Source organism: Candoia aspera, chromosome 3, assembly GCF_035149785.1.
Source record: "Candoia aspera isolate rCanAsp1 chromosome 3, rCanAsp1.hap2, whole genome shotgun sequence".
NCBI lineage: Eukaryota > Metazoa > Chordata > Lepidosauria > Squamata > Boidae > Candoia > Candoia aspera.
In genome coordinates this window covers 113490963-113553184 of record NC_086155.1, presented here as the reverse complement: position 1 = coordinate 113553184, position 62222 = coordinate 113490963, and the positions used below count along the sequence as shown (strand labels likewise).

Genomic DNA, 62222 nt, shown 5'->3' with positions numbered 1-62222 from the left:
TCAATTCAGTACAAATCTTAGAGTTAAATAAATGATAGGTTTAAAACATGCCTGAAACAATGACAACATTTTTACTACCCTTATTGGAATTCAGAGCACTGTTCCAATCTCAAGAAGCAGGGCAAACAAGTTCATGCTAGATGAACTGAAAAATAAAATATTTGTGCAGCCAGCAGAAATACATTCAAAGAGTCTGGAGGCATTTTGATATTTTTTTCTTTTCAGTTCATTGCTTTAAATATCTCTAGCTGGTGGAAAAAATAGCAGGAAATAAAAAGATTGGTTAGGTTCTAGGCAAGGTCAGAATACACATTTTCTGATCATGAGAACTCTGCCATTTTAATGTTTACAATAGAAAATACTGGACCGTGACATATTGGAGCATCTCTCTCTCTCTCTCTCTCTTTCTCTCTCATTCTCTCTTCCTGTGTTCATCTGTCTCTGAGTGTGTATGAATGAATTGGAAGGGGCCATATTTAGACTACTGAATCCAGCTCCTGCTCAGTGCAGAAATCCAAATTTGAAGCATCTCCCACAGACACTGACTGGTTTCTAGCCTCTCCTTTAACAACTGTCCTAGAATATGCCCAGTTTCAGTATCAGACTTGATGGAGTTTTTAAAGGTTAATAAAAGAACTCCAAGCAGCAAACAGCAATCTTGCAGAGTAGAAGCGTGAACCAAAAAAGAGAACTTGCACATTAAGCTTAATTACGTTCAGAAATAAATTCACTGTTCACATAGTAGTTAGATGAAGAAAAATAGAGATAGCCTACTTTTTATTCAGTAGATCTGATACAGGTAGGTTCACAGTAGAAAGCACTTAATCATCACTGGTTCTTGGTAGCAGATGATGGTTGGGGGAGGGCTGCATTCCTGCAGCACCTCCTGCTTGCATGTCTGCCCACGAGGGTAATGGAGATTGTTAATCCCCAAGCCCAAGAAGAAGGAGGAAGAGGAAATCAGGTGACCCACGTGACATCCCACAAGCACAATAGAGATACATCTTGTTAGAGAGACCCCCTTATGCTTATAAGACAATGCTAAGTTGACACCTGATAATTGCAACAAGACTGACAATTTCCCCCAGCTTTTTCCTTTCCCCCTTTTGAAATATAGGAAGAAAATTTGCTGTCTCTAGTTGTGTGACTGTTCATGCATAGACTTCAGAACTTTTTCCAAAGTAATGGATAGAATTTTACTCAGACCATTGGCATGTTTTTTTGTACCCTAGAATAAAGGTCATCTGGAGATTTAAAGTCAGATAAGTATATAGGTACTGTATTCCCTGACCATATTTTGATGAACTTCAAGCTCTAATCCTGCCCTTTCATCCTATTCCTCCTAGTTGCTTGGTGGAACAAACACATTCTTGTGCAAAAGCCTGAGCCAAAATAGGAGTTGTAGCTAACCCTTTTTTTGGGAAGCAGGTTGGCAACATTTTGAGGGTATTGAAAAAAGAGGGTTTGGGGACTGGACCCAGATGGCTTTACTGATGGTGAGTCCATGGCTTTGTCTGTAGTGAGTTCAATCTCAGATGGACTAGCTATTTCTGCCTTCCTCTCTAGACTGAATTACATTAAATGAAAATGACTGGATGTTCCACTGATACTGGGCAATCACACCAGAGGACTGTACTCTTTTTGATCCCTTCCACCGATCTGAGTTTTTATAATACTTTTATAATACTGAGTTTTTATAATAGTTTTTGGTACACAGGAGAAGGAATCACAACTTTCAAAGTGTTTAATTTTTCATCAAGAAAAATGATTTCCTCACACTCTGAAATGGGGTGTCACTAAGTACCCTATTGCTTCAATGGAGAAGATGGTGGAACTTGTGCCAATTAGATTACCATTTGTAATTGTGGCAGAGTGCTAGAAAGCGTTTGGCCTGAGAGATCAGAAAAATCATACACCAGGCATTTCTATAAAAATAAATTTATTTACAGAAAGCACAAAAACATATTTTCAAGCTGTGCATTCACACGCACTCAGAGAGGACTGGGAGGAAGGCTGTGTAGAAAGGAAAACGAAACTAAAACAAGCTCAGGCAAGCTGCCCTCCAGGCAAATCAGGAGCTTTTATGGTCATGCCTTTTCACCCCCAAAACTAAGGATACTTAAGTTTGACCTTCTGACTGCCAGAGTGATTTGTTACCACAGTAACCTTAATGGCTTGGTCCTTGCAAAAACAAAGAAATACCAACAGTAATGTCACTGATGGCAGCTGTGGCCAGGAGGGCCCTTGCAGAACTCCATCTATTTAGCCTGTTTCTGGTTTGGGAGAACTGTTCAGTCACTCATGCCTTGGTCACCTCCTGGTTAGATTTCTGCAACGCACTCTACATAGAGCTGCCCTTGAAAACCATCTGGAAGGTGCAACTGGTCAAGAATGCAGCAGTGTATGTAGTAATAGGTGCATCTCAGTACACTCTTGCAACACTGCCATTCTGTGAGCTGCACTGACTCCTAGTAGGTTTCTGGATGCAATTCAGGGTGCCAATTATCACCTATAAAGCCCTACATGACACAGGACTGCCTGTTTCTGATTATTTCTGCCCATCCCACTAGATTGCACAGGGTGGGCATGCTCCAGGTTCTCTCTCTGAGGCACTGTCATCTAATGAGACCTAGGGGATGTGCCTGCTTGCCCTTTGAAATGAGCTCCCTCCTCCTGCCCCCCCCCCCCAGTTTGGATGGCCTGGCTCAATTAGCCTTTCATAAAACTGTGAAGACCTGGCTTCTCTCCTGTGCATCGGGCCAGGATGGTAACTGAACCTGTTCTGCTGGGAGAGTGTGTGCTTTCTATGGCCAGCCTTGGCTATGTGTATGTGTATGATTGTGGTTGGTTATTTTGGTTTGATATTATTTTGACTGTTGTTGATATTTATTGATGTATGCCACCCAGAGTCATAAATGGTGAGTTGGGTGGCCTTACAAATTTCATAAATATACAAAGCAAGTAAGTAAATAGTAAGTTGGTTGCCAGGGTTGATGTCACTGGTGGGGCAATGAAGATGGTACAATTGTCTACTGGGAAAGACAACAGTGAAATAAATTTTTTAAAATGCTCCCAAAGTGATAAGCTGAGCAAAGAGAAGGAAGGAGGTATTCTACTTTTTGAATCTCTTAAAGATTACGCCTGGAAAAATGTCCCAAAAGTTGGAAGTCAATGTCAAAGGCGCACACTGCTACTGAAGACAGCTTTAAAAACAAAAGACCACAATAGGTAGGTAGGTAGGTAGGTAGGTAGGTAGGTAGGTAGGTAAGTAGATAGATGATAGAGATAGATAGATAGATAGATAGATAGATAGATAGATAGATAGATAGATAGATAGATAGGGATAGAGATAGACAGAGACAGAGAGAGAGAGACAGAGAGACAGAGAGACAGAGAGACACAGAGAGATGATAGATAGTTAATGGTTATAGATAAGCAGAAAACCAGTATAGAATAAAATTTATAATATCTAAAAATGGCTTTGGAAAGTGAGGAATTAGTTGTGCCACATGTTAAGCTTCACTCATGTTGTTCATCCTATGTACACACAAGTCCATTTTACACTGTGTCTGTCAAGGTGAATACTGGTGTTTTTCTGGGCCAGCAATGCTGAGAAAATGCTATGTCTTTGAAAAAGATGCATTATCTGGAGAAGACGAGACGCCATACATCTGCTTCACTGTGTGAGAAAACAGTTTAGGGGGATTGATTTTAAGCTGAAAAAAATGAAAAAAGGAAAGAGTCCAGCTGCCTTTCTCCATCTCTTCTCTGACATGGCCTGTCCTGAACTGTTCTGGCTAGAAAGAAAAATGCAGTTGGAAGTATCACAGATTTCCATATAAATCTATATCTGAAAATTGGCTAGCATTCCTGTAGAAGCTTCTTTATCCTGGCAAAACATTTTGGTTCAGCAACAAATCTCATGACATTCCTGTTAGCTTAAGTGTGTTAGCTTGCCTATGCATCAACCTGATAAGATCCATACACAAACCCTCATGCTCCTTAAAGATGTAAACTATTAAGAAGATGCTGAAGCTTCCCCAAAGCCAGTTCCCCTTGTGCAATTATTTGCCCAGATACAGTTACTTAAATAACATGTGTTTATGTGAGACATTCAGTAGGTCAAATAAAATCCTTACAATAGCTTACCGTACTTACACTGCTATATGCAACAAATCTGAACTTTACTCAGTGTTAATATTGAATACAATGCTGATGAAAGCAAAGGTTTCTCCAACATTGCACTGTAGTCTCAAATCTCACTGTATAGCCTCAAAACAGTTGTGACATGGAGACAATGACCTTTACTCACATTAAACAGCCTCTTCCTCCCTAAGGCCTCACAAATGGTACTTAGCTGAGGCTTTGTTCATCACCTCTCTGACCTCAACATTGGAGTTCTCCACAGAAGGACTAATTATCAAGAAAGACAACAATACTAGTGATGAACTATTTTAATTTCTCTTTGTTCCTATCCATGGAGAGCATCATGGTCTGGAAAAGCATGCTGAAATTGTTCTCAGCATCATCATTTTGCAACCGAGTTATATAAGCCTAGATGATATAATTGGAAAACAAACCGATGGATCATTGAACAAATCGACCCAGAGTTCTCACTCGAGGCACAAATGACCAGGCTCAAATTATCCTACTTCGGATACATTATGCAAAGACCCAGCTCTCTGGAAAAGGTTCTAATGCTGGGAAAGGTGGAAGGAAAGAGAAGAAGAGGATGATCAGCAGCAATGTGGATGGACTCTAACTGAGTGGCGATGAGTGCACCATTGGGAGACTTGAAAGAACAGGTTAGGGATAGATCGTCAGGGAGAAAATCATCTATGGAAAATGATTTGATGACACATAATCAATCAATCAATCAATCAATCAATCAATCTAACTGATGTGAAAATAAATTCCAAATATTTAAGGACAGTTTTTTAATATGGCAGGCAGGGGAGGTGGCCCCAACTATTGTTACAAAATGAATTCCGTTTTGGCTGCAGCAGAACACTTCTCTGTTTGTGGACATTATTCCATGCCCAGTCATCCCAAAACATGAATTGCTGAGAAATGAAAAGATTTCATAGAAATCTTTCATATCCTGCAATTCATCTCCTTTCCCTTAAAGAATGCTACCATTTATTTTTATCCCGAACGATTGGCTTGATTTTTAAAAGAATAAAAAACCTGTATATGCAATACAAGCATCACCAGCAATTATCTTCCCTGCTTCTTTTCAAGAACAAGCTACCTTGAACACCAGTGTGGAAATTATTTTATCATTCACTCTGCACCATTTTTAAGAAAAAAAAAGCAGGCTATTGTAATTCTGATGAAACAGAATTGCTCTAGAACTGTTTCAGACACTGGTTTTGCTCCACCTCTGGAGACAAGTGCTGTTCTGAGGTATCTTTGCATCAGGTGTAGTTTGACTATTTGGGGTAAGCTAAATGTGACTGAGGTGAATTTAATTCCAAGGCTCATTTGGAAGTCTTCCTATGTTTATTCCGTAACTTTATTTTAGAGGAATATAGGGTATGGGCTACATTCCTTTGACAGGGGCATCTTGCAAATTATGATTACCTATTGGGAAAGATCTATTTAATTTTCCACATTTTCATGCTTATCATTGGACATTTATTTTAGCTTTGGTTCGTTAGAATTCAGCTCTTCTATGGGCTCAGCTGCAGGGTTAGTATTTGACCCCTCTGCAATGCTGGCAATTATAAGGATTCCTGTCTGTGTGGGAATCACACTGAGAGGCACTTTGGTGTACAGGAAGTCCTTGAGTTACGACCATTTGTTCAGCGACTGTTCAGCGCCCCTGTGGTCATGTGAACAAAATTCGAGCATTTGGCAACCAGCTCACACTTATGAGTGGTTGCAGTGTCCCGCAGTCACATGATCACCATTTGTGACCTTCTCTGCTGTCTTCCCACAAGCAAAGTCAATGGGGAAGCTGGCAGGGAAAGTCTCAAATCGCTTGGGTAAGTTTCCCCCATCCCTGGCCTTTCTTCACTCACATGCACCATGCCTTCCCCCCCACTTTTGCTTGCACGCACCCCACACCCTTTTACCCTGGCCTCCCTGCACTTGCATGCACGCACTCACCCTGCACCCTCTCTCCCCAGCCTCCCTGTGCTCGCATGCACCCTGGGCTTCCTTTCCCTGGGCTTCCTGAGCTCATGCCACACTGCAGCACTCCCCACCCCCAACTCATGCATGGCCTGTGTTGGCCTCTCAGGGCCTCCACCACCACTCTGCGGCATCCCCTCACTCTTTACCTGGGACTCCCTCTGCTTTCCACTTAACGACCCATGCGCCTGGGTTTATGACAACAATCAGGACTGCCTGGATTGCTGTTGCTAAGTGCTGTGGTCACGTGACATTGCGCTTTATGACTACATCACTTAGTGATGACATTTCCAGTCTTAATTGCTGTTGTAACTCGAGGACTAACTGTAGTGGTGGAGGTGCTGCCCTAGAAATCAGGAGGCTATGAGTTCTAGGCCTCCCTTCAGCATGAAAACCAGCTGGGTGACTTTGAGGCACTCACTCTTTCCCTCAGCCCAACCCACCTAACAGGGTTGTTGTTGTGGGGAAAATAGGAGGCAGGAGTATTAGGTAGGTTTGCCGCCTTCAGTTAACCAAATATGTATATGTTTTTTTAAAAGGCGGGATAAAAATGTAATAATAGCTGATCTTGATGTCATAAGATACATGTGGAAAATACTGGATCATAGATATTATTTTGACTCTTTTGCTCATGAAAATCTTACATCACAAAATAACCTCAGTTTAGACTGGATTCAACTGGCCTCCCATAGTATTATCACTTTGGATCAATCTAGTTCTGAGGAAACTGTTTTAAAACTTTAAAGAAACCCAAGTTTGATTTACCTCTGAATGCTTTTTAGCAGTTTATTCAACTCAGGCTCTTAAGCATTTGGCCTGTTGGGCCTGAAGTTCCCCCTTGGTTGGATATTTTGGAGGATTCAGCAATGTCCCATAAGCTAGCAATCTATTTTTGCAGGAAGGTGAAGTATGGTGTAACCTTAGAGAGAGAGGGTAAAATATAAATGCATTTATAACCACTGTCAAAAAGATCTGAAGCTGCTTCTTTATAATCTTTCCTTTCCTTTCCTTTCCTTTTGTACCTATTCACTATTCTTTATTATTTTTGTTTATTTTCTAATATTTGTATTGCTTTTATTGTGCTAAAAATTTCTTCAATAAAAATTATATTTAAAAAAAGGAAGCTGAAGGAAGTTGATAAAATTGACATTAGTTATTCATATGAATCCTAGAAAACAAATTTATATATTCTATTCTGGTAAATCAGCAAAGTGTTGCATTAAATAACATGAAAATAATTACCCCTGATCTTAACTTCATTTAAAGAAATTGTTAAGTGTTTACTGGCCATCTCAGAGAATGTTTAATAAGGGATAGTTGCAATCACTTTGCTTTTGGAGATGTAGTTCAGGAGTAGGAACTACCCGTAACTCATACGGGCTGGATCTTGCCTTATTATTACCAAAGTTTGGGCTGATAATAACAGGCAATTAATTTCTCCCCTCCATACTTTGATTGTGGTTGAGAGGTCTTATCTGGATTGTGTACTGTATAATTCATTTTTTAAAAAAATCTTTTTATTATTTTTTATTTTACTCCAACATTACAAGTTCAGTGTACTGCATAATTAAATGAGGCAGTTATTATTTGGCGTTGATTTTACAGTTAATAACAGAGGGGTAGAATGCATACTGGGAGAATAATTACCCTCTAGAAAATATCCGTTTAGGGTATACATGTGGGTGAGATAGTTAGGAGAGTTAGAATGAACAATGTCTGAGGAGTTCAGATATGGATATGTGTGTTCTCAATGCAAGTCTCATCACCTTGAGAAATCACATTCTAAAGCTATTCTGGAGTCAATAAAATTATTAAAAATAGTTCAGGGTATGAAAATGATATTAGTGCTCTGCAGTGCTTTGGATTTGATTTTAAAAAGGTGCTTCAGAGTGCATGAATATAGCACCTATCCTGACTCAGCTACGTCTTTTCTTGGGATTATACCCCCATGAACTCTTGACACTCCTGTCTGGAATCTAATCTAAGGCACTGCACAGCCCTAATATAAACGTCTATCACTTTAAAAAAAGGCAAATTAAAAATTAAATTTAAGCTTTGTTTGACTGGGAGCGCCCTGAGGCCAAGAGTAAGTTAATTGAGAGCTTAGTTTCCAGATTATTTAAACATAGAAACAACATCAGGCATTGATTAACCCAAAAAGAAAAAGAAAAGGAAGACCCAGTATAACATCTGGCAGAGGCACACCTTCAGACAACACAACCAAACTGAAAGATTCTACCACTTTCTGGCATGTTGTAAATGTCTGTTTTATAAACAGACACCTAGGCTAGACAGTATTATTGCTATTGATTTGGGAAGAACACTATCAGACAATCTTTGAAGGCAAGCCATTTCAGCTGTTAGCTCCAGATGCCAACAGAGGGTGTTTTTTTTACACTGGCTTTCTGTCATTCCCATTGAAATGGGACCTGAAGAATGGGAAGGTAATTAATGATAATTTGACTAAAATAGATGTGGCTGGTGGGCTAGATATTGGCAGCCTTTTTCATCCATGTGAACCAGACACAGATCCCAGAAGACTGGGAGCTTATTTTCATAATCCTAATCTACAAGAAAGGTGAGAAAATGGATTCTTTCCTGTTAATTATCACCCCATTATTTTGCTGAACACCTCTTAAAAATGGAGAAATCCATATCCATAATATGTAAAATATTAGGAATATATCAGGAAACATTCTCTTTGCAAATACTGAAATTATTATTTAATTTCTATCTTCTTTTTAGTTAGGGTTGAACCATTAGGCAGTATTAGGTAACTACTGCCAGTTTTTAAAAACATCAAACTCCTTGCCTGGTACATACACAGAGACAAATATGCATACAGACACACAAAGACTTTGTACAGTTTTGGGGGAGAGGTGTTAGCTCCCTTGTTAACTTGCTTTCTCAGTTTTTTAGCTCTCTCACTAAGTGATTACTGTAGTAGTAACTTCAGCTAGTTTGCAACATTTGTCCAAGAGAAAGGTTCTCATAAGTGGACCATCGTTATGTCTCCAAAGATTATGCACATGCTTCTAAACACAGGTGAACATGCATTTCACTTTTATGAGTTTTGAGCTTCTTTATCACTGCATAGAAAAATATATACAAACATAGAATTAGTAAAATCACTAAAATTAAGAGCTTTAATAGAAGTATTAATAGTAAGCAATCATCTCAGTATGGATACAAATATGATATGGAATTGGCAGCATACAAATTAATTAATTAATTGCTAGGGTTATACAGTGACAATGTAAATTGGGCTCCATTGCATGGCTATGTTAACACCATGGCTTTTAGATCGCTCGGCTGTATTTATATTTATATTTATTTTTAATTTTTGTTATTGTTTTTATTGTTTTATATCATGACTTTTTATTGTTGTTAGCTGCCCAGAGTCACTAGTTTGAGATGGGCGGCAATATAAATTGAATAAATAAATAAATAAAATTACAGTGCAAATACAATTTCCTGGATTCAAGCTTTGCTGAAGCCATGGGTTTGCTTTGGATAAGTTCTTAACAGGCAGGCCATGCTCAACACACATAAGAATATTTAGCCAAGAATGAACAAGTACTGATGTGGGCATGGGCATACTTATCACTGTCCAGTTCACAGCCATCTGCATAGTATTCCTCTTGGTTATTGAATATCCCACTCCCGAGTATCATTTCATACTTTTTGTTTCACTGGCTTTCAGGATCATCTCACTTGTTCTCCACTCAACTGTCCTGCCTCTCCTTGAAGAAAATATTAAAACAGGTGAACACCCCTAAGTAGGTCAATTTCTGGCATCACAATTTAGTGAAATGCAAAATGCATCAATTTCTATCATTAACTCCCCCAATTCAGGAAAAAAAGGACAAATGTTTGCTGACATCACCAAGTATGTACACCATATCATAGGGCATCTCCCTTACAGCCCTCAGAAGCAAGTATGGATTTGAAATTTTAAACTGCATTAGACCAAACATCAATTAAAAAACAAACATCCTGATTTGCCATATAAAAATGTGAGATAGACTGCCAGAAATATATTCGTACTATTGAAAGAAATTGTATGGAGGAATAAGAGATATAAATATAATAAGCAAATGAAGAAGACAGAGTCCTCAAAGATATAATTAATCTATTATTATTATTATTATTATTATTATTCAAATTTATCACCGCCCATCTCCCAAAAGGCACTCTGGGCGGTTTACAATAAAACATAAATAAAAATATAAAACTGTAAAACACTATAATACACAATAAAATAAATATAATAAAAACCTTGATGGCTGTAAGTTCTTTATGATTTGCAAGCAGAGCAGGGTCCTTCTAAGAAACTAACCATCCCCAGGAATGGCTACTCTCTCTCCCGCCCCAGGCATAACCAGGGCATGAGTGACCGTTTGAAGGGACTTTCGCTCCAGGAAGGGGCATAACTGGCGCACAACATGAAGTTGCACAAAGGCCCTCCTAGCCACAGCTGCCACCTGCTCTTTGAGCAGGAGCCATGAGTCCAGGAGGACCCACAAGTTACGCACTGGGTCTGTCTGGGGCAGTGCAACCCCATCCAGAACTAAAGATGCCAATTTCCCAGAAATCGAGGAGCCATTAATCCACAGCCACTCCATCTTCCCCGGGTTAAGCCGCAACCTGTTGTCCCCCATCCAGGCCCCCACAGCCCCCAGGCACTCAGAAAGGGTGGCCACAGTGTATCACATAACCAGTATACTCCTCTATTATTATTGAAATGCTTAATGGAAAGAGATTTCCTTTGAATAAGCACAAAAATGTTATCATATTTTGTATCACTTACCAATCATAATAATCAACATGTGGAATTATATGTGGTGAACCTATTAGATACATTGCTCAACTAAAATGTTATGATTTTCCATTGACATTGAATCTTAAAACCTTACACTCATCTAGTCGCATGATGTCGCTCTCGGCTTAGATATCTTGCTAAGGCGAACAAAAAGCTCTTCCTCTGCTTTGTCAACAGAGATCATTTAGTTTCTGTAACTGGGTGCGTACAAAGGGATATAACAAGGCCGAATTAATTATTTTTAGGTCACAAAGCAAGCCCACAAAATATTTTTGAGATGGCTATTTCATGGAGAGGCACCTCCATGAGGACTATGCTGCACCTCTTTCTGGTCTGCACCACCTGGAAAATGGGGATCAGCCAGCTCCATTATTCTGTAGCTGAAGAATCCCAGCATGGCACCTTTGTGGGCCACATTGCCAAGGATCTAGGGCTGGAGACGGATCAGCTGATTCATCGGATGTTCCAGATGGAATCCAAAGATTCTGGGGACTATTTTGAGGTAAATTTCCACAATGGGATTTTGTTTGTTAATTCCCGAATAGACAGGGAGGTGCTATGTGCTAGGAACCCTTTCTGCATCATTCATTTGGAGGTAATTGTGGATAAACCTTTGAAAATCTTCCACATAGAGGTGGAAATCAAGGACATAAATGACAATGCTCCACTTTTCTCAACTAATGAACAATCCCTTAATATTGCAGAATTAATGTTGCCAGGTACACGTTTCCCTCTGAAGGGAGCTTCTGATGCAGACATTGGTTCTAATGCTCATCTTAAGTACAAGCTTAGTTCCACAGAATATTTTACTATTGAACAAAAAATAACTGATCAATACAGTGTATCATTGGTGCTTGTTTTAAATAAACCTCTGGACAGAGAGAAAACATCTGTGCACCATTTATTGCTTACAGCTACTGATGAGGGCCAACCAGAACTCACAGGCACACTTCAACTTGAGATAATTGTGATGGATACAAATGACAATGCCCCTTTCTTTAATCAATCTGTTTATAAGGTGAAAATATTAGAAAATGTGCCCAATGGGACACTGGTTATCATTCTCAAAGCAACAGACTTAGATGAGGGAATGAATAAAGAAATTTCTTATTCCTTCAGTAATAATGTTCCTTCTGATATGTTTAGCATTCATTCCGATACAGGTGAGATCAAAGTGAGAGGGGAAGTGGATTTTGAAGAAACTAGTACATATAATATTGAAATTGAGGCAAAAGATAAAGGTTACCCCCCTTTATTTGGACACTGCATTGTCCTTATTGAAATTTTAGATATAAATGATAATGCCCCTGAGATGACATTGAAATACGTGTTGGTGCCAGTGCCTGAGGATTCCTCACCAGGAGCAGTGATAGTTCTAATCAGCTTTACAGACAGGGACTCTGGATCCAATGGGCAAGTGAGTTGCTCCCTATGGCCCATTGGACTTCCGTTCAAGCTGTTGACAACCTTCAAGAATTATTACTCCCTGGTATTAACTGAGCCTGTGGATAGAGAGCATGTGGCAGAGTTCGAATTGTTGATTGTGGCCCAGGACCAAGGGTCTCCCTCACTATCAGTAAGCAGCAGCCTAGTGGTGCCCATCAGTGATGTGAATGATAATGCACCTGCTTTTGATCAGTCTGCCTACACAATCTTTGTAAAGGAGAATAATCTACCTGGTGCTCATATATTCACAGTGTCTGCTGCTGACCCAGACATGGCTGAGAATGGCCTGGTCAGCTATTGGCTGGATGAGAAACCAGAGCCACTCTCAAAGTACATTTCAGTACACTCAGAAAGTGGGAAGATGTATGTGTTGCAGCCCTTGGACTATGAGGAGCTTAAGCTGTTGGAGTTCTATGTGAATGCTAAAGATGCAGGACGACCTTCCTTAAGCAGCAATATCACAGTACAGATATTTGTGGTGGATGAGAATGACAATGCCCCAGTAGTTTCTGGATTAGAGAAAATCCCTGTCTTACTCAAGGTCCCTGTCATGGCTGGACATTTAGTGGGCAAGATCTGTGCCCTGGATGCAGATGCAGGCTACAATGCCTGGCTGCGCTATGAACTGCATGAGCTAACTGGTGGGCCCTGGCAAGTGGGGCTTTACAGTGGTGAGATCAGTATCAAACATTCCCTGGACGAGACAGAGAACAGCAACAGTCAGACCCTGCTGGTGCTGATAAAGGATCATGGAGAGCCACCACAGTCAGTTACAACAACGGTGAGCGTATCACTGGTGAAAAATACTCAGAAGATTCAGGATGATGCCCTTCTTTCCAGGAGGAGAGGTGATATGGAACCCCTAATGGTCAATGTTAATACCTACTTAATCATTGCCATTTGCTCAGTGTCAAGCTTGTTCCTGCTTGTAATCATCTTGTATGTGATTCAGCAATGCCACAGCCAGGTAAAAGAGACAGCAGTGTATGGTCCTGGCACAGCCACCCTGGTGTGCACCAGTGAAGTGGGCAGCTGGTCTTACTCAAATCGCCATAGCCATATTTTGGGAGGAATCAGTGGTGAGACTGGTGCCAAAACTGACCTCATGGTTTTCAGTCCCAACCTACCTGTATTCGCAGAGAATGAGGAAATGGGCAGTATGAAAGATCTGGTCCTGGTTTCTTCTGGACAGGTGAGTCAGTAACACTGTACATTATAGAAATGAGAAAACTGTACATATTTGGAATATTTACAGGGAGATAAAAACGCCAATAATTAACATTATTTTAATTTGATATTTGCTTTGATTAGGCAAATAAGTTAGAGAGTTTCAGCAGAAAACAGAACTCAGTAAAAACCTTAGCTGTGTAAATACAGTGGTTTTTCTAGGAAACAGCTTTAATTAAAGAGATTCATAGATATTGGACATGTTGGCTCAGGTAACCTGAAATAATTATATTAATTATTTATCAACATGATACAAATTTATTTATTAAAATTAGTGTATGCTGCTAATGTGGTATGATGTTTAAGATTTTTAATTTAAAAAGTCTCAAGTAATACATTGAACTTTTCAGAAAATCAGATAGACAGAAAATACTTAGCATTTCTCTTTCCCCCATTTTTTTCCCTTTCGACTATAATTCTTCATCTCTTTGTAAAAGGGATAGGGACGCGGTGGTGCTGCGGGTTAAACCGTTGAGCTGCTGAGCTTGCTGATCGGAAGGTCGACGGTTCAAATCCGCGTGACGGGGTGAGCTCCCATTGCTAGTCCCAGCTCCTGCCAACCTAGCAGTTCGAAAACATGCAAATGTCAGTAGATTAATAGGTACTGCTTCGGCAGGCAGGTAACGGCGTTCCGTGTAGTCATGCCGGCCACATGACCATGGAAGTGTCTACAGACAAACGCTGGCTCTTCGGCTTTGAAACAGAGATGAGCACCGCCCCCTAGAGTCGGACACGACTGGACTTAATGTCAAGGGAAAACTTTACCTTTACCTTGTAAAAGGGAGCTTCTTTAACAAAAAAAATAATTCTAATATTTAAAGCTGGATACAAATGGCCTTTCCAAATTGTCTTCCAAATTTGTTGGCAGAGAAATTATGTGAACAATTTCCTGAAATTAAGATAACCTACTGTATATGATTATGCCTTAGAACAGGTGGTTTTGGAAGTGTGTGTGTGCGCCTTTGAGTCAGTGTTGACCCCTGGCAACTGTCTGAGTAGGTCCCTGCAGTTTTCTTGGCAAGATTTCAGAAGTAGCTTGCCATTGTCTTCTTCCTAGGGCTGAGAGAAAGTGATTGGCCCAAGGTCACCCAGGTGGCTTTGTGCCTAAGGCGGGGCTAGAACTCACAGTCTCCCAGTTGGCCAGTGGAAAATAGTTAGCAGGGTCCACTTTAGTCACCTTTGAGTACCAACTCAAAGCGAAACTTCCCTCAGTGAGGGGATTGATAAAAAATTGATTATCAAAGAAAATCTCTTCACTGTGCATTGATGTTACTAAAACCCCAAATAACTGAAACTTGGCTAGAATGTACCCACATTATAAGAAACAGTCAGCTGGATCCAGAAAGAGGACAGCATAAATAGTGTCCAGGAAGCTATAAAAGTGAAGAAGCTTTCCTTCAACAAATAGAAGGCCTCTCCTAAGAAGGAGGACAAACAGGAGTACAAATATTTGGCAAGAAAAATAAAAATAAATGTTTGAGTAGCATATGCCAAAAAACCCAGTAAGGGTACCAATAAGAACTTTAAGTATATTTGAAGTAGAAAATCGGTTGGGGAAATGGTCCTAGTGTTATATGGCAAAGAATGGTCTAAGAGGATATGGAGATTGCAGAGAAACTAAAACAGCACCTATTGCAATTATCAAGATAATAAAATATTGTCTGATGTAAGTAACTGGGAATATAATATATATGCCAAAAATAATATATAAGGAAAATAAATTAGGCCTTTGATTAGCTGGATTAAACTGACTAAACTGAATTGTTTGCTCATACAAACCCCAAAGCTTATGAAGTGTGTTGTCTCATCAAAACATAGATTAGAGATGGGTCAAAACAACTTCCAAGACTTATTTATTGCTAGCACTTCTGTGCTGTCTGTTCCAACTGACTCTTGTAACTCTACTGATAAATTGTCCCTTCTGTCTTGTTCCAACAAAGGGGTTCCTATGATTAGTAAATTAGGAATTTGCTTCTAGCCAGACAACAACTAGCCAGGGAATGAAGCCAGGGTTTACCAACAGTTGAAGAAACAGCAATGGTAGCAAAAGAATTCCACACACTAGCTTGTTCAACAGAAGAATAGGATTACGGTACAAATTAACTCTGGGTCCAGGTAACTACAAGTCCTTTGAAAAAAGACAAGGGTTCTGACAGTTGGTCACAGGTTAAATGCATGATTTCCAGTCCCACCCAAGTAGTTTTACATCCCAGGTTTCAAGTCTGTGCAGTCCATAAATTAGATGGACTGCATTAGCAACAGTGATTTCTTTCTTTTTTTAAAAAAGAGTTTTATTTGTTTCAAACTTAATATCTTTGTTTCAAAGATAAAAACTACAAAAAATAAAAAACTGCAAAAAATAAAAACTAAAAAAGTGTGAAACACAAGAAAAAAGCATTTTGAAGATTATGTAAAGAAGTGACTTCTGACTTTCAACAGCAAGAATATACAGCAATTTCCATAATCAATCCCTTACTCTATATCAAACCAAGATCACATTATTTCTATAAATCCTTCCATTAGCACAAATACAAATCACTAATGCAATTGCTCCTTCCCCTTATATATAAAAAGGAAATATATATATATATATATATATATATGAAATATATGAAATATATATATATATATATATTTCTAAATCAACTTCCCTCCCCCATAAAACAACATTTATTTAATTATTTCCGTCCTACCACTATTCTATATATTTCTGTCCACTATAATAAAAATCAAATTATAAAAACATATAAATTGTCTACTTTTATAATTAATAATACTACAACAATCTTAATCCTATTAAACCTAAAAACCAAGCAATTATTATTAAACTTTATAGATAACTTATAAATCTTACAAATCAAACAAACCTTTAAAAAGTCCAATAGTTCTTAATCCAAATCACTAAAGAGAAATGAAATCATAATAGCCTCATTGTCACTCCAATTACACATTCTTAAATTTTTACCCCACTTCAAAATATACTAAGACATTTACATGTCTCCCTATCACACCCAAGGCATTTTTTCTACCAAATCAAACAGCCCAACTGCCGCCCTTAAAAACTCAAACTTCTCAGCAAAAAAACTCCCACAAAGCAGATTCTCTTCTCTCCCATAACATTCCCTCAGAAAAACAACTCTTCTTGTAATCTGAAGCTCAGACTGTCGCTTTAACCCCTTCAGCACCAAAATGTAGTCTTTGTTTGGAATTACTTCAGTCTCGCTGTCAGTGGAAAGATCTCCATCCTTGTCGAAATCTTCATCTTCTTCCATAACATCTTCAGCCAGATGACACACTTCAGAAATAATATCTTCCCCAATGTCCCGAATATTCTGCAGAATAGCCTGACAGCAATCTGAAAGGATCTCTTTGCAGGTCTGCTTAAGCTCAAAACAGAGCTCTGAAAGAGCCTCCTTGATATCATCCATGTTTCAAGCAGTAGATATGGTGCCCCCTAGATACTTGACTCAGGGAGATAGGAGTTAATGAGTTAATGAAAAACTTCCAAGTGAAATTGAAGCATGAGAAAGTATCCTAGCAAGCAGCTTAGAGAAAGTGAACAAAAGGCTGGAGATTCAAAACAGCAAATTCAGTGTGTAGGAAAATATTAAATCCTTCAAATTCAGTACAAAAATAATAACAGGGAGGCAATTATTTATTCTCAGTTGTCCTTAGTCTTTGAATGGGAAAACAAGCCAAAACTTTAAACGATTTTAAAATTTAATCCAGAAATAATGATAAGCACTAAGAGAGTCTGCTTGTTCTTACTATAGAAAGCCTCTCTTAGGGCACAAAAACTTAAAAAAAAAAGTAAATTGGGTGCTTTAGAAATGGGGTGGCTGGACTTAATGTCCCTTTAAGGGCTGCAGTGTGGCTCAGAAATGGTGAAATCCCAGCCTCGCAGCGAAGTCTTACCCGTTGATCGAGCAAGCTGTCCACGATTTCCTAGCTGCAACTCACTGTCCAGAGGACGAATGGGTCGATTCCAAGTGTTTTCCTTAGTCTGGAAAAACACTCTGGGCTACAGGAGAAACTACCTGCACCCAAAAAAACTGCCATGATGCCAGTTCTGCCCGCAGAGCTCACGGGCACAGCTGCTCATATCTGCCATATGCCCACCGGAAGTCTGGGAGCAGCAGTGATTTCTGAATAAACCATTGTTTCCAATTAACCTTTTCCTGTAGTCTCATACTGTTTTACTTTTAGGATACTATAGTTGTCATTGACTCAGGATGCTTAGGGGAGTCCCAAATGTGATTTGAAATGTGATTTGGGAATATAAAACCTCTGATACCAGGGCCTACCTCTTGCCCACTTATCATGTTGAGCTTAGATTCTGACTTCCATCAGTCTCCAAGGCTTTCCCAGCTCCTTTTCATCCTCTGAGGATAAGTCTTCCATGCAGTCTTTCCTTCTAAACCATGTATGGACATACGATATAGCCAAGAGCAGGAACTCATGTATCAGATGGAGTTGAAAATCAAGAAAGAAGCTCAAGAATCTTGGCGGGCTTAGATAGTATTCCTATCCATCCTTCCAATAAGAGAAGGGGACCAAAAGTGAGAAAATACTGCATGTGAACAGATTGGTTGATTGGAGAAATTTGGTTTTTTAGTCCATGGTCTGAGTTATCTGGATGTTGACTGGCACAAGATGGGTTACATCTCACAAAAGCTGGTAAAAACCTGTGGCTGAAATATAACAAACTTCATCAGAATGGCTTTAACTATCTCCTGTGGGAGATGGAGGTGAGTATCCTAAAGCTGGAACTCTCAGATAGAGTTCTTCAATGTAAAAATTGGGAATATTGTTAAAATTGGGTCTTTTAAATCAGTGAATGATAAATCAGAAGGAAGTTTGTGGTCTTTATTCTTTAGATGCTAATGCTCAGAGTTTGGGGAATCTATACAATGAGATAGAACTCTTAGAATAGCAAGGCAAATACTGTATGATGTAAGAAGCATAATGGATACCTGGTGAGATGATTCTGTAGAGTAATGGGCTGACAGATTTCCATGATTAGAAATTATATTCCAATTGAATATAATTTATCAGAAGAAACAGAAGGAATAGTTGCTCTGTATAACAGAAGTATTCACACTTGTGTAGAAGTTTAAGTGAATTAGCTCTGTGACAAGGTAGTGTGTATTCTGGCTAATATAAGTGGAGGAACAAGAAAAAGCAATGCTGTTGTTGGTATGAGAAGAGATACCATTCCTGTCTTAACATTAGAGGGGACAATTTCCTCAAGAGCAGGCAGTGTTGGGTTATTGCTGCTCTGTGCCATGCCTGCTGGCTTGTAAGGTGTTGCAAAATACTCCATTTTGTTCAGCTAGAAATATTACCCAGGGATGGGATTAAGCATTTTGTGAATGATATCAACTGTTCTCTTTCTTTTCTCTCTCTTCTATCTGATTCTAATCTAGATTGTGGTGAAGGAGTATTGTTGGGAAATATTTTTAATTCTGAGCTAGTTGCATTTTGAACTGGTTTTTAGTCCCTCTGAAGTTCAAGTTAGCAGTTACAGTTTTGTCTATTATTCACATAAGAAATATCAGCAAGAACAATATTTTCCAACTGCTACACAGTTATTCCACAACCTTACATGTACCTCTTGGGAGTTTACTAGCTGTCTCCATGTTTGTTGTTTATTCGTTTAGTCGCTTCTGACTCTTCGTGACTTCATGGACCAGCCCACGCCAGAGCTTCCTGTCGGTCAGCAACACCCCCAGCTCCCCCAGGGATGAGTCCGTCACCTCTAGAATATCATCCATCCACCTTGCCCTTGGTCGGCCCCTCTTCCTTTTGCCCTCCACTCTCCCTAGCATCAGCAACTTCTCCAGGGTGTCCTGTCTTCTCATTATGTGGCCAAAGTATTTCAGTATTGCCTTTAATATCATTCCCTCAAGTGAGCAGTCTGGCTTTATTTCCTGGAAGATGGACTGGTTTGATCTTCTTGCAGTCCAAGGCACTCTCAGAATTTTCCTCCAACACCACAGTTCAAAAGCATCTATCTTCCTTCGCTCAGCCTTCCTTATGGTCCAGCTCTCGCAGCCATATGTTACTACAGGGAACACCATTGCTTTAACTATGCGGGCCTTTGTTGTCAGTGTGATGTCTCTGCTCTTAACTATTTTATCGAGATTTGTCATTGCTCTTCTCCCAAGGATTAAGCGTCTTCTGATTTCCTGACTGCAGTCAGCATCTGCAGTAATCTTTGCACCTAGAAATACAAAGTCTTTCACTGCTTCTACATTTTCTCCCTCTATTTGCCAGTTATCAATCAAGCTGGTTGCCATAATCTTGGTTTTCTTGAGGTTTAGCTGCAAGCCAGCTTTTGCACTTTCTTCTTTCACCTTCATCATAAGGCTCCTCAGTTCCTCTTCGCTTTCAGCCATCAAAGTGGTATCATCTGCATATCTGAGATTGTTAATGTTTCTTCCAGCGATTTTAACTCCAGCCTTGGATTCCTCAAGCCCAGCATGTCGCATGATGTGTTCTGCATACAAGTTGAATAGGTAGGGTGAGAGTATACAGCCCTGCCGTATTCCTTTCCCAATCTTAAACCAGTCCATTGTTCCGTGGTCTGTTCTTACTGTTGCTACTTGGTCGTTATACAGATTCTTCAGGAGGCAGACAAGATGACTTGGTGTCCCCATACCACTAAGAACTTGCCACAATTTGTTATGGTCCACACAGTCAAAGGCTTTAAAGGTAAAGGTAAAGGTTTCCCTTGACGTAAAGTCCAGTCGTGTCCGACTCTAGGGGGCGGTGCTCATCTCCGTTTCAAAGCCTTGGAGCCGGCGTTGTCCATAGGACACTTCCGGGTCATGTGGCCAGTATGACTCACGGAACGCCGTTACCTTCCCGCCGAAGCGGTACCAATTAATCTACTCACATTTGCATGTTTTCGAACTGCTTGGTGTGCAGAAGCTGGGACGAGCAACGGGAGCTCACCCCGCCGACCTTCCGATCGACAGCTCAGCGGTTTAACCCGCAGCGCCACCGCGTCCCAGCGTCCCGCGTCCCACCACTTTAGAATAGTCAATAAAACAGAAATAGATGTTTTTCTGAAACTCCCTGGCTTTTTCCATTATCCAGCGGATATTGGCAATTTGGTCCCTAGTTCCTCTGCCTTTTCTAAACCCAGCTGGCAATTCTCGCTCCATGAATTGCTGAAGTCTACCTTGCAGGATCTTGAACATTACCTTACTGGCATGTGAAATGAGTGCCACTGTTCGATAGTTTGAACATTCTTTAGTGTTTCCCTTTTTTGGTATGGGGATATAAGTTGATTTTTTCCAATCTGATGGCCATTCTTGTGTTTTCCAAATTTGCTGGCATATAGCATGCATTACCTTGACAGCATCATCTTGCAAGATTTTGAACAGTTCAGCTGGGATGCTGTCATCTCCTGCTGCCTTGTTATTAGCAATGCTTCTTAAGGCCCACTCAACCTCACTCTTCAGGATGTCTGGCTCTAGCTCACTGACCACACCGTCAAAGCTATCCCCGATATTGTTATCCTTCCTATACAGGTCTTCTGTATATTCTTGCCACCTTTTCTTGATCTCTTCTTCTTCTGTTAGGTCCTTGCCATCTTTGTTTTTGATCATACCCATTTTGGCCTGGAATTTACCTCCAATGTTTCTAATTTTCTGGAAGAGGTCTCTTGTCCTTCCTATTCTATTGTCTTCTTCCACTTCTGTGCATTGCTTGTTTAAAAATAATTCCTTATCTCTTCTGGCTAACCTCTGGAATTTTGCATTTAATTGGGCATATCTCCCCCTATCACTGTTGCCTTTTGCTTTCCTTCTTTCTTGGGCTACTTCTAGTGTCTCAGCAGACAGCCATTTTGCCTTCTTGGTTTTCTCTTTCTTTGGGATGTATTTTGTTGCCGCCTCCTGAACAATGTTGCGAACTTCTGTCCAGAGTTCTTCCGGGACCCTATCTACTAAGTCCAGTCCCATAAATCTATTCTTCACCTCCACTGCATATTCCTTAGGAATATTAGTGAGCTCATATCTAGCTGATCTGTGGGTTTTCCCTAATCTCTTTAGTCTGATCCTAAATTGTGCAAGAAGAAGTTCGTGATCTGAACTACAGTCAGCTCCAGGTCTTGTTTTTACTGACTGTATAGATGTCCACCACCTTTGGCTGCAAAGGATGTAGTCAATCTGATTTTGGTGTTGTCCATCTGGGGAAGTCCATGTATAAAGCCGTCTCTTAGGTTGTTGGAAGAGAGTGTTTGTGATGCAGAGTGAGTTGTCTTGGCAAAATTCTACCAGCCTATGTCCTGCTTTGTTTTGTTCTCCCAGGCCATGCTTACCTGTAATTCCAGGTGTCATTTGACTGCCCACCTTAGCATTCCAGTCTCCTGTGATGAAAATAACGTCTCTTTTAGGCGTATTGTCCAGTAGGTGCTGCAGATCCTCATAGAACTGCTCTACTTCAGCTTCTTCAGCATCTGTGGTTGGGGCATATATTTGGATCACTGTGATGTTAGATGGTTTGCCCTGAATTCGAATTGAGATCATTCTGTCATTTTTTGGATTGTATCCAAGCACTGCTTTAGCCACTTTACTATTAATTATGAAGGCTACTCCATTTCTTCTGTGGTCCTCTTGTCCACAGTAGTAGATCTGGTGGTCATTTGATGTGAAGTGGCCCATTCTAGTCCATTTCAGTTCACTGACGCCCAAAATGTCTATCTTTAATCTTGACATCTCACCAATAACCACATCCAATTTGCCCTGGCTCATAGATCTTACATTCCAGGTTCCAATGGTGTGTTGATCCTTAGAACATCGGATTCGCCGTTCACCACCAGCACCGTCGGCCGCTAGCCGTCCTTTTGGCTTTGAGCTAGCTGCGTCATCACGTCTGGGGCTAGTTGAGCTCATCCTCTGTTCCTCCCCAGTAGCATTTTGACCATCTTCCGACCTGGGGGTCTCATCTTCCGATGGTATACCGACATATCTCTGGTTGTACTGATCCATTGAGTTTTCACGGCAAGAATACTGGGGTGGGTTGCCATTACCTTCCCCAGGGATCGCATTTAGTCTGACCTCTCTGTCATGACCTTCCCGTCTTGGGTGGCCCTTCACGGTTTAGCTCATGGCATCACTGAGGTGCTCAAGCTCCAGCACCACAACAAGGTAACGATCCTTTGCTGAAGAGCTGTCTCCATACTTTTGAGAATTTCTCATTGTAAGATTTGGCTCCCAAATTAGCATATCCCCTCCTGAAACAACTCAGCATGGTATATGTAGGAAATCTAGTGTTCTGTTCTAGAATGAAGCACTGTAGGATCCTTTATCTTTTCAAAGCAAGTTACCACTTTGTAGTTAAGAATGAGGGATGAGTAGAGTCATGAGCAAGATAACAGACATTCCCATTTCACTGCACATATGAATATCATTCATGGTCAAGAAGAAGATGCAAATCACTTTGTAGGATGAGTTTTACTGAACAAGATCAATGATATGCATGTATATATCAATGTATATGATACTTTGCAAAAGGTAGACTAGGATCTTATCTTAAAAGATGAAAAATGTGCATCATCTTTTCCATGCTTAAAATGGTGTCGCTGTTTAATAAAAGATGGTATTAGGAGACTGGGATAACTGAGCTCCTCCTCCCTTTGTGCAGGAAACTGCAGCAAGTAAATGAACCATCATGACTGCCTGATACAAGAACAGAACTGAATATTTAAGGTACTGTAAAGACAGGTTTTATCTGTTTGAGGCCCAGAAGGTAACAAAATTCTTCCTGTCCTTCATGAGAGTTATTTAAAATGGATGTCTGGCAACAAGTTTCCTTGAAGAAGAGGCACGTTCTGCAACTGATCTTGCTCTACACTGCCTGGGAAATGGGAACTTCCCAGCTGTATTATTCTGTATTAGAGGAATCCCAGCAGGGCACATTTGTGGGCCATGTTGCTCAAGATCTGGATCTGGATGTGGCAGAGCTGCTGCCTCAAATTTTCTGAATGGAGTCTGAAGTCCCTGGGGACTATTTTGAGGTAAATGTCCAGAATGGGATTTTGTTTGTTAATTCCCGAATAGACAGGGAGGTGCTATGTAGCAAGAGCCCAGTCTGTATTATTCATTTGGAGGTGATTTTAGATAAACCATTGAGGATCTTCCATATTGAGGTAGAAATCAAAGATATAAATGACAACCCCCCGTTGTTGTTTATTCGTTTAGTCGCTTCCGACTCTTCGTGACTTCATGGACCAGCCCACGCCAGAGCTTCCTGTCGGTCGTCAACACCCCCAGCTCCCCCAGGGACGAGTCCGTCACCTCCAGAATGTCATCCATCCACCTTGCCCTTGGTCGGCCCCTCTTCCTTTTGCCTTCCACTCTCCCTAGCATCAGCATCTTCTCCAGGGTGTCCTGTCTTCTCATTGTGTGGCCAAAGTATTTCAGTTTTGCCTTTAATATCATTCCCTCAAGTGAGCAGTCTGGCTTTATTTCCTGGAGGATGGACTGGTTGGATCTTCTTGCAGTCCAAGGCACTCTCAGAATTTTCCTCCAACACCACAGTTCAAAAGCATCGATCTTCTTTCTCTCAGCCTTCCTTATGGTCCAGCTCTCGCAGCCATATGTTACTACGGGGAACACCATTGCTTTAACTATGCGGACCTTTGTTGTCAGTGTGATGTCTCTGCTCTTAACTATTTTATCGAGATTTGTCATTGCTCTTCTCCCAAGGATTAAGCGTCTTTTGATTTCCTGACTGCAGTCAGCATCTGCAGTAATCTTCGCACCTAGGAATACAAAGTCTTTGACTGCTTCTACATTTTCTCCCTCTATTTGCCAGTTATCAATCAAGCTGGTTGCCATAATCTTGGTTTTCTTGAGGTTTAGCTGCAAGCCAGCTTTTGCACTTTTTTCTTTCACCTTCATCATAGTTCAGCCATGCATTGTAGCCAGAATCAGCATCCAGTGCACATATCTTGCCCACCACATATCCAGCAACCACAGGAACCACCTGTTTCCTTTATGATATTCACTAATATTTTTCAAAGCTCAGTTTAAAACTCTTTAAAATACTACTACTACTTCCAATTAAAGGGATTTTGAATTTGGTAAGAAATATTATTTTGATTATTTGTCTTCCAAAGTTTCCTAATGAGAGAAAAATATGAGTGGATGATGTAATATATTTAGTAGCAAAATAGTCTTTTATATGCTTTGCAGTTAGTAAAATCACTGTGAACATTTTTGAAACTAAAGATGCCCTTTTCAGCTGCTAGTTTGTTTCCTTTTTTCCTTTTTCAGGAGATAAGAACAACCAAAAGTCTTTCTATACAGAAACTGACAGTAAATTGAAGACCTACATTGTGCAGAAGGTTGGAACCCAATAGCCTAAGAGGCCTTTCCAACTCAATTCTATATTTGGCCAGAGTTTACTTTTACAGTGTAGATGGCTGTGAGGATCATGGGTTCAGATATCTCAATAGCAAAAAATGTCTCTGTAAGCCATTCAGGTCCCAGTAAAGAATCTCTTTATTTTAAGATACAGTCCCCTGTCCATGCAAAGACTCAAGTGAATAAGTTTCCCCAATTCTCTCCTTTTACTTGCCCCGTTCTCCTGCCTTTCTTTTGAAATTGAATATTTACAACTGCTTTTGGTTTTACAACGTAATTCCTAGCTGCATTCCTCAATGTCCGTTTTCTGATAAGGTGCTAGCCATAACAGCTTGGCTCCATCTCGCTGGGTCATTCAGTGATGTCTCTGTTTCCCAAGCAGTAATTAGTCTACCCCGCTCCCTTCTTTACAACCCATGACAGAGGAGAAGACCCAGAAATGATTTTATGGCTTCTGGGGCAAACCTCTGACAATCGCCTATCTTTGCCATTAGTTAATTTTATTTTTTTATTTATAAATTTATTCACCACCCATCTCTCCCCAGCAGGGCGACTCTGGGCGGCTTACAATAAAACAAGATTAAAATATAAAACCATTACAATTAAAAATACAATAAAAAATATAAATATAATAAAATCTGCATGGCGAAGAGATCTTAATCAGACCTTCAATGTGGTAGGTCCCTCCGGATCATTTCATGGCTCTAGCCATCCCCAGGTGTAATTATTTACCCTCCCATTCCAAGCCTGCCTACAAAACCAGGTCTTTAATCTTTTGTGGAAGTCCAGGAGTGAGGGGGCTTGTCTCACCTCTGGGGGAAGGATGTTCCAAAGGGCAGGAGCTACAGCAGAGAAGGCACGCTTCCGAGATCCTGCTAGATGGAATTCTTTTATAGATGGGGCCCGTAACATGCCCTCCCTGCATGTCTGGATGGGGTGGGTCGATGTAATAGGGGTGAGACGGTCCCTCAGATATCCTGGTCCCATGCCATGTAGGGCTTTAAAGGTGATAACCAACACCTTGAATTGGACCCAGAAGCAAACTGGAACCCAGTGCAGCTCACACAACAAAGGTGTTATGCATGCAAATCTGGGAGCACCCAAGATTGTCCGCACGGCCGCATTCTGGACCAGCTGTAGCTTCCGAATATTTTTCAAGGGTAGCGCCACGTAGAGCGCTGTAATGTAATACCATTTTTGCTTTCTGGGACTTTATTCTGCACAAATGATCTTGAAAAGAGATGCTTAAGAGCTCTATAGGTCTGAAATCTTCCACAGATTTCCCCTCTTTACCAGGTTTCACAAGAATTTCCCAGCAAGAAAAAGCAGCATGAACACCGAACTGCTATGCCATATGATTAAACCCCCCCCAAAACCAGGTTTTAAGATGGCAACAATTTTTGTTCTTTTAAAGATTGTTGGCAATCTCCCTGTTTGTTGGATACCATTGTAAAACTGTGTGAGCCAGAGTATAGTGTGTGTCCTGCTTTGCTTCAGGAACTCAGGATATACAGTATACCATCTAGGCCAGCTGCTTTCCCTGATTTTAACGCTTTCAGTGCTTCAGCTATTTCTGATGTAAAAAATTCTTCTGAGATGTTACTTTCAGATGTTAGTTCATTGACTCTGGCTTTTTTTCTCCCTTTTAATTTCACTAATTTTCTCTATTTGTTCCTGGTATTTTCCTTGTGAGATTTAAAATTCTGATTGCTACGTCATTAGGGCCAACATTGCCAGTATTTCAAGTTTGTTTCATGGAGCTGTTTCCCAGTTTTGTAAGCAAGGACCAAGCCTTTTTGCTGGCATGTTGAAACCTCATTTGCTCCATGAGAACATGCCACTTTTCTCTCCTGGTGGAGTCTAAACACTGAAGGAGATCATCAGCAACTTCAGGCTCATGATTTTCCGCATATTGAACTCTGTGCAGTCCTGGCTCCAACCTGGGATGTATGTTTTTCTGTAGCCCCTTGCGATGTGCTTCTTAGCTACAGGGAGTAGCAATCCCACAAATCGGTTATAGTTTTTTACCTTAGGGGAATCCACTGGATGTTATGATCGAGTTCAGCAGCAAATGCTTCCCATTTAGCTTTCTGAAAATTCCATCGAGGCTTAGGGGTTGATCTTACAATTGGGATCTATACTCCGACATTTAACAGCACAGGTCTGTGCTGACTCCAGGGAAAATCTGGGAGTACTCTTTTGTTACAATGTAATGGTCTATTGTAAGCATCCCTGGAGACAAAGCATAAATCAGGGTTATAATCCCTGTGCCATCTGGCTGAGTGGAACGTACCCTTGTCCTTCGCATCATGGACCAAAAAGACATTTACAGTGTCGGCCCACTGCGCTATCATTTTGCCACCTGGTAAAGAGGGGAAATCTGTGGAGGATTTCAGACCTATAGCACTCTTAAGCATCTCTTACAAACTGCTGGAGAGATTCATTTTAAGCAGAATTAAACCGCTGGTTGAGGAACACATACCTATAGAACAGGCTGGATTTAGATCAAAAAGAAGTTGCTGCGATCAGGTACTATCACTAACCTCTCACATAGAAAATGGATTTCAGCAGAGAAAAAAACCTGTTGCCACGTTTATCGATCTATCATCAGCCTATGATACAGTGTGGAGAGAAGGGATGTTCTTAAAATTCTTATGTATTGTGCCCTGTAAGAAAACAGCTACCCTACTTAATAACATGTTTACAAACAGATACACTGAAGTATATTTAGATGGCCAAACCAGCCGGAAGTATAGGTTAAATGACGGCTTGCTACAAGGTTCTGTGCTGGCCCCACTACTCTTTAATGTTTATACATCAGATTTTCCAGGCACTGTCGCAAAAAAGTTTATATACACTGATGATATTGTGTTGATTAAACAATCTGAAGATCTTTGATCTTCAGGCCTCTGAAAAAGCCGTTGAAAATGACTTAAAGGAATTGGATAAGTTTTTTGAAATTTGGAGGCTAAAACCCAACATCAATAAAACTGATGTCGCTTGTTTTCATTTGAACAACAGACAAGCCAACTATATATCAAAAGTTGAATTTAGGAATCAGCTGCTGAAGTTCAATCTCAATGCAAAGTATTTAGGAATGACCCTCGATCGGTCTTTAACTTATAGGGAACACCTAAGAAAAACCACGGATAAAATAAAAACTAGGAACAAAATTCTACACAAACTTTCTGGCACCAGCTGGGGAGCAAGTGCCACAGTTCTTAGGACATCAGCTCTTGCTTTGGTATATTCAGTGGCTGAGTATTGTAGTCCTGCATGGTTAAACAGCACTCATATAAAAGCAGTGGACACCCAGCTTAACTACACTATGAGGTTAATATCAGGAACCATTAAATTGACGCCTTCCGAATGGCTACTAGTACTATCCAACATTCCACCCCCACATCTTAGAAGACAACTTGCCTTAAAAAGGGAGTGATAGAAATGCGAGGCAAATTGATTATTACCTATACATGAGGATTGCCATGATCAAATATTTAGCCTCAAATCTCGGAACCCACCGTGGAAACTTGGACAGCATTTAGTCAGAGAAGATTTTGACATTGAGACAGCATGGTGCCAGGAGTGGGCAATTTCTAACCCAGATCTGTTTAATTTAGTGTCTGATCCAGCACAATGCCCTTAAGGCTTTGATCTCCCAAGGAAAAACTGGACTGTGCTTAAACAGATTTGAACTAATCATGGCAGGTGCCAATATTGGAAACATAAATGGGGGCTGGCTGATAATCCTAACTGTGATTGTGGGAACGTCCCGCAAACTTTACATCACATCGCGATGGAACGTCTCCTCAGAAGGTTTCCTGGCTCCCTGCAAGAACTACATCATCTCAAGGGTACTGCTGTCCAATGGCTAAATGATCTAGACATCCAGCCATAGGCTTAGTTACTTTAGTAGCTGCTCATACACAACTTAATTTATTCATAATTTTATTCATCGTTTGTACTGCTTGTTTTTAAAATAATTTATTGTCTCAATGTCCTATATTTTGTACACTTTTATATATTGTTTTTGTGATTTTTATGTGACAATGCTGCATTTGCTATGCCATACAAAATAAATAAAATCTTGAAAACATTGAAAGCACTTGAAATCTGAAAGGAGAAAAGAAGAGAGGAGTGCTAATGCACTGTGAGAAAGGAGCTGAAACTTAAATAGAAGGTGGCAAAAAAGGGGAAGATGAGAGAGGCTTGGAAAGGAGGAATGCGCAGTGAGGCAGCAAGATATAATAAGGGAAAGGTGAGAGCAATTTGAAAAGGGGTAGAGGACAGAGAAAATATCAGGAAAAGGGGTAGCTCCAGTGACGAAGAAAAGGACCAGCTGCAAAGGCCCTCCTGGCCATAGCTGCCACCTCTGATTGAGCAGGACCCAAGAGTCTAGAAGGACCCCAATTACATGCCAGTTCTACTGGGACAGTGCCACACTTTCAAGACCTAAAGGTGGCAAATTGCTGTGACCAGTAGGTCCTTGAAACCAAAGTTTGTGTAGGAAACCCGCTGCAAAACAGTGCATTAGCACTCCTTCCATGCCCAATCCTCAGAGAAGATGAGCATGGTTGTTCTTCCCCCTTTCCTCCTCCTCCTTGCATTGTTCAGTAAAATCAGTTTATTCTAATCCTCATTTGTGTAATTGCATGTAGGTTTGTACTGAAAGATAGGGGGATATGATCTTTGTGCCTCACTTGACCTCTGAGTAGAATGCTGAAGGCCACACTCCCCTAAATGTATGGGCCCAGGTCAAAGAAATGAGAAGGCCACACTCCCCTAAATGCATGGGCTCTTTTTGAAGACAAAATAAGTTTGGATTAATAACAATTAAAGTTGTGAATTAACAGTGTTAATAGGATTACACACCATTTATTTAATAATTTTTCTTCTCTGACATCTTATATGTTGGCATCAACATTTGGAGAGACTAAATGTCATAGAGGTGGTACTCTTTATAATGTGAAGGTACAATTACAGGAATAAGATCTACCTCCCCCAGTATGTTAGATTTCCTCTGCAACCAAGGGCATGTCTGCATAGGTGCTTTACTGCAGTGTACAGGCAGCTCTGACTTGGTCTGATCTAATGACATTGATTTGGGAGCTAAGTTGACTTATTTTTGGCTTTGCACCATTCAAAATTTATTCAAAATCAGAGCAAAGTGTGTGTGTGTGTGTGTGTATGTGTGTGTAGGTTCCTTTTGTACCATGTCTGCTCTTTAAAGCGTGTAAGTTGGTCATTTTCCTGTTATCTAGAACTCTTGCTTCAGCCTGCTTCACAGTTTCTGCACTCAAGAAATGTTTCACTGATTTGCTCATCTATCTCCAGAACATCAGTGTCCTATATAGATATCATTTAGAGTATTCAAGTCACATCTAGAATTATTAAAGGAATTTGGATTTCTAGGTGGAAAGATGATGATGATGATGACGACGATGACAATGATGATGATCCTGATAAATTTTATAGCCCCAGAAAAATGCACACTATTTTAAAAAGCAGAGAAGGAGAAATCCCAAAGCCACGGAACTTGAATCTAAAAATTGATATAGACAAAACATAATCTGATGGAGCAAATGAAATATACTAACTACAATTCAGATGTAGGCATACTTAGAGAGTATTTATCATATCCATCCTCATGCCCAACAATTATTACTATCCTCTTCTGGAATCTCTGGAAATCTCACGATGTGCATGCAGTTGTCTGCCTCCCACATCCTTCCTCCCACCCCCAATTTGGCAAATGCTGAGAGTTCCACTGACATATTTAGGACATCGAAGGAATATCCTCCCCCAGTCAGATTTTTCCAACTTCTTGGTAGGATGTAGCTTAACTGATTTGCCTGAGACATGTGGAGCTTTTTAATATGCAAGCGTATTTAGCAATGCATTCATTTTGAAGATGATAAAAGCACTGTGGATTGATAGCCCAAACAGACCTGCTCTGGGGCAGGGCCCCTGGGTTGGCAAAAACACTGAGAGAAAGAGAGAAAAAGAGAGAGAAAGAGAGGAAAACAAAAGGCCAATATTCTAGACCTCAAATGGGGATTTCTAAACTTGTGGCCCATGCTTTTTTAAAAATTAAAATTATATTTATTAAAAATATACTTCAGCTTGTTAACCACATAGAGTATTATGGTAAAGTACCAAGAGCTCAGGAGCTGAATGATACGTTCATTTATATAAACAAACGAACTTCAAGGAACAGTAGAGTAGAATAGCAGTAAACCCAAATTGAATTTTAAAATCGAATTGATAATAAGAAATAGGGAAAATATTAACAGAAAGTGAATGTATATGCCATTTACACCAATTGTCACAAGATGTCGCTGCCCACTGAAAATCAAAATCCTCTTTTGATTCAAAGATCAAAGCCACTCCCAGTTACACAGCAAGAACTGAGACTGAGGCAGAATGGATACTGCATCTTAACATTTGCTAATTCCCAGTATTTCATGGCAAACTTAGAGACTTAATTTTTAAAATCTGGAAATTAAACCTACTATAACTATGATTTTTCTTCTCCAATGCTGCCTACTAAGAAAGCAGGTGGTGCAGATGCTTGTTCTTAGCTGGGCTTGGGAGTTGGGGAATAGCCAGCAGCTCCTTTATTCTGTGCCTGAAGAATCCCAGCAGGGCACCTTCGTCGGCTACATTGCTCAGGATCTGGGATTAGAAGTGGAAGAGTTGGTGCCTCGGATGTTCAGGATGGAATCCCAAAACCAGGGGGATTTTTTAGAGGTAAATGTGCAGAATGGGATCTTGTTTGTAAATTCCCGGATAGACAGGGAGGAGCTGTGTGCCAAGAATGCTGACTGTGTCGTTCATCTGGAGGTGATTGTAGAGAAACCTCTGACAGTCTTCCATGTAGAGATTGAAATCAAAGATATTAATGACAATGCTCCTACATTCATTCAAAAGGAACAAAATATCTTTGTTTCAGAAATAAGGATGCCTGGTTCTTTTTTTCCACTGGAGGGAGCTTCTGATGCAGATATTGGTCCAAACTCTCACCTCACCTATACGCTCAGCTCCAATGAATATTTTATTTTAGATGTCCAGAGGAAATATGATAAAATTCAATCATTAGGACTCCTTTTAAAAAACAGTGTTGATAGAGAAGTCAAGGCTACGCATTATTTGTTGCTTGTGGCCATAGATGCAGGGAAACCAGAACTCAGTGGCACAACACAGTTGGTGATTTCTGTGCTTGATGAAAATGACAATGCTCCTACTTTTAACCAATCAGTTTATAAAGTCCAGGTGTCAGAGAACATTCAAAATGGGACATTAGTAATTAAATTAAATGCCACTGATTTGGATGAGGGAATCAATAAAGAAGTTGCGTATTCCTTTCATAACCGGGTGCCGGTTAAATTGAAAAATATATTTACCTTAGATTCTGTTAATGGAGAAATGAGAACAATAGAAAAATTAGATTTTGAGGAAGACCACCAATATGAGATTCAGATGCAAGCTAGCGATAAAGGGAGCCATCCAATGACGGGATATTGTACGATTGTGATTGAAGTACAAGATGTAAATGATAATGCCCCTGAGATATGGTTAAAATCTTTGTCGGTACCAGTATCAGAGGATTCTCTGCCAGGGATGGTGGTGGCCCTCATAAGTATCTCAGATCGGGATTCTGGGATCAATGGACAAATAAGCTGCTCCCTATATCCTGTTGGCTTTCCCTTCAGGCTGGTTACCACCTTCAAGAATTACTACTCCCTAATAGTTGCTGAACCCCTGGATAGGGAGCAGATGGGAGAATACAGACTGATTGTAAGAGCCCAAGATCAAGGGACACCAACTCTGCTGACTACCAGTAGCCTGATGATACCTATTGGTGATGTGAATGATAATGCACCTACTTTTGCACAGCCTTCCTATACAGTCTTTGTGAAGGAGAACAATCCACCTGGTGCTCATATCTTCACTGTTTCTGCCTCAGATCCTGATATGGCTGAGAATGCCCTGATCAGCTATTGGATAGATGAGAAGTTTTGGCCATTGTCTAGTTATATCTCAGTACACTCAGAGAATGGGAAACTCTATGTTTTGCAGACACTGGATTATGAGGAGCTGAAGCTCTTGGAGTTCCAAGTGAGTGCCAAGGATGCTGGACTGCCCTCTTTATGTGGCAATGTGACAGTACAAGTCTTCGTGATGGATGAAAATGATAATGCACCTGTTGTATTTGCACTAGCAGAGGTAAATCCTGTCTTACTGGTGGTCCCTGTCATGGCTGAACAAGTAGTGGCCAAGATCCATGCTGCAGATGCCGATTCAGGCTACAACGCTTGGCTATACTATGAAATACATGAAAACTCCAGCAATTCTTGGCGAGTGGCTCGTTACAGTGGTGAGATCAGTACCAATCATGCCCTTACTGAAGAAGAAGTTAAATTGGGCAGTCAGAATCTGCTAGTGCTGGTGAAGGATCACGGGAAGCCAATGCTATCAACGACTGCTACACTGAGTGTGTCATTTGTGGCAAGACCCCATCTCATTCAGACTGATGTCCATCTTCAAGAAATGGGAAAGAACTCAAGACCCTTGGTGGATAGCATTAACATCTACTTAATCATTGCTACCTGTTCAGTTTCCAGTTTATTTCTGCTGACTATCACTGTATATACAGTCATGCGATGTCATGTCCAGGTGAAGAAGGCCATGATATATGGCCCTGGCACAACTACATTAGTATGTGCTAGTGAAGTGGGTAGCTGGTCATATTCAAATCGTCACAGTCGCATCCTGGCTGCTGTGAGTGGGGAATCTGGCATCAAGAGCGACCTCATGGTTTTCAGTCCCAACATTCCTCCTCTCCCGCCTGGCAGTGAAAAACAGGAACAAATATGTTGTGATCCAGCGCTACAGGTGAGCCATAAACTTTGAATACTATTTTGATTTTTTTTTCTTGGAGTACTTGTACATTCATTATATATTGAAAGGGATTTCTGCAGTGATAATGGAATCCCAACTTTTTAGGGTCAGTGTTTTGGCTCTATAATTATTTATTTTATGAAATATATATTTGAATAATATTTCCTACTATTACAAACTTCAGTGTCTTCCCAAGGCAGCTGACCAATATAAAAAACCAAAAACAACTATTACCCTCTACAAAGTAGTGGACTGAAAAACATTTTAAGAGAAGAGATTAAAGTCAGCCATAGCATAAGCAAGAAGGCTGGGGAAAAGAAGAATATCCTTGCTGATGCCATAAAGATGGAAGGTTGAGTGCTGGGTGGGCTTTCTGGAGAAGGTGTTCCATGAATGGGGTACCACAGTTCTCTCAGGCCCCCTCCTTTCTGGAGAATGTAATCTCCAGGCAACAATGGCTGTTTATGTGCTGTTTTGGAATTAATTTGCTCTGAACATTGATGCTGGTATTTTTTAATAAATATACTCTCTGTTTGAAGAGTTTGGGCAGCAAATAGCTTAAAAGAGCCTGGGGTGGCAACATTAAAAGTGTGAGCTTAGGTCACTGTGAAATGAGCCTGCAGCAACTCTAAGCAGGTCTTCTAGCATGGTTTCAGGGAGGAAGGGAAAGAGAGTCATGTATGTGAGTGTGTCTCTGTGTCTCTGTATGTGTGTCTATGGGTGGGTGGGTGCTCCAGAGTAACCTGTGCCAAGCTGATTAAGGGTTTAAAGGCAAAAACTAGCACTTGTATGCCACCTGGAAGCAAATTTGGCAGTGAGTTGGATTAGGGATGAGGTATGCAACTGCTGTGTTCTAATCATGATACTCATCCCTCAGGAGCTCAAGAATTGTTATTAAGTCATGTTCGTGATTCGGTAATAGGAGTTCAAGCTCATTTTGTTTTCTGACTCCCAGCAGAATTAGAATTTGAAATATGAATATGAAATTTATGAGCCAGTGTTCTTCCTGATTTTTAATTTAGCTTTTTAACAGGACTCACTGTAACTATTGTCTAATTTCTTCCTACATGCACAGATCTTAACTGATATTCTTCTGGATTTTTGTCTGCAGTCTCACAGCATTCAGTTTGTAGCCCTCTGAATAAATTTACTATGTTTCAGTCAAACACTGACTTCCCACTTCTTGTGACATACAATCCACTCTGTGAGTTTCATACCAGCAGTCTTTCATCTAAAAATCCCAGGCCAAGATCTCTTATCAATCCAGTCATTCACCTGCAGTATCTTTCTTTCACTTGCAGAAGGATGAATGAGCTTCTAGGTCTCTGAGCTTTCTTGCTTATCTCAAAGCCTTAGGTCAGGGTTTCTCAACCAGGGTTCTATGGAACACTAGGGTTCCACAACAGGTCACTAGGGGTTCTCTGGGAGATCATGATTTATTTAAAAAGTCACTCTTTGAGTGAGATGGGTGGTATATGAAAAATAAATAAATATTATTTCAAAATTGGGCAACTTCACATTAAAGAGGTAACTTTCATTCTTTATTTTTAGTTTAAGAACACTGTTAATGCGTATATGCAGGCCTACACATGAAACAAATACTATAATTTTGTAACTTCTGGCCTATATTTGAGCCTGAATGTGCAGGGGTTCCCTGAGGCTGAAAAATATTTCAAGGGTTCCTCCAGAGTCAAAAGGTTGTGAAAAGCTGCCTTAGGTGATATGGCCATTCTTGTGGCCACTCTTGGCAATATCATTTCTGGAAGAGCAAAATGGGACTCTTGTCAGTAGGTTTCCTGAATCTTGGCAGCCCTTGTCATATTCCTGATTCATATGCATGGGAGACAGCAAATCTGCCTAACACAGATTAGTTTCTGTTCCTCATAGAAAAGAGTTACCAACTTCTACAACACTCCTATTTGTCTTCATGTAATAGTTGTATACCTCTATTCCTTAAGGCTCCAAACTTTCACTTCCTGTTCAGCCTGGTCTCATCCTTCCCTAGAAACCCAAAGCCTAATCTTCTGCAAAGGCCTGGAAGCTATTTCTGGATTCCATCTTTGCAGAGTATGTTTGTTGTTGTTCCCTTCTTTTATTTAGTGAATTTGTTTCTTTGATTCTTCTCTTCGTAGAGAGTTTCTCCTTAGTTTTGTCTAACAAATCTTCATCTTCTCTTATCATCTGAAGTGGTGATTTCATGACCAAACAGTGATTGGCCATTTTGCTGCTATAATTTTTTTATTTTACTTTAAGCACAGCTATAGACTTGTATTTGCTACAAATATAAGCCAGGTTGTTTTGAAGCAGGAACCCAAATATGCCACAAGCATTGCAGACACGGTCATATCAATTCATTATAACTTCTATTTTTTAAGGCACCATCAAATGTAAATTTGTAATGCCTTCATATGCCTTTCTTAGACCCACATTTTAATTAAGTATACACCATTGAGTAGAAGGAAAAATTGTTAGTGGCATTTTCACTGAAATTCACTTTGAAGCTCCTGTTAGCCCTCCTTGTGTGCTTCCTCGATGAAATGTTACTTTCTCTACAGAGTAGCTGGACAAATGCTAGAGTCATTTATGTTTTTTTTATACTGTGTTAATTCTGGGTCACTAGACATCATTTATAGTTAATACCTTTATGCAAACAATTGCTGGTTGTGCTGCATAAATAATGGCCATGGTGGGTTTGTGAACATTTTCTAGAATGACATTTGTTGTTGTTTATTCGTTTAGTCGCTTCTGACTCTTCGTGAATTCATGGACCAGCCCACGCCAGAGCTTCCTGTCAGTTGTCAACACCCCCAGCACCCCCAGGGACGAGTCCGTCACCTCTAGAATATCATCCATCCACCTTGCCCTTGGTTGGCCCCTCTTCCTTTTGCCCTCCACTCTCCCTAGCATCAGCATCTTCTCCAGGGTATCCTGTCTTCTCATTATGTGGCCAAAGTACTTCAGTTTTGCCTTGAATATCGTTCCCTCAAGTGAGCAGTCTGGCTTTATTTCCTGGAGGATGGACTGGTTTGATCTTCTTGCAGTCCAAGGCACTCTCAGAATTTTCCTCCAACACCACAGTTCAAAAGCATCGATCTTCCTTCTCTCAGCCTTCCTTATGGTCCAGCTCTCGCAGCCATATGTTACTACGGGGAACACCACTGCTTTAACAATGCGGACCTTTGTTGTCAGTGTGATGTCTCTGCTCTTAACTATTTTATTGAGATTTGTCATTGCTCTTCTCCCAAGGATTAAGCGTCTTCTGATTTCCTGACTGCAGTCAGCATCTGCAGTAATCTTTGCACCTAGAAATACAAAGTCTTTGACTGCTTCTACATTTTCTCCCTCTATTTGCCAGTTATCAATCAGAATGACATAGTTTTCTAATAAAAGGCCTGCTTATGGACAACTATTCCACACTGAAGGCTTTTGAATGGTTTGTACATACTGAAAAGGCTTTTGATTGAGTAGAATGTTTCCTTTCCCAAAACATTAAATTTGCGAGTATATTTTAGAATTACAATATGTCAGTTTATAGTTTATAATGGTGATTAATAGGTAAAATCTGTTAATTAAGACAATGGAACAGAAATGGCAGCTCTTTAATTATCTTACTAACTGTTCAGCATCACTCACCACAAAAAATATTATGAGCAAGACTTTGAAAAAAATAATTTCAAATTAATACAGTATTTCTCTTAATATAAAAGAGCACAGGCTTTAAAATATTCATATACCAATATACACATTGTCCACAGATGCATCAAAACATGGGTTAGATGCAATTATTTTGCAAAAGTAGGATATAGACATGACTAGTGATATATGTGTCTTAATTAATGACAATGATATAATGATTAGAACTGCTGAGCATGGCCTCAGGCTCTATCTAGATTTCCTAACTTGGCTTAACTTTACTTGAACAACAGGATCTATTTGAACTCTGACCTGTCATGTGTTTGTGGTATTAGTCTTTGGTCCTGACTCTTGTGTTGTTCTCTGGTGCTGCCTACCTGTTTGCCCCTTATTTTTTGTAAATGTATTTTAGGATAAAACTGTCCCTGGGCAGCTTGCAAAATATAATTTTACAATATTTTATTTATTTATTTGTTTGTTTAATTTTTATACCATCTAACTCCCAATGACTCCAGGAGGTTGTTTATTTTATTTAGTTAACCTTTTTTTTTTAATTTGTTCAGTTGTGTCCAATTCTTGGAGACTGCCTGGACAAGTCCTTGCAGTTTTCTTGGCAAGGTTTTTCAGAAGTGGTTTGCTGTTGCCTCCTTCCTACAGCTGAGAGAAAGGGACTGGCTCAAGGTCACCCAGCTCGTTTAGTGACTGAGGCAGGACTAGGACTCATGATCTCCTGGTTTCTAGCCCAGTGCCTTAACCACTACACCAAACTGGCTCTCTATTTAAATTTATTGGCTGCCTAACTCCAGTGGACTCTGTGCAGTGTACAAAGCTAAAAAAAAATATAAAAACAGGAAGAAACATTAAATCAACAGGCAGCCCAGACTAAAATACTCTACTAACAAAACCCACAAAACAAAACAGGGGCCATTAAGCAATGACAACTTCAACCCTAGCCTGGGACCAGAGCCAGGTTTTCAAGGCTTTCTGGAACCCTAGGAGAGAAGGTGCCATTCTTATCTCTAGGGGAATGCTGTTCCAGGGGGTGGGGGCTGCAACAGAGAAGGCATGCTTCCTGGGTCTCACAAGATGGCAATTTTGGGGACCAGGAGCATACCCACTCTGCTGGAATGCACTGGGTGGGCAGAAACAATTGGAGATAAGCGGTCGCTCAGGTATCCTGGCCCTATGCCATACAGGGCTTTGTAGGTAATAACCAGCACCTTGAATTGCACTCGGAAGACAATTGGCAGCCAATGCAGCTCGCGTAGCAGTGGTGACACATGAGCATATTGAGAGGCACCTGTTACTGCTCATGCCACTGCATTTTGAACCAACTGTAGCTTCCACGTGGTCTTCAAGGGCAGCCCCATGTAGAGTGCATTGCAACAATCCAAGCATCTTAAACAACATGTCATATTAAAAACATAAAGAACCAAAACAACATTAACTAGTAAGAGCTATAAATAATGCAAACATCTTCTTCAGTCCTATTTCTTGCTTCCTGATCCAGGAAAATTAATACTGTAATCTCAGATGAAGAGACTTTAGTTTTCTTTTTATAAGAAGACAATTAATTGCAAAGATGGACTATAAAGAACCAGAATCATTATTTTGAAGAAAACTTTGGGAGACATCTCTGCATATTTAAAACCACAATATTTCTTCTGGAATTTTATTATTTTAAATTGTTTTTTGCTCCAGAAAGGTAATTGCTTGTTTATTTAGTTAATGTTGAAAAAAAAGAAAAACTGTAAGGTAAGCCATTTCATTTGAATCTTTATGAAAACAACTAAAGAGCTGTGATAGCTGCAGTGTGGAAAGTTTTTGCTGAAGCGGCATACTGTGAGATCATTTGAATATGAGAACGGTATAAAGAAAATTCCACTGCTCTATAGGAATGGCAGCATTTTGGCAACAGATTTACTGCTTAAACAATGACAGAAAGATATCTCATAAGTTCATTTGGCAAGGGAAGAAACCAAAAATCAAATATAAATGGTTACAAGATGCCAAAGAACAAGGAGGTCTAGGTCTGCCTGATTTGAAATTGTATTTTGTTGCCAGTTGTTTGCTATGGATGGATTGGGTGACCTTGAAGGACACAAAATTATTGGAATTAGAAGGACACAATCTCTGATTTGGATGGCATGCCTACCTGTGGTATGATAAAGTTAAAGCCAATAAAGACTTTAAAAATCATTTTGTTAGGTGTGCCATACTGAAGGTTTGGAATAAATATAAACCAATATTGTCCCCTAATGTACCTATGTGGTTGTTACCTCAAGAAGCTTTTTTCAGAAGAGATGACAGGTAAACCACACTGGTTGAGATATGAAGATTTGCTGAACTTTGAAGAAGGGATACCTACATTTAAAACAAGGGAACAACTAGAATTGGAAGGTTACACTTGTCATTGGTTTAATTATGCACAATTGTCAGAACAGTTCAATCTGGATAAGAAAGTACATAATTTTGTTCATGAAAAAACACAACTTGAAATGGAACTTTGTACCAACGATGAGCATCTTATTAAGAAAATGTATAGAATGTGGTTGCAATTGAACTTAGAAGATGAATATGTTAGATTGTATGATTAAATGGGCTAAGAATTTTGGGTACAATATTATGATAGAACAATGGGAGAATATGTGGAACAAAGGTCTGAAATTTACTTTGAACTATAATTTGAAAGAGAATTTTTATAAAATGATGTACTGTTGGTATTTAACTCCTGATAAGCTGTCTAAAATGTATAAGGGGGTATCAAATGTCTGTTGGAAATGCTCACGGGGAAGGAACTTTCTATCATTCATGGTGGACTTGTGGAAAAGCTAAGAAATTTTGGAACCAAATATGTAGTACTATTCAAAAGATTCTTAAAGTGGACTTACAATTGAAACTGGAGCTGTTTCTCTTGGGTTTGATGGACCAACAGCTTGAAAAGCAACATGGAACTCTGTTCTTATATATGGTAACAGCAGCAAGACTCTTATATGCTCAAAGATGGAAGGATGCACAAATTCCTTCAATGGAGGACTGGATGATTAAGTTGATGGAATTGGTGCAAATGGCTAAGCTGACAACACTGATAAGAGAAAACACTGTAACTAGATTTGTTTCCATCTGGAAGCCGCTCTTGGACTATTTGCTTGTAACGCAAAAGAATGAAGTCTTGATTTTAGGTTTTGATGATTGAATGGTTTGATTTTAGAGATACAATGTTACTAAATGTTAATTAATAGTAAGAGATTAACTTTTATGTACTTTTATACCTGTGCTGGAAAAGGTCAGAAGCCACTGGTCTGATATGCTTTTTTGCTTACTCCTGCACTGGTTTAGCTTTTCCTGTTTCTTTCTTAGATTTGTATTCTGTCAGTCTTATATTCTACATTATGTGTCTTAATTATAACTTGAACAATTCCTAATTAATAATAATAATAAAAAGGAATGGCAGCAGTGAACTAAATGCCACTGATAGAGTTATTTTCAAAGATAATAGAATAATGGTCCATAATTAGCAAGACAAGATATATTGGCTATATCTGGGTCACTGCACATAGAGAATCAGAACAGTTGCTATTTATTATATACTGTAAATAGTATATAATATACCAGCACCTTGTATTATCATTGTATGGCAATCATATTATTATATCACAATTATATATAATACTATATAATAACTAATATTGGTTCTCTGTTGGATTGATGTGTATAATTTTTTATCAATAATTTTTAAAAGTCTATTTATTTATTTACAAGATTTATATACTACCTCAGTTCTAAGCTCTAGGTGGCTTACAGTATACCAAAAAGTGCAAGGACATAATCTAATATCAAAAGCATAGCACCTGTCTGCAAATCAAGTCTCCATAAATTACATTAAGAAGTACAATATAATGTTATATAATAATAAATATATTAGTATTGAAAAATGCTTTAACTTTTTGAGTTGGAGTAGTTTTAAAAATAACACCTAATGCATCACTTTCACATCAAGCGGTAACAGGTGAATTACTTCGAGATCCCACATCTCTGCACAAACGTAATGTCGCTTAATGTCACTATAAATACAATTCTTATAGAAGAGTCAACTAACACATTCAATTGCAACTCCCAGTTATTAAGGGCATAGACATGATGTGTTATACAGATATTAGTTATGTTCCTAGAAGAATAAATGGATGGAAAAACTAAATGTACTTAAAAACAAACAGAAGGACGGGACCAGAGATGATTGCTAGTTTTTCAGAGAGCAATCATCTGCTTCTCAGTTTCAAAATTCCTTCACTAGAGGTCACTGTTGCATCAGAAAATAGATGAGGAGAAAGCACACAGAGCTCCTCCTTCAATGTGATTGAAAAAAATTCCTTTTGTCAGGTACAGAATGATATCCAGCCCAGATTGCAAGAACACTGGAATTAATTTGAATTATTTTTTAAATGCTGGTTTGGATGCCTCCTCTGATTCTGCTTTTGGGTCATTTCAAGAGATGGATATATAAGATAGAAAAAACACTATTGATCTTTCTGCTTGTATTTGCAATGATTGTCTGGAAGAATGAATCTGTGGCAAACTGGCTGCTGCAGCTGGTTCTGCTCCACACCGCCTGGAAAATGGGGAGCGGCCAGCTCCATTATTCTGTGCTGGAGGAATCCCAGCACGGCACCTTCGTGGGCCGCATCGCCCAAGATCTGGGGTTGGAGGTGAGCGATCTGGTCCCTAGGATGTTCCGGATGCTGTCCAAAGGAGAGAAGGACTATTTTGAGGTAAACGTGCAGAACGGAATCTTGTTTGTAGATTCCCGGATAGACAGGGAGGAGCTGTGTGCCAAGAATGCTGACTGTGTTGTTCATCTGGAGGTGATTGTAGAGAAACCTCTGAGATTCTTCCATGTGGAGGTTGAGATCAAAGACATAAATGACAATGCTCCCATCTTCTCTGCAAGGGAACAGGTTCTGAGCATGGCTGAATTGACAACAGCATCTGGTACCCGGTTTCCCTTAGAGGGAGCCTCTGATGCAGATATCAGTACTAATGCTCTGCTAACCTACAAGCTGAGCCTCAATGAATATTTCACTGTAGAACAGAAAACAGATGAGAAATTCAGTAAACCTTTAGCAATTGTTTTAAAGAAGCCACTGGACAGGGAGGAAAATCCTGTCCATCATTTAGTACTGACAGCCACTGATGGGGGTGAACCAAAACTCACAGGAACTGTTCAGCTAGTGATCATTGTGCTGGACGTAAATGACAACCCTCCTGTGTTTAATCCATCAGTTTATAAGGTAAAATTATTAGAAAATGCAGCGGTTGGAACATTAGTTATTAAAGTGAATGCCACTGATTTAGATGAAGGCATGAATAAGGAAATCAATTATTCTTTTACTAATCATGTACCACTAAATTTTCAGAACATTTTTAGTATAAATTCCAATACAGGGGAAGTAACTGTAGAAGGATGGGTAGATTTCGAAGACCTTGCTATATATGATCTTCATATTGTGGCAGACGATAAAGGGTACCCCCCTTTGTCAGGGCACTGCCAAGTGATCATTGAAGTGCTGGATGTAAATGACAATGCTCCAGAGTTGTTTGTCTCATCACTCTCAGTGCCAGTGCCAGAGGACTCCTCACGGGGGACAGTGGTAGCCCTCATCAGCATTTCAGATAGGGACTCAGGAGACAATGGGCAAATGCATTGCTCACTGTGGCCTCCTGGGATGCCCTTCCAACTTGTATCCAATTTCAAGAATTACTATTCATTAGTAGTGTCTGACTCCCTGGATCGGGAGCAAGTTGCTGAGTATCAGCTGATGGTGAAAACAGAAGACCAAGGAGTCCCATCACTGTCAGCTACCAGTATCTTGACAGTGCCCATCAGTGATACAAATGACAATGCTCCCACTTTCACACAGCCCTCCTACACAGTCTTTGTGAAGGAGAACAATCCCCCTGGTGCTCACATCTTCACAGTATCTGCCTCAGACCCAGATGTAGCTGAGAATGCCCTGATCACCTATTGGATAGATGAGAAGCTTTGGCCGTTGTCCAGCTACATCTCTGTACATTCAGAGAGTGGAAAGCTCTATGCTTTGCAACCTTTGGACTATGAAGAGTTGAAACTGCTGGAATTTCAAGTGAGAGCCAAGGATGCTGGACTGCCCTCCTTATGTGGCAATGCGACTGTTCAAGTCTTTGTGATGGATGAAAATGACAATGCACCTGCCGTGTCACGATCATCAGAAGAGAACCTGATTCTTCTAGTGGTCCCCGTAATGCCTGGGCATATTGTAGGCAAGATCCATGCCTTGGATGCGGACTCTGGATACAATGCATGGCTAAGCTATGAGCTGGTTGAAGAAAGTAGTGGGCCATGGGCTGTGGGGCAGTATAGTGGTGAGGTGAGTACCAAATATTCTCTGGATGAGTCAGAAGGAAGCAAGAGCCAGAGTGTGCTGGTTCTTGTGAAGGATCATGGGAAGCCGCAACTCTCAACTACAGCTACCCTGAGTGTGTCACTGGTGACAAGCACCCAAGCCATCAAAACAGATATTCACCTCCCCAGGTCAGGAGAGAGCTTCATGCCCTTGGTGGACTCAATCAACATCTATCTGATCATTGGCATCTGCTCTGTTTCCAGCCTGTTTCTGCTGGCCATTCTCATCTACGTGGCCCTGCGGTGCCACTGCAAGGCAAAGGAAACCATGGTGTACGGTCCTGGCACAGCCACCCTGGTCTGTGCCAGTGAAGTGGGCAGCTGGTCCTATTCCAATCGCCACAGCCACATCCTGGCAGGTGTGAGTGCAGAGGCTGGTGCTAAGAGTGACCTCATGATTTTCAGTCCCAACGTTCCTGTTTTAGCAAATAATGGGGAACTTAAGAATGGGACAGAGATGCCCTCAAATTCATCTAAAGAGGTGAGTTGTGCTGTTTTTGGAATCCTTGACTTTAAGTCAACCTCAGATCCCTATGCTACCATATTAGGACTGGTCTTGATACAATATTTATTTTTAAATTAAATGTTAGATTTAATCTGACAGTCATGTTAATAAATACATCGTTTTATATCTGGTTTATAAGTTTTTGCTAAATGAACAAATTCAGTTTCAGATCCATAATTCTTATCTCTTTTGTTAATTATTATTAAAGCTTTATTAATATTTTTCATAGTATAATTAAAATACAAAATACAGAATATAAAACAGAATACAGATCTAAAAAGGAACAAGAAAAACTAAAACAGTGCAAGAATAGATTAAAAAGTATACTTTTCATAATTCTTATTTCTAAGGAAATCTTGTTGGAATGGGAATGGCTACAGAAATATATACTTTGTATTTATATTTTATTTAATAGTGAACAAATTTGTCTTCTAGAATAGTAAAAATAAATAAGGAATATTAAGGAATATTAATAAGGAATGTTATCTCTCTGTCCTGCCACTTTATTCTTCTGTTTATAATTCATCTGGCAAACAAGTGGAGCATTCTAAATTGTTCATTAAATTCTTTTTAATTTGAAAAATCTGTTTTTTCTCATCATAAATTCTTTGCTGTCAAAATGGAAATAAGAAATACTGCAAGCTCGTGCGTGCGTGTGCGCACACACACATACTGCTGTCTTGACACCTGGCAACTGCCTGGACAAGGCCATGCAGTTTTCTTGGCAAGATTTTCGGAAGTGGTTTGAAGAAGGGCTATATCAACTGTAAATAGTAGGGTAGGAACCCACCCATTAGCCATCATTGTGGATTCAAAGCCAGGGTTACAAACCTCTTAGACCAAACAGTTGATGTAGTAGTTAAACAAAAGATGGGCTAAGATACAGCCCCAATTCCCCCTTTGTTTGCAAAGATGGTCCTGTGGGGTACAACAAACTCTTGAGCAGGTGTTTTCATACAGGTCCCAAATAAGGGCAAGGGATGGATAATCTACTGAGGCTTCTAAGCCAGTAATTCATTTTTATTGGAAGTTTAAATAAGTTGCTGAAGCTGATATTAATATTTATGTTACATTCTGATAGAATGTAGAAAAGGGTATGTGACATTAGTTTCTTTTGTTCTTAAAACTGAGGTTAATGTAACAGAAATTTCTACTTAGATTATATTGGACATTAAATTGTTTTGCTGGTGAAAATGAGCTCAGGAGTTAGAACATTAATTCACAAGGTCTTGACCTCTCCTATTATAAGCACATTCCCCTATTACCACCATATTGGAGGCAGAAGTTGAGCTCACTTCCTGGTGAGTATATGGAGGTTAAGAAGCCACAGAATGGACAGAATATGGTGAAACAGTCTCTAGGTTGGCATGAAAGTGAAACATGAATGTATGCTCTCCCGTTATTTATTCAGCCTGCTGAATATATATTAAGGGAAGCTGGATTGGAAGAAGATGAGTGTGGTTTTAAAATTGGAGGAAAAAACATCAATAAACCTGCGCTATGCTGATGACACTACTATAATAGCTGAAAATGCAAAGGATCTGGAAGGTCTAGTAATAAAAGTCAGGGAGGATAGCAAAAAAATGGGGCTAAAATTAAATATAAAGAAGACGAAACTAATGACAACTAGTACAACAACCAGCCTTAGAAGTGATGATGAAGATATTGAAGTGGTGGAAAGCTTCTGCCTTTTAGGATCAACCATCAACAATAAAGGAATAAGCTGTCAAGAAATACACCACAGACTAGCACTTGGTAGAGCAGCCATGAAGGCCTTGGAAAAGATATTCAGATGCAATGAGTTGTCTATACCTGCAAAGATCAGAATCATGCAGGCAGTGGTATTCCCTGTTACAATCTATAGAAGTGAAAATTGGACTTTGAAAAAACAGGATAGAAAGTATCATTTCATCTTTCACTGTGTTGAGCTTTCTCATCTTTACATTTCTTATTTTCCATGTTTCCACTGTAATTTTGTCTTTGCAACTTTGGATTTTCTTTTCCTGCATAGCAACATCAGCAACTAAAGATCCCGAAGGCTTTAATCTAGCCACATCATAAACACTATTAGTATTCTGAAAAGTTCTCTGCTTTTCGTTAATAACAAGTTGAGTGCCATCTAACCTGAGTGGCTCTATCATCTGGCACAATATCATCAGTCACTTTACAATTTCTATCCATGTGGTTTTCTTGATAAAATACAGGAGATGTTTACCATTGCCTTCTCCTGTGCAGCATGAAATGATGCTTTTGCCATTGTCACTAAAGTGATCATGTGCCTACAGCATCTTGTATCACTGCTGCCCCAATAGATTCCTGCTTGTTTAGTCGGGCAGCTGGGATAATCTTCAAGCTTTGGGTGACTCTGCTAGACTTATATAGTCTTGGCATACACTCCTGGCATTCCTTGCTCATCATTCCTAGGAACACCCCCACCCCACCCCACCCCAACCATCATGAGTCAGCACAACAGGACTTGAGGCAGATCAATAGGAAGGAAGAATTCCACTCTAATCTACACTGGTCAGATCTCATGTAAAGTACTTTTGTTCTGGGCAAAACACTTTCTAACAAATTGGAAAATGTGCAAATAGGGCAATGAAGATTATCAGAGGCTGGACAGAAAGTTCTATGAGCAGAGACTCAAGAAAGTGGATAAGTCAACTTTGAGGAAAGAAGACTGGATTGAGGGAAAATGTAATTGGACTATTCAAGAAGCTGAAGAGATGTCATACAGAAGAAGGCTGTGACTTGTTCTCTGTTGTCATGGATTGCAGATCATGTAATAATCTTGAGTTCTAGGTCAGCAGAATGTTGGAAAAACCTCCTTTTGAGCAGTTATATAATGGGACCAATTACTGAGTGAGGTAATAAATGCCCCTTCACTGAATGTGTTCAGATAGAAGCTGGACAATCATTTGTTTATGATTGTTTAATTTGTTTTCTTGTACTAAGTAAGGGGTTGAAATCAATTATCTAATAGTATCCTTTGAAATATTTGTTTCTCTGATTCTATTACTGTCGAGAAATCCTGGAAGAGCCATTCTAAGAGAAAGAAAATAAGGATTTTAGGAATGACAGCATTTGCCTGACACTGAAATACTAAAGAATTCTATAGGAAATCAGATGGCAATTAATCTGTTACAATGATTACAATTTTAATTATTTATTATTATAGTTTTAATTTTATTGTAAACCACCCAGAGTCCCTCTTTTGGGGGAGATGGACGGTAACAAAATAATAATAAATAAGATGATAGAAAATAATTTTGAAATGGAAATGAATGGAGCTGAAGTACATTTTTTCATAATCATGTGGGCTTTTATAGACTTGAATTTTTAATAGGTAATTCATATGAACCCTTTCCTTCATGGTTAACTACTTCTAAAAGTACTTATGAAGAAAATGACTGAAAAACCTGTTGTTCAATTTAAATTATTAGTCATTGAAAAGTTTTCATGATAAAGTGTGTTGATGTTAATTCAGTGAGTAGTTGGATATAGGTTTTATTTAAAAATCAAATGCTGATTTGTGCTTTGCTTTTCATGGATTATCCTCAGGCTAATCCAGCAAGATTTTTAAATTACAATGGGATGGGAGGAGAGCACAGAAGGGGTAAGCGAAAAGGAAAGAATCTGTATGGTATACATACATGTTTTCTGCTAGGAAGCTTAAACAAGATTAAAAAACAAATCAAGAAAGTAAAATTCTCTTCATTTTACTATTTTCTGCAAGTTTTTAAAAAACCTGTAGCATTGCAGTGAATCCTTGACTTCCTTCAAAATCTGGAAAATGAATTTGTTAACTAGGTTAATCCAACTTGTACTCATTTCCTTAAAGTTTTTCATTAGGGTTAAATCCCGCAATCCTATGCATAATTTTTAGCAGTAAAAGTACTCAATTTGATTTCCTCTTCAATAAGTTGAATAAAACTTTTTCTATGTGGCATTCCCCAATATCCATTTTTTCCCCAGAATTATTACTTCCAATATCAAAATCAAAGTAGTTATTCACTTTATTTTGATAAACATCCTGATAATAATATTGCAAAACTAATCATTCCTACAAAACTATTTTTGTCTTCAAATGCTACACAAGTTCAATCAGATAGCAAGGGAATTGCTTTACTCTTTAAATGCTCGTGTGATTGGTTTTCTTTTTCACTCTCATGTTATGTGACCCAACAATTTCTGAAGCTTTTTTAATCCAGTCTGCTTTCAGATTGAGGAACAAATATGTATATACCAATGGAAAATTATATGTGTTAAAAAAGCCAGTTATTCATTTCTTCTGCAAAATAGTACCAAGCAGTTAATTACATTTAGCCAATATTTGTGCAAACTACTTTAAATTCAACATGGGCTTAATGCCATCCCACTCCTGTATTGTTATCCATAAAGCTCTTTCAAGCAACAAAAACTTATTGAAGAATTGACTCATTGAAGCAGCCACATCGGTATGTAACACTTGAAAGAGCTGTATCTTTCACACAAGGAAGCCTGAAAAAAGAGAAGCTACTTGAATAATAGTGAGAAGCACTGTGCTCATGCAAGGTCCAAAGCACTTCTTTCCAATCATTTTTGAAGCATCAGTATCCCTAAAATGTAACAGTCTTCACTCAGGAATATATGCTGTGAGTCTGATGAAATGGATTGCTATCCATAGCAGCTTATGTAATAACAAATGCTATCAGTAGCATAATAAAAGTTTACCAGATTCCTATGGATTATCAGATACTTTTGCGTCATATCACTGACATTATTCTAGCAAGACAAAAGGGAATTAATTCCTTTGCTTAGATAAGTATTCACAACAAAAAATTTATTTCCAATGGAAATCTCAGACAGATTTAGGTTAAGTGCTGCCATATCCTGGCCAAGAAATAGAAATGTAACCAGAGGAGATTTTCAAATTTAATAGCATTTTCTTCTATCATTTACTTACCTCTTTGACATTAACATTACATACTGTACCTCCTCAACTTGGTCATAAACCTAGTTCAAATTCAACTTCCTCTCAATGGTATCATAGTCACCTCTTTGAGCAAAGGAAGAAATGATCAGAGATAAAGAGAGTTACACATCTCCTCTCTATACAAATAAAAATTGCAACCCATAAATATGTGGAATGAATTAACATAACATTTAGTCATTCTTTTAATGAATACACATAATTTAATTCACTCCATATATCTCTGTGTTGTTATTTTTATTTGTATGGAGAGGAATCAACTCAAGAACTGTATAGAAAAGGTATAAGTATCCGAGCACGAGGACTGGAGGTGTATTAGAAATCCGCCATGAATACAGAATGAAAGTCTGTTTCTCCATTTTGAAATTCAGTCACAAGAGGTCAGTGTTTCCTAAGGAAACCTTCAAGTGAAACTGAAAATCCAGAGCTCCTCCCTTAAAAGGGACCAAGATTCCTGTCTGCTGGATCCACAACAGGAACATCAAACAACAGAGAAAGCACATTATAGTAAGTCAAGATTCAGCCAATGAAAGCATTGCCAGTATGGATGAGGCACTTGGGCTCTGCTCCTGACTCTTTAAGAAAACATTTAGAGAAAAAGAGAAGAGATAGTTGGTGTGGTGCCTGTGTTTGCAATGCTTACCTGGCCGAAGGGGCTGCTGCAGCTGGTTCTGCTCCACACCGCCTGGAAAATGGGGAGCGGCCAGCTCCATTATTCTGTGCTGGAGGAATCCCAGCGCGGCACCTTCGTGGGCCGCATCGCCCAAGATCTGGGGTTGGAGGTGAGCGATCTGGTCCCTAGGATGTTCCGGATGCTGTCCAAAGGAGAGAAGGACTATTTTGAGGTAAACATGCAGAACGGGATCTTGTTTGTAAATTCCCGGATAGACAGGGAGGAGCTGTGTGCCAAGAATGCTGACTGTGTTGTTCATCTGGAGGTGATTGTAGAGAAACCTCTGAGATTCTTCCATGTGGAGGTTGAAATCAAAGACATAAATGACAATGCTCCTTTCTTTCCTGCCAGGGAACAAATTCTCAGCATAGCTGAATTTGTAATAGCAGCTGGTACCGGATTCCCCTTAGAGGGAGCTTCTGATGCAGATATTGGTACCAATGCTCTGTTAACATACCAGCTTAACCGAAATGACCATTTTGTTCTTGATTCAGGAAATGATGAAGATGAAAGTAAATCTGTAGTACTTGTGTTAAAGATTCCACTTGACAGAGAGGAGAGCCCTGTGCATCATTTAGTACTGACAGCCACAGATGGGGGTGAACCCAAACTCTCAGGAACTGTTCAGCTAGTCATCAATGTGCTGGATGTAAATGACAACCCTCCTGTATTTAATCAATCTCTTTACAGGATAAAGTTGCTAGAAAATACAGCTAGTGGGACATTAGTTATTAATCTGAATGCTACAGACTTAGATGAAGGGGTCAATAGGGAAATATCCTATTATTTTAGTAATAGTGTCCCTCTACTCATCACAAAGATATTTAGTATAAATTCCAATACTGGGGAAATCAGGTTGATTGGAAAATTGGATTATGAAGACATTAATTTCTATGAACTTCAAACCGTTGCAGAAGATAAAGGGAATTTTCCATTATCCGGGCATTGTAAAATTCTTGTTGAAGTACTGGATACAAATGACAATATTCCTGAAGTGTCAGTAAGTTCCCTCTCAATACCTGTTGCTGAAAACTCACCATCTGGGACTGTAGTAGCAATACTCAGTGTTTCAGACAAGGATTCTGGGATCAATGGACAAGTAAGCTGCTTTGTTCTGCCAACTGGGCTACCCTTCAGACTAGAGTCCACATTCAAGAACTACTACTCCCTGATTGTTGGTGCACCTCTAGATCGGGAGCAGGTGGCTGAGTACAGGATAGTAGTAACAGTGCGAGATCAAGGCGTTCCACCACTGTCTTCTAGCATCAGCCTCTTAGTGCCTATCAGTGACATAAATGATAATGCTCCAGCATTCACACAGCCCTCCTACACAGTCTTTGTGAAGGAGAACAATCCCCCTGGTGCTCACATCTTCACAGTGTCCGCCTCAGACCCAGACGTAGCTGAGAATGCCCTGATCACCTATTGGACAGATGAAAAGCTCTGGCCATTATCAAGCTACATCTCTGTACATTCAGAGAGTGGAAAGCTCTATGCTTTGCAACCTTTGGACTATGAGGAGTTGAAACTGTTGGAATTCCAGGTGAGAGCCAAGGATGCTGGACAACCTTCCTTATGTGGCAATGTGACTGTTCAAGTCTTTGTGATGGATGAGAATGACAATGCACCTGCTGTGTCACGATCATCAGAAGAGAACCTGATTCTTCTCGTGGTCCCTGTGATGCCTGGGCATATTGTAGGCAAGATCCATGCCTTGGATGCGGACTCTGGATATAATGCATGGCTGAGCTATGAGCTGGTTGAAGAAAGCAGTGGCCCATGGATTGTGGGGCAGTATAGTGGTGAGGTGAGTACCAAATATTCTCTGGATGAATCAGAAGGAAGCAAAATACATAGTGTATTGGTTCTTGTGAAGGATCATGGGAAGCCTCAACTCTCAGCCACAGCTACCCTGAGTGTGTCACTGGTGACAAGTGGTCAGGCCATCAAAACGGATGTTCATCTCCAAAGGTCAGGGGAGAGCTTCATGCCCCTGGTGGACTCGATCAACATCTATCTGATCATTGGCATCTGCTCTGTTTCCAGCCTGTTTCTGCTGGCCATTCTCATCTACATGGCCCTGCGGTGCCACTGCAAGGCAAAGGAAACCATGGTGTACGGTCCTGGCACAGCCACCCTGGTCTGTGCCAGTGAAGTGGGCAGCTGGTCCTATTCCAATCGCCACAGCCACATCCTGGCAGGTGTGAGTGCAGAGGCTGGTGCTAAGAGTGACCTCATGATTTTCAGTCCCAACGTTCCTGTTTTAGCAAATAATGGGGAACTTAAGAACGGGACAGAGATGCCCTCAAATTCATCTAAAGAGGTGAGTTGTGCTGTTTTTGGAATCCTTGACTTTAAGTCAACCTCAGATCCCTATGCTACCATATTAGGATTGGTCTTGATACAATATTTATTTTTAAATTAAATATTAGATTTAATCTGACAGTGATATTAATAAATACACAGTTCTGTATCTGGTTTATAAGTTTTTGCTAAATGAACAAATTCATTTTCAAATCCATAATTATTATTTCTGAGGAAATCTTGTTGGAATGGGAATGGGTACAGAAATATACACTTTGAATTTATACTTTATTTAATAGCGAACAAGTTTGTCTTCTAAGATAGTAAAAATAAATATGGTCTTCATACATATGTTATCTCTTTATCCTGCCACCTTACACTTCAGTTTAAAATTCACCTACTAAACAGGTGATGCATTCAAAATAATTACATTCTTTAAAATTTAACAAATATGTGTTATCCCTTCGCCTATCCTATCATAAATCCCTTTCATTCAGAACAGGAACAAAAAGTGGAACCATTATACTTGCATAAAGTAGGTTTCAAGTCTTGATAATCAACAAATAGCCAGAAATTGGGTTTATCAGTTCTTTGCTAAATTAAGAAATTGATGTACATATCCATAGTTGTGCCCTGCCAACTTATTCTTCTGTCTATATTTTGTTTAATATACAGATGGGACATTGGTAATAATTTTATCTTGTTGATAGTTTTATCCTTTAATCAATCCAGAATGTATTTTCAAGCTGATGTCTCTTTTCAAAACTATATTTATGGCTGGTCAATTGCAAACGTATTAGACATTATTTAACAGCTTGTTATACAGAAACCTTTATGCGTATATTTATTGGAATTTCTAATCTTTATCATTTGTTGTTACCTTGAAAAAAGAATTATAATATTGTGAAGTACTTGGAAAGGATTAAAAGATTTATTATATCTAATGATTAGGCTGTCATAATCCTGGAATAAAAATAATCAAGGGATCACTTTGCACTATATTTTAATTTAGGCACTTACTACGTTTAATGGCTTTTTTTTAACTTGGGCACTCATGACACTGACTATTTAAGACTACTTAATCATTATGCCATTGCCACATTTGAAGTTCCACACTTTTTTTTGTTTTGGATGTTTGAAGGAATCAGTAGAAGCTTGTATGGCAAGGTCCTCCCAACCATTTCATTCTTTTCTATCCAGACCTCTGAGCATGTTTTCAATGTAGTATGGCCCTATTCTGCTAAAACTCAGTGTTTATTACATCCAGCTCAAGTCCAGTTATCCAGGGGAATAGATAAAGTACAAGAGTACTGGAGAAGGGAAAATATAGCAATGTTCAAAAAAGTAGGATTTGGGTAACTGATACAAGTAGTCCTCACTTAATGACCATTTGTTTAGTGACAGTTCAGACTTATGACAGTGCTGAAAAAAACTAATTACGACTGGTGCTCACACTTATGACCATTGCAGCATCCTCGCTGTCATGTGATCACAATTTGGGCGCTTGGCAACCAGTTTGCATTTATGACTGTCGCAGCATCCTGTGGTCATGTGATCGCCATTTTTGACCTATCTGGCAGGCTTCCGGCAAGCAAAATCAATGTGGAACTGCATGATTTGCTTAACAACCATGTGGTTCACTTAATGACCACAGTGATTCACTTAATGAGCATGGCAAAAAAGTTTGTAAAATTGGGTCAGATTCCCTTAATGACCACTTCACTTAGCAACCAAAATTCTGGTCTCAATTTTGGTCGTTAAGTGAGGACTACCTGTGAAGATTTTAGCAAACTTTCCTATCTTTTCAACTTGCAGATGTGAGGAATTCTCAGCAATGAGTATTCTGGCAAGGGAGGTCTGGGAGCTGAAGTCCATATGCCTGGAATTTTCCAAGGTTAAAAAATGCTCATAATCAATTAAAAAAACTCATAATCAGTGTGTGCATGTATAAAAATAAGCATGGACTTTTCAAGAACAAGTTTAACTTTTTAATCAGATTACTTCCTCAGTAGTAACTTTACTCAGTAAGAGTAAAGACCCTCAAATAGAGGTGAGTACATGGATATGTTTATGACGTTTTCTTAGCAGCATTGCAGAAATGCTTTGCCATTGCCTTCTTCTGATATCATTTTTCAATATTCCTATCAAGCCTCCTATACTGAGATGTCTTGGTGGTTTTCCATCCAAGTACTCACCTCGTACAAGCCTGCCTCCCTGACCAGTATTTGGAAGTAGATAGCAGGCTTCCAGGCTTTACACAGCTAAAAACATTTCCTTTTAAAAAAATTGCAGTCATTTCCTCTGCTGATGAGGATGTCCAGGAATGGTAGTGTGTTGTTGTTTTCTTCCTCCCTTGTGAATTTTATTCCATTAAAGATGTTGATGGTTTCATGAGTTTCTTCCAGTTGTTTCTTTTGTGTTATCATGAAAGTGTCATCTACATACCGGATCCATACTTCGGGTTGTATGTGTGGGAGTGCTATCCTTTCCAGACACTGCATTACAATATCTGCTATAAGTCCTGAAATCGGTGATCCCATGGGTGTACCTTTGATCTGTTGGAATATTTCTCCATCAAACTGAAAGTAGGTTGTAAGGCAGAGGCTGCAGTTCTGCGCAACACACCTGACCTAGCCAAATACACCAAAATAGAAATACCCAGGATAATGGGCCTCATCAACTTCTGCCTTACTCCCAGCAAAATGGATACCCGCTCAACTTTATCAAAGAGTGCCTCACCACCCAACCCACTACAACCGGACCAATAGAAGCTATGCAAAGGATAACACTGCCATACATCAGAAACATCTCAGAAACTACCAACAGACTGTTACAACCACATGGCATCACCATATTACACAAACCAACCAAAACCCTTCAAAACATCTTAAGTAACCCAAAAGACTCAGTAGCCCAAGAAGGAAAAACAGGAGTCATCTACAACATACAGTGTAAGGACTGTAACAGCCACTATGTAGGACAGACAGGCAGAAGACTAGCAGAGCCCATCCACGAACACCAACTAGCAGTCAGAAGACACAATGAGAACTCCTTAATCTCACAACACATGGACAGACTCAACCATACTTTCAACTGGGAAAATGTGAGCGTCCTAAACCAAGCCAAATCTAAAAATGCCAGAGAATTCCTGGAAGCCTGGCACTCAGACAAAGCAGCCATCAGCAGACACATAGAGGTAAACAACATTTACATACCATTCAAAAGAGACAATAGAAAAGCCCAAAGACCAGAATACCTCCTCGCCAGCAATCAACACCCAGATATGCAAAGATTAACACCAGGATTAACACCAGATGAACAATCAAACAGTACATTATACCTTAATCAAGGAACTATTAACTCAGTCAATCAACCAAGCAGCAAACAACAGCCCAATCAAAGAACTCCCAAGGAGAGAACAGCACCCCCACCAACACAAGCAGGGCAAGCCACTGAGAGCAAGGCCCACTCCCTTTTCGCACTGAAGATATTGCCTAGTCTGGCAATGAAATGTCTGCAAGAAAACAACAAGGCTCAGAGAGCACCAAGGACTCAACAGTTCAACCCTGAGCTACAAATATTTGCTTCTTAATGCTTCATAGGCACAGCCCTTGGTGATGATTAGGCCAACATTTTGCCATATGAACTGGGTCTCCTTTTGGCTTCTGCCCTATGATGAAGTAGATAAAAGGTTTGCTAGCATGTCCCTTGTCACTTGTGAGCTGGATCCATGCCCTTCCTGACTCTGTCAGGAGATCAGAGGAGGTGATCAGTGCACAATATCCTGCAGCCTAGAAAGAAGCTTTGCTTCAATTCTTTGGATCCAGTCATACTGGACAGGTATAGTCTCGTCTCAACCTTTTAGTGAAAGCTGTTGAGACGATTGTGGGGAAGCAATTACAGAACACCTTGGAGCAGTGTTTCTCAACCTTGGCAACTTTAAGCTGTATGGACTTCAACCCCCAGAATTCCCCAGCCAGCACGAGAAACACTACCTTGGAGGGTGAGACTTATCTAGATTCTTTTCAACAAGAGTGCAGGCCCAAGCATGAGATAAAAACCACATTGGTTGAGTTGCTTGATGATTTTTGTATGGATTTAGATGGGGAGTAGGCCTCTTCTGACCCTATTAGAGATCGTAGAGGCCTCTGATACCATCAGACATGGTATCCTTCTGAACCATCTGCAGGTAGGAGATTAGGGGCATTGTTCTACAGTGCTTCAATTCCTTCCTCAGTGAACAGTTCCATTTGGTGGTTGTGGAGGAGGAGAGATTGGCTTGGTGGCTCCTATTTTTGGGGTGCTGCAGAGTTTGGGACACTCCCCTCTACTTTTTGACATCTATGTGGAGTCACTGGGAAAGGTCACCTGTAGGTCCCCTGTACGTGCAGAATCATCAATATGCTGATGATGGCAAACTGTGTTATCACTGGAAAAAGAAATTTGTGTTTAATCCCCTTTTGTTTTGCTGCCAAGCAACTTTTATTAAATAATTTGTATTTCAGAATAATTTCTGGAGGCAAACCTTGGAAAAACATTTTCTTCTTTGCATTCTATTCCAAAGATCCCACTTGCTGAAGTAAATGATAAAATCTACAGCATGATCCCCAACTACAGTATGATCCCTTATTGTAGATCTTAAAAAAAATCTCACATGTTAGATCTGGTGTACAGAATGAAAAGAAAAGCCTACCCAATAAGCAGGTTCAATTTCCAGCTTATATTCTGGCTGAACTGAAAAGATCTCAGATATAAATTTCTCCATAAATATAATTATAGACTGATCTTGCTCAGTTTTGTAAGGAATTATTTAAAAACATAAATTAGGTCCAAGAAGTAGAACCTGTAAACAGATATATTTATGTATTTTCGATACTGTTTAACACTGGCATGTTTTGCTGGAATTTTGAAACTGGGTGATTTTTTTTTCATATAAATCAATCATTAAAGTTTTTAACACTGCCATTTTCTGAATTAAAGATTAAAATCTTTGTTCATCGCCAAAACATCACTGCATTTCATCCACTGCAGTTTTACTTCATAAATTCTGTATATCTAAAAGACTATATAAATCACGAGGAAGAGCTTTTAAAGAGTTAAACAACTCTATACAACCTTCTTTCTGTGTTTTGTTCTCTGCTATATTCTCTTGTGAGAGTGAATAATAAATTCAAGTTTTACTGTTCTTTGGCTCTGACATGGTGTTCACTTTTGGACGAATGCAGTGATTCCTGCTGCTTCTTTCTTCTTGATATCAGACATATAATTTATTTCAGAGCAGTTATTTAAGTAAGGAAAGATAAAAGAAGATGCCACTTAAACTAGTAGAGGATCAAAATTGTGAACTGGAAGTTGCTAAACTTGTCCAGTTAGGTAGGAATCTTCTTTGCAGACACGAATAAAGGCATCTAAAACATTTGACCATACACTTCAAATATAAGGGTGTAAGTGCCTTTTACAGTCATATATTTTTCTTACCACTGTTCCCATGATTTAATGGACTCTTTGTGGCATGTTTGATGGCCTTGAAGTTAAGTTGAGTTTTTATACAACTACCAAATTAAGGCTGGAGAAATGCTGGCATTCACCTTAGGTCTCCTATGAAATGTGGTACCACAAGGTTTGATTTGGGGGCTTAAAGAGGAAATGTAATTTAGTCTACATCAATAGAACTACAGTATCCAAATTATGGAAAGAAGTTAATTTCTTCAAGTTCTTTGTCCAATTCTCAGCAAAACACTTTCTAACAAACAGGGAGACATGCAAATAAGAACAATGAGGATTATTTGGGGCTGGATAGAAAGTTTTGGGACAAAAGATTGAGGAAAGATTGTATGTTTAACTTTAAGGAAAGAAGACTGATTGGGAGGCAAATTTAATACCACTATTCAAGATGCTAACGTGATAATACACAGAAGAAGGCTGTGACTTGTTCCTTATAGCCCCAGAATAGAGAGGATATAGAATAAAGAACTAGAATTATAGGTCTGCAGATTCTGGTTGGATGTTGGAAACACTTCTTATTCTATGACCAGTTAAACAATAGTACCAATTACCAAGGAAGGTAATAAATGTCCCTTCTCTGGATGAGTTCAAATAGAGGCTGGACAGTCACCCATTCATGATTGTTTAATTTGGATTCTTGGACTGCGCAAGAGGTTGGAATCAATTATCTAATGGTATCCTTTGATATATTTACTTTTCCAATTCTATTGCTTTTGAAAAATCCTGGAGAATGGATGAAATGCCATTCTAAAAGAGGGAAGGGAAGGCTTCTGAGAACAAGAGTTCCATCTGACACTGATGTTATTAGGTTTCACCTCAGAAGAAGGAATTAACCACTTAGGTAATTTCGCAGTTAACCCAGGAATTACAGATAATTAATATTTTCTGAATATAATACTGTAGGTATCCATAATAATAATTAAAAAACCCAGCAACTTCTCTGATTTAAGAAGCCCTATACAGGTAGTCCTTGACTTATGACCACAATTGGAACCAGAACTTCCATCGCTAAATGAGGCAGTTGTTAAGTGAGTCATGCCTGATTTTACAACCTTTTTTGTTGCAGTTGTTAAGTGAATCACCATGGTCATTAAGTGAATCACATGGTTGTTAAGTGAATCCAGCTTCCCCCATTGACTTTGTTTATCAGAAGCTGGCTGGAAGGTTGCAAATGAAGATCATGTGATCCCGGGACGCTGCAACCATTGTGAATACATGATGGTTGCCAAGCACCTGAATTTTAATCACACGACCGCAGGGACACTGCAATGGTTGTAAATGTGAGGACTGGTCATAAGTCACTTTTTTCACCTCTGTCTTAACTTCAAATGATCACTAAATGAATGGCCATAAGTTGAGGACTACCTGGATAGAAAGCAATATTCAAATGCTCTTGCATTTAGTTTTTCTTCCTGCCAAATAACTTATGGACTATTTGGGAGCTGGGGGTAAAACTCTTATACAACAAGTGAATCGAAAAGTGGTGAAACAATTAACTCACATAGAGAAAAATAGGAAGTTTAGGGAAAGAAAGGGCCTTTGCACAGCTTCATGTTGTGTACCAGTTGCACCCATTCTTGGATCAGGAGGCTCTGCTAATGGTCACTCTTGCCCTGGTCACCTCTCGGGTGGATTCCTGTGATGTGCTCTACATGGGGCTGCCCTTGAAGAGTATCCAGAAGCTTCAGCTGCTGCAAAATGTGGTGGCACGGGCAGTTATGTGTGCCCTAGAACAGCACACATTACATCTCTGCTCCATGAGCTGCATTGGTCGCCAATTTGTTTCTGGGTCCAATTTAAGAATAGAATAGAATAGAATAGAATACTTTATTGGCCAAGTATGATTAGACATACAAGGAATTTGACTTCGGAAGAAGAGCTCTCAATATATTTACATAACATCAAAAATAATAGTAAAGTAACAATGTTATTTACTAAAACTATGCAATCAAGAAAAGAAAAAAAAATGAAGGAAAATAATACTACAGCTATTAACTAACACACACTCCTATTTAAAGGGAGAATTAAGGGACAGTATACTGCATCTGTTGTCTAACATATGTTCACATTTAACAGAGCATTACCGGTCACATCTTAGCCATCATGTCTTACCACACATTGTCAATCATTATATCATGCTACATTAATTAGGAGTTCAACAGAGCAATGGCACGAGGGAAAAAACTATTTCGATGTCTAGATGTTTTGACATACGGTACTCTGTAGCGCCGTCCTGATGGTAGAAATTGAAAACATTTATGTCCAGGATGCGAAGGGTCTGCAGATATCTTCTCCACCCTCCTTTTGACCCTATACAAGTCTTCTATAGAAGGAAGGCGGATTGCAATAATTCTTTCTGCAGACTTAACTATCCGTTGAAGTCTATATTTGTCCTGCTTGGTTGCAGAACCAAACTAGACAGTTATAGAACAGATAACAGACTCAATAATTCCTCTGTAGAACTGTACCAAAAGCTCCTGAGATAGATTAAACTTCCTAAGTTGATGCAGGAAGAACATCCTTTGTTGTGCCTTTTTGATGATAGTTCTGATGTTAAGCGTCCATTTCAAGTCTTGAGAAATTATGGAGCCCAAAAACTTAGAGGACTCTACTACTAATACTGGGCTATTGAATATAGTAAGAAGAGGGGAGTTAGAAGGATTCTTTCTAAAATCCACAACAATTTCTACAGTTTTGAGCGTATTCAGTTTCAAGTTGTTATAACTACACCACAGGGCCAGTTGTTGTACCTCCTGTCTATATGCTGACTCATCCCTATTCCGAATGAGACCAATAGCAGTTGAATCATCGGCAAATTTCAGAACTTTAACAGAAGAATCTTTTGAAATACAGTCATTGGTATAGAGGGAGAAAAGCAACGGGGAGAGCACACATCCCTGAGGGGCACCTGTGCTAATTGACTGAATACTGGATATAGTTTTGCCTAACTTCACATGCTGTTTCCTATCTGTTAGAAAACTGATTATCCACCTACATGTAAGGTCAGGCACAGTAAGCTGGACCAATTTGTTGTAAAGAATTCCTGGAATAGTAGTATTGAACGCTGAGCTAAAGTCCACAAAAAGGATTCATAAGACTCCAGAGATTCAAGATGTTGCAGAATATAATGTAAAGCCATGTTGACAGCATCATCTGCTGACCTGTTTCCTCTATAAGCAAACTGCAATGGATCTAGCAGAGGATCTGTGATAGCTTTCAGATGAGCCAGCACTAACCTCTCAAAGGTCTTCATAACTACAGACGTCAATGCAACAGGTCTGTAGTCATTCAACTCAGTGATGGAATATTTCTTAGGAACTGGAATAATTGTAGAGCTTTTAAAACAAGAAGGAACATAACACATCTCTAACGATTTATTAAAAATATGTGTAAAAATAGGGGCCCAGCTCTCAGACAGGAGGGAGTCATACCATCTGGGCCTGGAGCTTTTCTGATCTTTTGTTTTTGAAATAAATCTCGCACTTCTTTTTCCAAGATCACCAGAGGTGAGGAGCCTAAGGAATTGGGAATGGGTATAGAGAAGGTTGGTGCTAACAGTATATCTGAAATACAGTTGGTAGCAGCAGATGTGTCTGAAATATAGTTGGTAACAGCAGATAACAGTTGTTCCTTCTCAAACCTGCAATAAAACGTATTAAGGTCATCTGCCAATTGACGACTCTCATCATTCAGGAAAGATGGATTGTTAAAGCCAACGATATTCTTCAGGCTTTTCCATACAGTTGCAGGATCATTTGCTGAAAACTGATTTTTCAGCTTTTTTGAATAATTCCTCTTTGCTGCCTTAATCTCTCTCGTAAGTACATTTCTGGCCCGATTATACATAATCCCATCCCCATTCCTATAGGCCTCCTCCTTGTCACGGTGCAGCTGCTTAAGCTTTGCTGTAAACCACGGCTTATTGTTGTTATATATGCGTATGTTCTTGGTGGGCACACATATGCCCTTACAGAAGCTAATGTATGATGTCACAGTATCAGTATACTCATCCAGATCTGCTGAGGCAGCTTCAAAAACATTCCAGACTGTGCACCCTAAGCAGGCCTGTAGATTTAATTTAGCATTATCAGACCATATCTTCACCGATTTTATCACAGGCTTTGCAGTTTTAAGTCTCTGCCTATAGGTGGGGATGCGATGGATCATACAATGATCAGACAATCCAATTGCCGCACGTGGTATAGAGTGGTAAGCTCCTTTTAGTATAGTGTAACAATGATCCAGTATGTTCTTGCCTCTAGTAAGACAACTAACATGTTGT

The 62222-nt window shown here is 39.6% G+C and overlaps 2 protein-coding genes across 2 annotated transcripts; both read left to right on the top strand.

Annotated features, from left to right (window-relative positions):
* The first annotated feature begins 11270 nt into the window (after positions 1-11270).
* LOC134494674 (uncharacterized) lies at positions 11271-47236 on the top strand. Its single transcript, XM_063299921.1, has 4 exons — positions 11271-13595; positions 31501-33903; positions 42033-44462; positions 47081-47236. Exons 1-4 carry the CDS (start codon positions 11271-11273, stop codon positions 47234-47236), a joined length of 7314 nt encoding a protein of 2437 aa, XP_063155991.1.
* A 2848-nt stretch (positions 47237-50084) lies between these two features.
* Positions 50085-61544, top strand: LOC134494673 (protocadherin alpha-5-like). The gene is made up of 2 exons (XM_063299920.1): positions 50085-52454; positions 61437-61544. Exons 1-2 carry the CDS (start codon positions 50094-50096, stop codon positions 61542-61544), a joined length of 2469 nt encoding a protein of 822 aa, XP_063155990.1. The 5' UTR covers positions 50085-50093.
* The last annotated feature ends 678 nt before the right edge of the window (positions 61545-62222 follow it).

What these genes read in the sequence shown, in the direction of transcription:
- LOC134494674 (XM_063299921.1), top strand. Translation starts at nt 11,271, where the DNA reads ATGCTGCACCTCTTTCTGGTCTGCACCACCTGGAAAATGGGGATCAGC. An exon ending in TCCTGGTTTCTTCTGGACAG is followed by an intron (nt 13,596 to 31,500) that starts GTGAGTCAGTAA and finishes CTTAATTTTTAA; the next exon opens with AATCTGGAAATTAAACCTAC. An exon ending in CCTCAAATTCATCTAAAGAG is followed by an intron (nt 44,463 to 47,080) that starts GTGAGTTGTGCT and finishes ATGTGCAAATAG; the next exon opens with GGCAATGAAGATTATCAGAG.
- LOC134494673 (XM_063299920.1), top strand. Translation starts at nt 50,094, where the DNA reads ATGCTTACCTGGCCGAAGGGGCTGCTGCAGCTGGTTCTGCTCCACACC. An exon ending in CCTCAAATTCATCTAAAGAG is followed by an intron (nt 52,455 to 61,436) that starts GTGAGTTGTGCT and finishes TCTTTTTCCAAG; the next exon opens with ATCACCAGAGGTGAGGAGCC.